Source organism: Diadema antillarum, unplaced genomic scaffold (assembly GCF_040938485.1).
Source record: "Diadema antillarum isolate AM-2024a unplaced genomic scaffold, OU_Dant_1.0 seq00001823_RagTag, whole genome shotgun sequence".
Lineage (NCBI taxonomy): Eukaryota > Metazoa > Echinodermata > Echinoidea > Diadematoida > Diadematidae > Diadema > Diadema antillarum.
The window spans coordinates 268,591-340,679 of record NW_027272497.1 but is presented as its reverse complement, the minus strand read 5'-3'; the positions used below and the strand labels follow the sequence as shown (position 1 = coordinate 340,679).

Below are 72,089 nucleotides of genomic sequence, written 5' to 3'. Positions count from 1 at the left end.
GAACTTCTGGGAGTTAGAAAAACATTAATTTTTTCTACGCGAATGGGCGAGACACAATTTGGCACTTGCCTTGTGGAATGTGATTACTCGATTGCCGGAGACCTGTAATTGAGTAGAAAAATGTATGAATGATGTCAGTGTTGGAGTGTTTCGAGGCACAGGGGAAAAGATCAAGTAAACAAGTCATAAGATTGACTGGATATTTGTCAAAAAATAAAGCATGCAATTTAGTACACTATATATGATGAAACATTTTAATATTTGAATTTTATTTCCTTAGGATTATTGCAAATGCTATCCAAGTGCATGTCACATGTGTTTCTGAAATGAATTCAACGTTAAATTGAATGAAACATGATGAACATGCACTGTTGGTACATTGTATGTGCCAATTTGTAGCATACAATTATTCATGATATGGAATTGAAAGATGGGAAATAAAACATTATGCCTCCTCTAAACCTGATGTTTCACCAGGTACCAGTTCTTGAAGGAGTTCCTGGAGATGAAGGGGCCAGCAAAACGTGCCACCGCCGACATCCGTCCCGGCATGCCATTCGAGCCGACCATCATCTATCAGATGCTGTCCGTAGCCCAAACCTCGCTTGCAGTCAAGGTCTGTTACTTTCTTACCTTTGCTTATTCTGCCTCCTTTCTGCTTGCAGATGGGAGTGAAAAATTGGCATTTACTCTGGAGTGGATGTCAAGACAGGAGTAAAGTTAGATGCCTTCATTTGTTACGCGACCCAAACTGTTGGTTGAAGGAACATCTTATTGAGTGATGTGTAATTGAGCCTGAAATGCCACAGTTTGCATGGGTCCACTGAAGCAACCACAATTATTTGTTAACTACTCTCTATTCATTATAGTCGATTTGGGGATGGTGAAGAATTGCACATTTATGAGCAGTTGTAGACAACGGACACACAATGGCACAGTGTTTCTATGTGTGTGATTTGTCAGTCAAGTAGCGGAAAGACATACTGCTAAGAAATGTTACACTGTCAACAACTGCAACAGATGAGCCAGAAAATAACAGCAGCCATATGCTGGCAACCAGCAAGATGTTTTGTTTAGATGAATGCTTTAAATCATGTATTTATATATATTCTTGTTCTGTTTCTGTGCCTTCCTGTGTGAGCAGCAAGGTAGACAGGAAGATGCAGAGGAGTTTCTCTCCTGTCTGCTGAACGGTCTCCATGACGAGATGACATCCCTCATTCAGCTGGCCAACGGAGAGGACCCACAGCAGCAGGAGGGTGAGTACTACCCTGATGATGACAGTTGTAGTTGTTGGTGGTAGTAGTAGTAGTAGTAGTAGTAGTAGAAGTAGTAGTAGTAGTGGTAGTACTTGTAGTAGTAGTAGTTGTAGTAGTAGTAGTAGTAGTAGTAGTAGTAGTAGTAGTAGTAGTAATAGTAGTAGTAGTAGTAGTAGTAGTAGTAGTAGTAGTAGTAATCATAGTAGTAGTAGTAGTAGTAGTAGTAGTAGTAGTAGTGTAGTAGTAGTAATAGTAGTAGTAGTAGTATTAGTAGTAGTAGTAGTAGTAGTAGTAATCATAGTAGTAGTAGTAGTAGTAGTAGTAGTAGTAATCATAGTAGTAGTAGTAGTAGTAGTGGTGGTGGTAGTAGTAGTAGTAGTAGTAATAGTAGTGGTGGTAGTGGTGTCAGTGTTTGTGGTTTTGGTGGTGGTGGTAATTGTAGTCATAGTAGTAGAAGTGTTAGTAATATTTTTTTTGGTTGTAATAGAAGTAGTAGTAGTGGTACATTGTAGCAGTAGTCATAGTAATATTGATAGTAGTGATACTAGTAGTAGTGGTAGTAGTACGTGTAGCTGCTGCAGTAATAGTAGTAGTAGTAGTAGTAGTAGTAGTATGGCAGTAGTAGAAGTATCAAAGCAATATGTGACTGCAGTATCAATCTTTTACTGTAGATGATATCTTTGCTGAGACATGGTGCGTTGAGTAATGGATTTGGTATAATTTGCATCCCCTTTTTCCCGACATCCAGAAAACCAGAATGGACCCACCGTTGCCATAGGTAACGGTGATGTTGGCAATGAGAACCCGGAGGATGGGAGTGATGACAATGATGAATGGGAGCAGGTTGGACCCCGCAACAAAACCAGCATCACAAGAAGGGTGAGACATTGCATTTTTTTGACCATGTTTGTTGCCTTGCATGTCTTGTGATTTTGTTTTATTTCTCTTTTTTAAATGTTTTTGTTTGTGAAAAGAGAATGGAGATATTTTTTCAAAGAACATTTAGGCAAATGTATTCAAATCGTTTCAACCAAAGATATTAAAACCATTCATCAATAAAAGACACTGTGGAGTTGACTTTCAGTTTATATGTAATGAGATCAGTGCGAACAGACCACCTATCTTAACAATTTGCCCTTTTTTGGGAATAGTCTCTATGAATGGAACTGATGACTGTCCTTTACAATGACACTGGACCATTTGCCTTTCCTCAGAAATGATTGCTATTTAATACTGTGCCATGTGCTGTCTTGGCTGGGACCATGCTCGTTATAAGATTTTAGGTGTCATATGAAATAGTTGTTAATGGTCTTCATTTGTGCAGTTGAGTAAGGTTTTGCATTTGATAAAAGATGAAAAGCCCTAGATTCGACTTGTATTGAACGGCTCATTTTTCACCTCATGTGAAATCTTGTACAACTCCACTTGTGACCATTCACTATTTGTACACGCACTCATCCTTGTCTACCCACCTCACTCTTGCTGCCCTCTGCCCAGGCCCAGTTTTCTCAGTCACCCCTCTCCCACATCTTTGGGGGCATCATGAGGTCGGCTCTACACCAGCACGGCTCCAAGGAGTCTGCCACCCTACAACCATTCTTCTCTCCTTTTTATCATTACATTACATAATGATGATTGTTAAAATATGTGACAATGTTATTGTCATATCGTGTTGTAAATAAAAGTATGTGTATTATATAATGTGTTATGGTTGTAATTAAATTACTGTAATTTATTAATCTTTCTTTTTGGACAGTTGATTGCAGTGTTTTTTTTGCTTTGTAGTGGTATTGTTATTAGTGCGTAGAGTCATTAATTTGAAAAGGTGTCAAATAACTAATTGGTCATTTTTGGTAGGTGTTATTAATTACAGTATATGCTGTATGCTTTGTGAGAATAATACTTCACGAATTGAAATTTGCAAGGTATTTTTTTTTGTGTGGCTTACTGTGCAGTTGAGAACCACATTGATAGAATAAGAAAGAAGTATTTTCCCTTTTCAACAGAAAAAAAGAGATTTCAAGCCATGGATATGATATGAATAAAAAATCTCGATAGGGGGAGGCAAGATTTTTGTGAAATAGAATTTGTGTATATATCAGTTGACTTACTAAATTTGTACAAATTAAACACAGCAAAATATGCCTTGTATGTGCAGTATTCTGTTGATCACTATTAAACTGATCTTAACCCTAATCAGGCTGAGCCTTTTATTGGGCATAGTAGTCTTTCTATTAATTGCATTGTAATCTACCTCATTGTGTCATAATTGTTTTGTTTTTTTCATATAATTAATAGATCTTATCTATTTCTCTCTCCTGTAGTCACAAGATATCTGGACAGTGCAACATGCTCTGGACATGCTGGGAAACAAGGAATCCGTCCATGGTTTCATGTCTAACAAAACAAAGAAAGAGGTAAGACTTGTCAGAGATAAAGAATGTCTCCCCTCCCCCACTAGAAATGTCTAGATGATGCCTTCTGTCATTAAAAGTGTCATAAAATTTTTCTCATACTATAAAGACTTGTGTGATCCTCCCCCTCCCTCTGCCAATATCATGACATTTTGTAGAGTATTGTAGTTTCCAAATCATCTTCTTTAAACATATTTTATGGTGAGGAAATAGCTGTTCTGTCCACAAAACTTCTGGATTTACTGCACAGCAAAATCAACTGGGAAGACACTGTGATCATACTCAATACCAACAGCGATGAAAAAGAAATAACACCTATGATAAGGGACATTTTTTAATACAGGTGGGTTACACCAATACAACGTTTGTTTACTTATTTTCTTTTTGCCTAAGCTAGTTCCTGCAAGCACTTACCAAGAAATGCAAGTGCTGGATGAAGCTGTAATTGATGTTTGGGTAATTGTCTCCATGGCAACCCCTCCTCTTTCTCCTGTACAGGTGGAGGCATTCCGTCGCATCACTCTGGAGGAGCTGCCACCGGTCCTCATTCTCCATCTCAAGAGGTTCCTGTACGACAAGTCTGGTGGCTGCCAGAAGCTCATGAAGAAGGTGGAATACGGCATGGAACTCGAAATCAGCAAAGGTGTGGACTTGCGTTCTCCAGTATTTGTCTTTGTCATGCTCTGTTCTTTGGTGTTTATGCACCAGTGGGGCTGTCTCGTATATTTCTTTCTCTTCCTCTCTCTATCTTTCTTCCTATCTGTCTTTCGTTCTGTCCTATTTTATTGAATGACTTTTTCCCTTTCCTTTATCCATTCATCTGTGTATTTTTGTGTCTATGTATCTATCTTCGATCATTTATCTGTCTATTATCTCCCTTTGTGTTTGAATATTTATCTCCATGCAATTTTAATGTATTAATCATTGTACTCATAGGGGTATGTGTATGTACCTGTATTTCATTGATCTTCAAATCTATTTATCAGTTTGTCAATATCTTTATCTCTCCCTTCTTTTTTGTCTTTTTTTCCCACTGTTTTACAAGTTTAACTTGTATATGAATTTCAGAGTTTATCAGGTACAATGCATTCACCGATTACAGCTATGTCACAGTGGTCACCAACTTGGCATGGAAACACTTCTGGCCAGAGAACATTTGTTATTTTATGCAGTTCAGTTTTTTTAGGGATGTTTAAAGTAACATATTCCATGTTCAATTCTAAGGTCCAAATACATATCTGTAAACTGCAATGGGAACATACTGTCAAGACCAGTGAAGCTCATATTTGGTTGGGGTTGTCATTTAATATTCCTGACAGGTTGATAAAAGATCAATTGCTGCTTGTGTCTTCAAGAACAATACAAAGTGCTAAGACAACAGATGAGTATATGATGCACTGTGGAGCTGTGTAGATTGAGATCAAGTTATAGTATTCAGAGTAGGGAGTTGGGTTATGAAAGAAAACAAAGAATAAACTTGAACCCATTGAAGACTAGACCTGAGTACTGTAAAACATGATATATTCGCGGCATGAATTTTTCGCGAATACGAGCCGACGGCCTTTTTTGCAGCACGAAATTTTCGCGAACAGCCACTGGCATTCAGTGCATATAGTTTAGACAAGAACTGTCGTGTGCATTTTGATTTCACGAATCTCGGCGCTCACGAAATTCGCGAAATTAAAATGCACGCGAAAATTCCTCATTTTACAGTATACTCGGGCAGCTGTCTATGGGAAATGCGTGTTATAGCAAAATCAGTACATCTGTCAACAGCTTAATGTAAATTATGGCATGAAGCATGCAATCATGTATACAGAGTGATATATTAACAGATGAGAAGGAAACTTAATTTCCGAGTTGAAGGAAAAGTTGTGTTATCAGTGTGTGTCCGTTCACAAGCGTGCTTATCCAAATTCTTTATTCCTATGTCTCCTTGACAGATTTGATATCACCGAATGCCAAGTCCCGCATCACCTTCAACCAGAGAGTCTACAAGCTGTTTGCAGGTCAGTAACTAGGGCCCGTTTTGCCGACCTATCAAATGCCCAACGGTCGGTAAGTGTGCAAAGTCTGTGCGAATGATGGCACTTTTTGACTTGAATGCATTTATGGAATGAATGGATCACTACAGAATAATGTTGGTTTCTATATAATGACCTATTTAAAAACAACTAAGAAGTATTTCAATCACAAAACTTACTGTAACAAACATTTGTTACATGCTTCTACAAACAAAATTATCTTGTTCTGATATTCATTTGTAGTAGGAGTTACTTGCAATGTTTGAAATGAATCTGTGCATTTTAAGTGGACATCTGCAGGAAAGAGGCTGTCTTCCGCAGTTGATTTAACATATACTTTTATATTTCAGGGAATAATTTTCCTGGTATCGCATCACAATTTGGTATGCATTTTTTGTGTGACTGCTATACAACATTTCTTGTGTGTAGCAGTTTGGGTTTTTTTTACATCGGACTGTACAGAACTTTATTAAAAGTGTTTTCCCATTGATCGAAACTGCTTATCAAATTTGAGAAGTAAAATTATTCCCCGTATTTACTTGTTTGTTTACCTGTTTTCTCCTCAGTTGTGTATCATACTGGAAAGGAAGCCTCTGGAGGTCACTACATTACTGACCTCTACCACGTGGGAACCAGCGGCTGGCTGCGATGCGATGACAGCATCATCAAATCCATCAAGCCTGTACAGGTCACCAAGCCACAGTCCACGTATATCCCCTACCTCCTCTTCTATCGCCGCCGAGACCTGCTGACGAAGCCCACAGCGGCGCGAGAGTGAGCCGTCCCTTGGCTGCGTAGAGAGCGATGCCATACAAATTTTTTTGAGCAAACTGCAGCTCCGCACATCTCTTTAGCCAGCCATATCAGTCTGGTTATGCAGATCATCGTTGACTGAACATAACATTTCAAATGTCGGACAAAAAGGTGATGCTGTGTTAAGTGGATTGGACACGACTTGTACTAGCATCTTCTTGGATTTTTTCCTGTGATTTTTCGAGACGGCGACTGCACCTTGACAGATTTGAAGACGTATTGAGCAAACCGTTCGTGAAGCATCAGGATTTATTGTGATATTGAGGTACGATGTATATCATATTGAAGACTTGCACACTGCTCTCTTCATCCAGTCTTTCTCTCACCGTTCGTACCCCCCTGCAGCGAGGAGTGGCGGAGGGGGATGTTTCAGAAGGCGATACATAGCTCTGTGGTGGTGGAAATCTTTCGCAATTTGATTGACAACTTTTGATGTGACAGTGGCTTTGTTTGCTTCTAGTGTTTGCTCCTTTACCTGCAATGCGGAGGCCACGTTGTGTGTGGACACCAGACATTGTTGCCAATTCAGGCAGAAAAACTGTGTTTCAAGCATCAGCAAAATACTGTCATTTCCAGATAAGTTTCCGTTCCTTTGTTAAATTGATCTGCATAGCAATAAAATTTTGTATGTAAATGAGTAAAAAAAGGAGAAAAAAAAAGGAGATAGAATACGCTTCAAGTGTTTGGCAGGTTCACTTCATTTTCTTGGGAACCTTTAACCCTTTTTTGATTAAGAGCCTTTTGTTTGTGGGATCACAGACTTACTGATGGACTGGTTTTTACCCTAGCTTGTCTACACTTGCAACTGCTACATGATTACCCAAATTGGAATATTCCTTGTGTGAGTGAGTGGCCGCGGTAGAATATCTGTACTGAAGCACAGCAAACTCTTGATTTATATGGAGCGTCGTTACCCTTTGAATGACAGATTGTAGTCCTTTTGCATCATTATTTCAAGTGCCGCATAATCATCCTTCCTGGACAACTAACACTTGTATGGGTGAGAAATGAAACCTTGTCAAGTGCATCTTGGAAGCGCACATTTTGCATGTTTGTATTGTATCTGGAGCTACATGTACACCAGAGGTGAAGCACCGTACCCATGGGACATTTTTGCGATTGGAAAGTAAGGAAACACATGGCAGCACAAAAATCTCAAGCTTTTACCTCATGTACCAAGAGTGCACAAAGGCTGATTGGGATTGTGTGCAGAGGAAGTAGCCAACTGAACGCTATCAAAGCTTTAACTCAACTCTGGGTAGCAGACTTATTTCATGCAGACTCTGTTAAATATCTGCCCATTCAGTCATATTTTCCTTCTGCTGTGCTAGCTTTCCCATAGATAACCCATTGGGAAGATGATCATTTAAGCTTACCAAAGCCAAAGGTTTGAGGTACATATAACTGTTGGGCTCACTCATTTTCTAGCATTTGTTAAGTGTGTCGTGCTGTATGCCGTTTGGTCTGTTTTGAAGCACAGAATTAGACTTCATTCAAACCTGGTGGCCCATTTCACAAAGAGGCTTGCAAAGTATTGTATTTGACATGATTACAGTTACCATGGCAACAGCTTCAGTACCCACAAGTCCAACTGATTGGTAGTTTTGCAAGATAGATTTTAATTACAAGTATTACAGGTATCTGCATGAAATAGGCTCCTAAGCCCTCTTTCGTAGAGACATTTGCAATTTAAATTGTATGTTGCTGTATTTGCAAGCACTACAGCACTAGGAAGAATTACCTACTGTATCAATCAGCCATATGCATTGATGTTGTCACCATGGCAACTGGAGTTATTGCCATTTACAATAATTCCTTTTGTCATCTTTACTACATATTCCCGGTCTCATGTTTGTTGTGTTTTATTTTTATTTTTATTTGAAAGTTCAGCTGTGGACGCTGGGATGTTTCATAAGATGCCTGCTTGTGAGTGGTTACTGGAATTCAACTCTACCAGTGTACCGCAAGTGATACATACTGTTTAGTGAAAAGATGCACATGATGGGATAGTCCTGAAATGTACTTAACGCAGTGAATACTGATGCATTATATTCTCCTGTTTTAGTTTCTATCGTCATTCGCGAGTAAAAGAAATGAGCAGCCTAAATACGTAGAAGTGAAAATGAAATGCTTGGAACGAGCTTTACTGCGTGGTCTCCAGGAATCTGTCCCATTAGGAACAACTCAATTGTGCCATTTGTATCATAATGTGTACAGTAAGTGATAAGTACAACTTTATTCAATTGATCAAGCTATTGAAAGCAGAAGCAGAAAATTGTACAGTAATTTTCCTTTCGCTGACAAAAAAAAAGTGTTACAAACTGCCTTTGTCCTGTGTTTGTTCTTGTTCATGTTTTGCTTTTTGTGTCAATCAAGCAGTTATATTGGCTTTGATTCTTTTGATTTGTAAGAACAAGGATATCTCGGGGCTTTTTTTATTACATTCTGTGATGCCAAAAATTGATACTTTTAGAAGTTTGTATCATGATTGTAGTAACTGTGGCATTGTAGTGTATGCATTCAAACTTAGCTATGATCAGCTGTAGATATGCTTCAAGTATTTAGCACCAGGCGACTGAATGTCATTGTACTGTAGGCTAATTCACCCTTCATGATGCCAAACATATAAGATTGCTCTTCATATTCGTTAATTACATCAAACATTTTCTCTTTTTTTTTTTTTTTTTCAAGTAACACTAGTTTTAAGTTTGGACTGTAACTTTCAGAGCATTTCTGCTCTGTTATACAAGGAGAGAGAAGTTATGTAATGAAGTGTTATAATCCTTGTCACACTGTCAAGACTGATTCAAACGAGATTAAAAGAAACAGGAATGCGGTATGTACAGATTAGTGAACTATCGTTGAAGGTATGTTCGATTGACCCATTTGTCGGCAACAGTAACTAGACATCTTTCCATTGCAATGCGATCTATACTAAAAGTATAATTGTAAGGAAGAATGAGAGGTATAGGATAGCTCCCTTGAAGGGTTAGATAGAAAATTGAATTGCAATTTGTATGATTATTGTAGTGTACATAGTGTAAAATTATATATACTAGATATTGGTTTTCTTTTCTCTCTCTCTCTCTACAAAAGCCATTTATTAGTACAAGAAAGGGCATGTGACTGAGGTACGTTGAAACTATTTGAGGTCACCATGCAAAAGCAATGAATAACTTGGTCTGATGGTAAAAGACAAGTAACATTGTGTGCTGATGTGCAAATTGTGCGGAGAACATCACTGTAGATAGCGTGACGAATAGTGTTGCTTTATTTTGTCGCTTCGTTTCTTTGCCCTGTGTGAAAATGGCTGGATTACGATTTGGATTAAGCCAAGTGTTGTTATTCATGCAGTGTTGATGTTTTATTTTATTTATCATTATCTTCTTCTTTTTTCTATTCAAAAGAGCATGTTCATGTGGATGCTGTTCTTGTGATACATTATGTAGGTGCAAATTGGTGCAATGCAGTGACTATAAGGTGTACAGTAACTGGCTAATGCTGTACAAAAGTGTGTGTGAACATCGCAGAGTTGGGATAATGGCGAAATCAGCAGATGCTTGAACAGAAAAAGAATCGATACGAGCTTCTATCATTGTAGTATAGAGATAGAATTATGTGATTCTTTGTGTTTTAGGCTATCCTGTCTAAAGTGAATAGTCGTTAAAACATGGTTCAGGTCACTATGGTGAAAAATAATTAGATTGTTTATCATAACAGTGCATTTTGAAATCAAATGAGGCATATCATTTGTATTTATCTAAAATATCCGATACGTGGTATACACTGTACCTATAAATGAAAATATAAATTTTATTTTGCATTTTTGCTTCTTTTTTTTTTTATTTGGGAGATAGGATACGTGAAAGTAATTGACACTTTGCTACGCATTTGTAAGACCACCTATCGTAACAGAGTACCAAAGTGATGATGTCACAGTCTTTTGTTATGGCTTGGTGCTGGTTCCACACTAAATGCCCTTACACATGGCTTTGGGCAGTGGGTTGGAATCAGGTATGAACATGGTTAGCAGCACTATTATTCACAGATATCCAGGCCAGATGAGGTTGTTTAGAACCGGTTTCCATGGCAGTGAATGGCTATGATGTCACACTTTGTTACTTAAGCTCACAGGCTTTGATCTGATATTAAACTCTAGGAGCAAAATGGTGTTTGGAATAGAGGGAAAATCCAAGGAAGGGCAAGACTAAATGCATCTCACGAGTATTTTAGAGCTCAGCTGTGCCTACACACGAATCCCACAGACTTGATTTTGTAAATAATTTGTTTCACAACAAAAAGTATCACGGAATGTATTTGTATGCACATTGACTGTAAAATTTGGTGCAGTGTGTAAAGATATATTTGTTTTCCTTGTCCTTTTTTTTTTCCTCTGCAGATTTCTTAAATTTTTACTCTTTACTCTATGTTCAGTTTATGGAAAGCAGGCAAGGGACGATGAATTATTTGTGCACATGTTGTACTAAGATTCCTCCATGCCCGATAACGCTAAGATTTCAGACATGAACTCTGTAAATGGTCTGCTCATCTTGGTATTATTCAAAATGTTGAGATCCAGAATGATTAATCGTGTGTGTATAGATCCTAAAAGAAGAATCATTATAGAACATTTATCATTCATATATATATTTTTCCCATTTTTTTTTTTCTGTAGCTAAGTAGATTATTGTGCATAACTTGAATAAAATGCAAAGGATGTGTGTAGTTGATGTCTTTTTCTTTGTTTTGATGTAGCATCTTTCACAACATCATAATGCTCAAAGCACTTTATTAAAGCGTATTACATGGAAGAATTGTAACTGGTCTGCCATGATTTGCAGGTGTTTCCAACAGGCCCCTGGGTAGTGGGCTTGTACTGAGGTGAATCCATGATGTTGAAATTTGCTCGCACAGTTAGTCATGTAGAAGAAATATGCTGTCCCTCTAACTGTCGCATGAGCAAGATGCGACAGATGATTATTTCAATTTATGATAGTATTCCTTCAGGAAGGAGAAACAAATTATGCTTTGAGCTCTTGATGAGGTTTGACAACATCTATGTCATTGAGATTGCTTTTGTTTTCTTTGTATGTTTGTTGTCTTTTTCATTATCGTAAAATCATTCTCCATGTTGAATTATACTAGGAAAGCATTAGATAACCGGCATCTTCTACATATTTGCTAAGACTTAATTTTAGAAAACCTATATTTAATGTAACCACTGTCTGTCAGATGAGTGCAGGCAAGTACAATGTAAGTGAAAGCTAAAATTGGGATTATTGCAATAGAATTTATTCAAAAGATTTATCCTGGGCAAGAGTAACTGTAGAAAACAGATGGTTAGTACTTGCTAATGGCTTATTCAATTGTACTTACAGAGTACTGCCTTTGATATTGCAACTTAATATTCACATGTTTTTGAAGATTTTGTAGGTTTCAAATAATTCATTGAATGCATGTGAATTGAAGCTAGTGTATTACACAGCTAGAGAAAGGCATTGTATGTTTAAGAAAACAGATATGTCACAGACATTTTCCTCACCTGTTCAGAGGTAAAAGCCAACTGACTTTACTTAGTAGCGTTTATTGTCCTGATAGTTAGTGGGGTGAACTGTAGGTAGACTGTGATCATTCCGTGTAGCTGCTTGAAGGTGAATGTTACCAGGGAAGAACAGCCATCGTAGAAATATATCCTCCCTCTTTTGTACGTACATGTGGGGTGCAGTGGTGCACTCTGGACTCTCCTGCAAGTGCCTTATGATAGAGCCATATCCGATTGGCTGTCTAAATCGTCGTTTGTCATTCGTAAGCACAGTGCTTGATGGCAGTTGTTATTTGCTAGGACATGATAGTAGGCAAAGTGTTTCAGGATAGTCTATCTTAATTTCTCATTAAGTAGTGTTGTATATTGTCATAGCGTAAAAAATGTACATGGGGTACTGTATAAGTCATATATTTAGCAACCACAATCATGTGGTAAAACTGGGACATGCAAGACGGCCTCGCTTGTGGTTTGATGCGTGATTGAGAATCACAGTGATGGAATTAGAAATAAGTGTTGTCCTCGTTTGAGAGCAAAATTAGCAATTTCCCGCTGTGCAGGTGAGAGACAATGTATTTGTGATCACAGGAGACAGTATTTTGCTGTCTTAATATTGCATGATATTGGTCAGCTCACAAAGTCTGCAAAAACCCAAAACCACTGCAAAATATGTGATGTATACAGTATGAACCATTTATTAGACATGTCCTGAAAGGGCACTCATAAGTTTACTCATGTGAGAAGTTGTATGTCTCTCTATTGCATATTCGTGATACTGCAGTCTCTGCTTTGATAAACTCTTTTCTCTATGTCACCTTTTTTTTTAGGAATTTTTTTTTTACAACAAAATCTAAGAAAAGGTTGTTTAAGCTGTACTGTTTGTGTGAGTTGGACATGCTGTCAGTACTCCAAGCTCTGTTCGTTCGCCCGTAGCTTTATTTTTGCTCTCTCTCTATCTGACTGCACATGATGAAGCACAAGAGTAGCTACTTGTCAGTATATTCAACGTGAAATAGTGGATTCCTTAGGAAACTGCTTCAAATAATTATTAACAAGTCTCACATCCCTGAGAGTCTTGTGTCCGATTATGTTTCCCCTAGTAATTTTCCATTTCTATGTTCTTCAGATTTGTACAACCGTTGATGTTATATTTGGCAGTTATATGAAACAAAACAACTATTTTTCCTAAATGTGTAGCATCTATGTTTAGTATTGCTTTATGTTTCTTTGGAAGCTTTCATTTCTCATTTGAATGGCTATTCATCTAATAATGCATCTTGCGTGAAGGATTCCAAAAGTTTATTTGTTACTTGCAAAAAAATGTGAATTTTGTATAAATTCATATGAATCCTGTTCAAATTTTTTTTGAGCAGTGTGCCATTCCATATGGAATGAATGAGCTTTTTTTTTTCTCTCACAGAAGTATAGTATCAATGGATTGTACTCCAAATGTTGACAAAAACTTTCTTACGAAGTGAATAAAGAGAGACTCATAAAAGCAGAGATGCTTGGAATGTGATGTCTCATTAAAGATAAAAATGTATTATTGGTGTTTCATTTTTGTTCCTAGTCATTGTGTGTGTGTGTGTGTGTGTGTGTGTGTGTGTGTGTGTGTGTGTGTGTGTGTGCATGTGTGTGTGTGTGGGTTTGTGTATGCAGTCTTCATGTCACAGGTAAAAAGATGAGAAATGGCCTGTACAAATGAGGCTGCCTTTTTGGTTCAAATTGTGTTCAATTGGGCTGAAAAAAAGGCAAAACAAAAAAGCACCAACCATTCACAGCTGAAGGAATAGAACTGCTGTGAATACAGTAGCTGACTGGAACACCTCTACCTTCTCATGCAGTCTGCATGTACAGTGTACCTCAAACATGGTTCCTCAATACCTTCAGACAAATTTAAAAATTTTAAATAAAAATAAATTTGATCACAACCTTTTGATTTTAAAGGGATGGTACAGTATTGATGGAGATGAGAATTAGGCTTTGAACTTTTTGCGAGATACCAAGAAAACACCTATGAAATAGTACAGAGCATACCATTTTGAGAGGAATTCAAAGTTTATTTGATGAAAATCGGGTTTGGAATGACTGAAACATCCAAAAACAAAGTAAAAAAAAGCGATCGTAATAAAAGGTGGGTCCCACACTTTATTAAAATCGCTCTGTTTTGGATATCTCGGCTATTTCAAAACCAATTTTCATCAAATAAACATTGGATTCCTCATGGAATTACATGCTCTGTCATATTTCATAAGAGGTTTCTCATTTTCTCACCAAAATATGTTAGAAACCTGAAATTAGGTCTCAACCAAAACTATACGATCCCTTTAAGCTTGAATTCAATTACCATTTCTGCCATTCCAATGTACTTTCAGAAGCCAACTGTGGTATCCCACAATTTAATTCATATTTTTAGTGCATTGTATTTTCATATTTTTGGTTCATGCATACCATGATCTCTCAAGAAAAAAAAAAAGGAAAACATCCCACACACACAACAAACCACAAATAATCAAATCCAAGAATTAGTTAACAAGAGCATAGGAAAGTAAAATACACAAAAAAAAAACCACAAATAAACATGAAAATCATCAAAATACACAAAATTTACATATTGATTTCTTTATTATGAGCATCTTGATAACATACTAATATTGCACATGATGATATTTTGTAAGTTGTAAGCAACAGTCATTGTGAATACAGAACTCTTAAAAAATAATTATCTGAGCTAAGCTGGTATTCACCATCTTGTTAGTGAGGCAAAATCATTTTACAGCCATTAATTCTTAATTTTTACCTGCTGTGGCCAATCAGCATTACAAGCAGGTTTAATGAAAAAGAAAGTATCAAAGAGGAAAAATCTGCATTTCTGGCACATTTTTTCAATAAAGTTGTGATACCTCACACAGTCAGGAAAAGAACATGCCAACACACACACACACACACACACACACACACACACACACACACATACATAAAGCCTATATACTCGTGTCGTACAGATAGTAAACAAGTATTCAGCATTTGCAAAGTTCCATGCCTTTGAGGGCTCAGTGGACCACGTACATTTACTTCCAAATGAAAATACAAGGACTGCTTGTTGCCTGTGAAAGCATATGTTTGAATGCAAATGCATTATTTCTTCTTCTTTCTTTTTTTCTACCTGGATTAGTAGTGAAAGCACAAGACAAGATACAGTACCAAAGTGTGACATCATAGCCATTCATTGCCTGGAAGCTGGTTCTAAACAACCTCACATAGCAGGGGCGTCACCAGCTTTTTTTCAAGGGGGGTGCGTTTTGACCCAAATGTAACGAGATTTTTTTTTTTTTTTTTTTTTTTTTGGACAGACATTTGGAATATAGGAAGTTCTCAATCCTAGACTTTTACTGTTGTTGAGGGAAGCCAAGCGGGGAAAGGGCACCGGCGTAGCTAGATTTCATCTCTTACAGTAAAAAACTACCATTTGGAGCTATATTTTTTTCGCTTTGGAAATAAAGGGGGGAGGGCGCACCGGGCGCAGCTGCCGGCAATTACTGGCAGCAACATCAGGAGAAAGGCATAACAATTAAATGCGAGCGAGCGGAGCGAGCGAGCTTGAATATTTTGACATTTTACAGTATAAAAAAACCCTGCCATTTGTTGTTATATTTTTTCGCTTTGGAAATAAAGGGAGGGGGCGCACCGGGCGGAACTGCTGGCAATTACTGGCAGCAACATCAAGTGAATTGCATAACGATTAAATGCGAGCGAGCTTGAAAATTTTACATCTTACAGTCCAAAAGTTGCCGTTCTTAGCCATATTTTTTTGCTTTGGAAATCAAGGGAGGGGGGCGCACCGGGCGGAACTGCTGGCAATTACTGGCAGCAACATCAGGTGAATTGCATAACGATTAAATGCGAGCGAGCGAAGAGAGCGAGCTTGAAAATTTTACATTTTACAGTCCAGAAACTGCCGTTCTTCGCCATATTTTTACGCTTTGGAAATTAAGGGAGGGGGGCGCACCGGGCGGAACTACTGGCAATTACTGGCAACAACATCAGGTAAATTGCATAACAATTAAATGCGATCGAGCTTGAAAATTTTACATTTTACAGTCCAAAAACTGCCGTTCTTAGCCATATTTTTTCGCTTTGGAAATTAAGGGGGAGCGCATGCCACCGGGTGCAACTGGTGGCAATGACCGGCAGCAACATCAGGTGAATTGCATGACGATTCAATGCGAGCGAGCGAAGAGAGCGAGCTTGAAAATTTTGACATTTTACAGTAGAAAAACTGCCAGTTGTAGCTATATTTTTTCGATTTGGAAATTAAGGGGGGGGGGGGGAGCACCGGGCGCAACTGCAGACAATTACTGGCAGTAACATCAGGGGAATTGCATAAAGATTAAATGCGAGCGAGGGGTAAGAGCGAGCTTGAAAATTTTTCATTTTGCAGTCCAAAAACTGCCGTTCTTAGCCATATTTTTTCGCTTTGGAAATTAAGAGAGGGGGCGCACCGGGCGGAACTGCTGGCAATTACTGGCAGCAACATCGGGTGAATTGCATAACGATTAAATGCAAGCGAGCTTGAAAATTTTACGTTTTACATTCCAAAAACTGCCGTTCTTAGCCATATTTTTTTCGCTTTCGAAATCAAGGGGGGGGGGGGGGGGTGGAGCGCATGCCACCGGGCGCAACTGCTGGCAATTACTGGCAGCAACATCAGGTGAATTGCATAACGATTCAATGCGAGCGAGCGAAGAGAGCGAGCTTGAAAATTTTGACATTTTACAGTAGAAAAACTGCCGTTTGTAGCTATATTTTTTTCGCTTTGGAAATTAAGGGGGCGGGGGTGCGCCGGGCGCAACTGCAGACAATTACTGGCAGTACCATCAGGGGAATTGCATAAAGATTAAATGCGAGCGAGGGAAGAGAGCGAGCTTGAAAATTTTGACATTTTACAGTATATAGAAAAACTGCCGTTTGTAGCTATATTTTTTCGCTTTGGAAATTAAGGGGGGGGGGGGCGCACCGGGCGCAACTGCAGACAATTACTGGCAGTAACATCAAGGGAATTGCATAAAGATTAAATGTGAGCGAGAGAAGAGAGAGAGCTTGAAAATTTTGCATTTTACAGTCCAAAAACTGCCGTTCTTAGCCATATTTTTTTCGCTTTGGAAATTAAGGGAGGGGGCGCACCGGGCGGAACTGCTGGCAATTACTGTCAGCAACATCAGGTGAATTGCATAACGATTAAAATAATGCGAGCGAGCTTGAAAATTTTACATTTTACACTCCAAAAACTGCCGTTCTTAGCCATATTTTTTCGCTTTGGAAATTAAGGGGGGAGCGCATGCCACCGGGCGCAACTGCTGGCAATGACTGGCAGCAACATCTGGTGAATTGCATAACGATTCAATGCGAGCGAACGAAGAGAGCGAGCTTGAAAATTTTGACATCTTACAGTCCAAAAAGTGCCGTTCTTAGCCATAATTTTTCGCTTTGGAAATAAAGGGAGGGGGCGCACCGGGCGGAACCGCTGGCAATTACTGGCAGCAACATCAGGTGAATTGCATAACGATTAAGATAATGCGAGCGAGCTTGAAAACTTTACATTTTACAGTCCAAAAACTGCCGTTCTTAGCCATATTTTTTCGCTTTGGAAATTGAGGGGGGAGCGCATGCCACCGGGTGCAACTGCTGGCAATGACTGGCAGCAACATCTGGTGAATTGCATAACGATTCAATGCGAGCGAGCGAAGAGAGCGAGCTTGAAAATTTTGACATCGTACAGTTCAAAAAGTGTCGTTCTTAGCCATAATTTTTCGCTTTGGAAATTAAGGGAGGGGGCGCACCGGGCGGAACTGCTGGCAATTACTGGCAGCAACATGAGGTGAATTGCATAACGATTAAATGCGAGCGAGCTTGAAAATTTTACATTTTACAGTCCAAAAACTGCCGTTCTTAGCCACATTTTTTCGCATTGGAAATTAAGGGGGGGGGGGGGGGAGCGCATGCCACCGGGCGCAACTGCTGGCAATTACTGGCACTGGCAGCAACATCAGGTGAATTGCACAACGATTCCATGCGAGCGAGCGAAGAGAGCGAGCTTGAAAATTTTGACATTTTACAGTAGAAAAACTGCCGTGTGTAGCTATATTTTTTCGCTTTGGAAATTAAGGGGGGAGCGCACCGGGCGGAACTGGACGATTACTGGCAGTAACATCAGGGGAATTGCATAAAGATTAAATGCGAGCGAGCTTGAAAATTTTGACATTTTACAGTCCCAAAACTGCCGTTTGATGCTATATCTGTTTTTGCTTTCGAAATTGAGGGGGCGCACCGGGCGCAACTGCTGGCAATTACTGGCAGCAATATTGGGAGAATTTAAATGCGAGATAGCGGAGCGAGCGAGCTTGAAAATTGTGACATTTTACAGTCCCAAAACCGCCGTTCAGTTGTAGCTATATTTTTTGCAGTAAGGGGGGGGGGGCGCACCGGGTGGAACTGTCGGCAATTACTGGCAGCAACTTCAGGAGAATGGCATTACGACTAAATGCCAGCGAGCGAGCTTGAAAATTTTGACATTTTACAGTCAAAAAACTGCTGTTTGTAGCTATACTTTTTCGCTTTGGAAATTAAGAGGGGGCCGGGGGGGGGGGGGGGGGGGGGACGCCCGGTGCGCCCCTCCCCCTGGATCCGCCACTGGTAGTCAAGGGTGTCGGTTTATGTTCATGACTGGGGGAGGTGTGACCAGCGAGGTGGCGTCGAAGTGACCAAGTATGGGAAGGATGTCCAAAATCTATGTATATAGTCAACACTGTATAGAATACACTTGCACTAGTAGATAATTATGTATAAAATCAGTGCTGCCAGAACCAGGGGTGCGAATTGCTTTTGCCCACGATTTTTTCTTTTTCTTTGTTTTTGTCCTCGATGCAAAATTTCAAAAAAATAAATAAATAAATAAAAAAATAATAATCATTTAGTGTCCGGCGTTGAGGTCGCTCGCAGACTGAATGTTTTTTTTTTTTTTTTTTTTTTTAGGGTCTGAAGGGGGGTGCGTTCGCACCCAACGCACCCCCCCTGGTGACGCCCATGCATAGCCTGAATATCAGTAAAACATAGTTTCAAAATAAAACCAAGCTCGAACAAACAGTGACATCATCACTTCATTCCCCTACAGACCTGTTCAGTTTGGGCACTGTTTTTAATGTTAAGGTCTTTTTTAGCCGTAACTGGGGGCTTCAGTACATATCTAACAATAGCTGATTTATGCACCGACATAGCAATGCACCTGATTCATTGCATAACCCATTGAATCACTTTTATTTTTCTAATTTTGGGAGTCCCCTAGTTATGGCTGACATTGATTACAGTGTTTTAAACTGATTGGCCCGAATTCACGTAGGTAGTACAATCTTTGTCCATGGTTTAAACCATGGACAAAGACCGTAGTTTTGTGTGGGGCGCCACGTGTCGCATGGCCTATTTCGTTACGAAATCAGTCATTTTGTCAACGAAATGTTAACATTTTGTAACAAAATGAACATTTTGTCACGAAATGACTGATTTCATAATGAAATAGGCCTTGCGAAAATTGGCGCCCCATTAATATTTGTTGCTGTATATGTAATACAAATATTAGGCATGCAAAGAAGCCTCCTATATTCTAAATTTAAAAAAATGATGAACAAAACTATATGGCATAAAGGCAAGAATATCATGATAACTACATTTACTGTTGCAGGGAAAATATGAGTTTTTTTTTAAATGCTATACCATGTATGGGATGCTATTTAGAGCTCAAATTGTGAATGTTCCCAAGACTTATGCAGAAACTCTTGTAGAAGCCTGACACTGCCTCAGGAATTAATATTTTGTCTACTACTTGCTGCAGGTAATGACAGACTGGATAGATCAATGTTGGTCTCTCCTGGGGACGTTGCAAAGATGAAGATTTGTCCATTTTACTGGTCTGTTGTAAAGCAGGTGAGAAGGAAGTGGAGGTCTCGCCGGAAGTTAACCTGGAGCTCCTCAAGGAGTCTGGGTAACCATGGAAACAGGAGGGGAAGGGGGAGGGGAGTGAGATGAGGCATTACTTCACCAAAACAACAGCAACAACTAGACAACAAAAGATCTTGAGAACGAGAGTCGAGTCAAGCAGATGTTGTCATTGTCAACACAATGTGTGGAAATATGGTCAATTCCAGCGTAACGGACATGACATTCAGACCACTTTTTTGGGATTCAAACCATCACACAGTGAAATTGGGAGTCTCCAAAAGATTCTAATTGAGTTTATCAGACACATTTAAGTATATGTAACATACACAGAAAATTTCATGGAAATTTATTAGGTGGTTGTTGAGAAATTGCATTTTTAGCGAGCGTAACGGACATGACACAAAATGGACAAGGTATTTTGATCTACTTACCATTATGAAAATTCCTGTGAATTTTTGGATAAGATGCAGCTGGTTTTGGTCTTGATTAAACCTTTAGGTCATGCTTTACTCATTAAGTCCTAATTTAGAGTAGTTTTACTGTTCATTCTTTTGTAATAGTTTAAAATATCGCGTAACGGACATGACACTTCGAGTGTAACGGACATGACAGTTTTGTCCACTTTTTGTAAGCTAAGAGAATTTGTTTATTACGAGGTATAGCAGATATTCAATTGTTGGCATAGTAAGGTTAGAACATAGGGACACACATCATAACTGCAATCATGTAGTATTTGTTATATTTATATCATTTTAGGGGGGTTAGTCTTTTTATATTTAAAAAAACAAACAAATATAAAACAAATTCGCTCCTGCACCAGCTAGCTACACTTAGTGAGTAATTTCCAGTTACTACCACCCACCATAGCAAAACAGGACATATTACTATCTTATACTATGGTTATTTTTTTCTTAGTGGCCTAATATTTTATACTTAATATTATACACTAGCGTAACGGACATGACACCCTTGTAAAGTGAACCATATTTTCACTTCTTTGTTTAAATATAAAAAGATTAAAATAACTGCACTCTGCTAAATACATTATGTTCTTGAACAAAACATCAAAAACTCCTTTCATTGCAGGTTTCAGTGATCTAACAGCTACTCTAAAGCACATGGAGTACAATGCCCAGAGTACCACAATGGCATACACTGTTGTACATGTACAACACAGAAGACCATGTCTCCATGTCTGCAGATAGGCAAAGAAAACAAAATGAACCAGATCTGTATGAAATAAAAAGTTTGAATACAACATCATTAAAATGCACTCAGGATTGCATCAACTTTTATGCAATGAAAGAGGACCACAAAACTGTTTGGTACGATTATCAAATTAGTGTTATCATCTGAAAGAAATAAGGTATATTTCATTTCTGCAAAATTCTTTCATTTGGCATTAATGTCATCCTTGGAATAGAATTATCCTCTGTTATCCAATCTTGGATAGAATATTGTAAAAACTTCCACTGCTAGTACCAGTTCTTTATCATTGTCAACAAATGCTTTCTTTTCTTGGCTAGATGTGAATGATCAAGCCCCCTTTTTTTTCTGAGAATTTTCACAACATATTATTATCCATTTCCATGTAGAGTGGTCACCTGGGCAACAAAAGTATTTCTTGTTTTCTTTACGGCAAATTCAACTCATACAAATTGTATAATCAACTTTTTGCTTGCTTAGGCACTTCTTGAGGCTTGCCAGAGTGGTGTACTGGTTACATTATTCTCACCAGCTTGTGAGAAGGACTTGTTAAAATACTGGATGCTTTCCCTACCAACTGGTTGTAAATGATTATACAGTGTACCTTTCAGTGGAGAAACATCTTCTCATAGCATCTCAAAATTGTGCTTTTTGTACGATGCTGAGTGCTGTCCTTATGGTCAGTATATCCCTTGGGCATAGAGGTTGTACATCTAGTTTAGTTGTATTGATGAAATGGATAGGCAGCATTCAGACCGACTTTCTCTGACGACAGAGCTTCATGACTTTCAACATGCTTCATAAAGCAAACAATTCCATTCTCAGCCCTCTTGGCAAGTGATATCTCATTAACGTGCCGCTGAAGGTGTGGATTTATAGAGTCATAGAGATGAGAGAGGTGCATTGATTGTATGGATGCAGGACAAACTTTTTTTTTTTAATCATGAGGCAACACCATCATAGAAGACATTGATGCTGGTGATATTTGAATACTTTGTTGCTGTATCATCAGTGATCATGCTCATTGGATGCACAAGGATCCATTTGTGCAGGAGTTCCTGGCTGTTGTGTTGACTCCATGGTGGATACGTGTTAAATGCGGTCTACAATGTTCTTATATGTAGAAAGTGCTCATTTTAAGTATTAAGGGGAAGGCCAACAGTGAAAACTCCATTGTCTAAATACTCCTTGGAATGACAGCTGCTGTTTATCAGTCAGGATTACAAGAGGTGGGAATGGATCAAACCGGTGTAACAGGGTACCAAGATCATCTGAAATCAACAGTCTTCCTGTGGCAGAAAGCAAAGTCTGCTTGTTTTTGTTTTATTGAGTGATGTGGAGACTTTAATTATTTACTGAAGTATAGAAATGTCCTGCTATCCTCAAGCAATTGAAACTAATCACCACCCTGTTTCACTGGGCCACAGTGTTATTTCTGCCACTTGTCTTATATGAGGTGTCATGTCCGTTACGCAAAGTGTCATGTCCGTTACGCCATTTACAGGAAAACCAGCAGTGGTATAGAAAAATGGTTTCTACACATGCAAGGGGATTCAATCCTAACATAGAAAATGAATTTCCAGCAACTTCACACTAATTTCCTCTTGGCTATGAAAACTTATACTAAAAAACGTAATGGACATGACACTTGAAATGTTATAGAAATCACACAACTTTGAGGATCAATGGGTCAAAAACTGATGAATGCTAAGGAAGTTGGTTGTGATTTTCCATTGATATATACACTGGACTATAATTTAAAAGCTGATCAAGGCCTCTAGGACATATCTGGCCTTCTTTAGAGACTGGAACACTGAACTCTTTAAAAATAGCCAAATTTTTGTGTCATTGCAACATATCATACAGTATTTTCATTGACTGAGAAAAATACCAAATTTTGTAATAACAAAGGTGCGACTAGTGAAAAATGAAAATATATATGTTACTTTTTTAGAATATTTGAGAACTTAAGTGAAACTCAAAACTTCATTTTTTCACTAAAGTGAACATTTCTCATGGAATTGCCCAATATGAAGAGTTTTATTGCAAAACGAGCTATATCCATTCTTGTTATGTTGAGGTATTTGCAATTATCAAAAGTTCCAAAAAGAAACAAAATAAGAAAATATAGGACATTTTGTATCATATACAGGGGAAACTCGGTATAACGAACACTGCTATAACGAGATATCGGTTACAACGAGGAAATTTTCTCGGTCCCAAATTTCCTTCCACACAAGTCTATGTAAAATGCTACTCTTATAGCGAGATCGGCTATAACGAAATAACTGCTATAACGAGATAAATTTTGTGACTTCCAAACAAAGAAAAACATAGTAAATCAAACCTGCTATAGCGAGGTAAAGCAAAATGCCTTCGGTAAAGCTTCACTTCGCCTGTGCTATCATCTTCCGAGATTGTAAAGCTTGATGCGCCAAAAACTGTCTTGTACACACATAATCATTTTCTTCAGTGCACTCCAGCTAGCACTGCATGTTGAACGTGTGAAGTGTGTGTGTGCACGCACACTGATACATGCAGAAAATGTGGTGGGACGGCCATATGTATACATGACATCACCATGACGTTTAGCAGGTGTGAGGCAATCTGATGCTGTGATTGGCCTTCTACTTAGGGAATTCCCCGTCTTCACACACACGCAGTCATAATGTACATAACACACACAGCATTGTGCAGACCATATTCAAGCTTTCCACACAACACACACCCATACGATAACCACATACCAATCCACTGACGATCTTGATACAATCGCAAGCTATATAAATTTACAAATTCAAACATCTACAATTAATAAGAAACACATTCTTGATATTGGATTTCCTTGGCGAAAAACATCTTCTTAGCCATAAAGGTGAGTAATTCCCTCACCCACAATATCAAGTTATCAGTATTGATTGAAATATGATGGGTAGTCCCACATGTGCAAATTAATGTCTTTACTTTATGCCTTCTTTTATGCCTACTGATATAACGAGATATCGGCTATAACGAGGAAAATTACTCGGTCCCGACCATCTCGTTATATCGAGTTTCCACTGTATATAAGAATATTCCTTGTTATATTACAAGTGAGGTATCACTGGAAAGGTTTTATTGCACTCTACCTAATGATGGACTTACTTTAAAAAGTCTGAAAATGGCACCTAGCTCATTTTGTGATGAAACTCTTCATATCTGAAGAGCATCTGCCACAGACATGAACAATTTGATTGGTTTCTTGCTGCTGCAGACAAGCAAAGTCTTGGTGAAACCCCAAGGGACCAACTGCAAGTATTTGTATGATGTAGAACCCTATTATTATGCTATAGTCATTGACTGGCACATTTGCTTTTAAGCTGACTCTAAATAACAGGTATTATATAATTTCACCAACTACCATAATATCATACTGTCCTTCATGATGGACCACAGCATTGCTTCAAGTATTTAATAGGTTGTTAATCACATGGTGGGCAGGGGGTAACCAAATGCTAATAAAGTTAACTGAATGGGAATGCAAAAGATAAACAAATTAACAACTTGCAAGCACAAGGTTGGGAACCTGATGAATGGTGGCATAAACACATAGAAAATCTTTGCGTGATATGTATAGCATTGAATCTTCTCGATTTGCCTGAGGAAATCATCAATGATCTGGAAACGAAAATATACTGTATACGCCATATAATTTTCACGCATTGGGACTTTCCAAAGATTTCGCGAGTGGTCAAATTCACAATTGTGGAGTTTAGTACTGAATGGAGAAATGTATACATGCATGTCACATTCATATCAGTATCAGAGTCAATATTTGTGTGAGTCTTTATATTTGCAAATAGCACCTGACTCACGAAATTCGTGAAAATAAAGACGTCACAAAATATACTGTATACGCCATATAATTTTCGCGCATTGGGACTTCCCAAAGATTTCGCGAGTGGTCAAATTCACAATTGTGGAGTTTAGTACTGAACGGAGAAATGTATACATGCACGTCACATTCATATCAGTATCAGAGTCAATATTTGTGTGAGTCTTTATATTCACAAATAGCACATGACTCGCGAAATTCGTGAAAATAAAGATGTCGCAAAATATTTGGTGTATACAGTACTGTAACAGCACACCAATTACAACAGAACACCAATCACAAAGGGCAGGAGGTACCATCATAACAAGACCTTGGAGACATGCTACTGTAGAAAAAGTGCTGACGAGCAGTGATATAAATTGCTGGATATTTTGCTGGCTTACTGTGATCGTTATACAGCATTGGCATATTATTGCCTGTTATCTAGTTTGAGTGTGCTTCCAAGATATAACTTCTATACATGCAGATTTGAAAAAAAAAAAAATGAAGGATTTCTAGAGACTCACTTTTTGTCTGCCTCTGTTCGCAGCTGTGGTACAGTCGACAATGCCTCCATGAAAGATGCACTGCAGAGAGTAAACATTCGAACCATATCATGATATAGGGCAGAAATCCTACCTTGAGCGAAATGTTGCTTTACATTAATAACACACAGTAGATACATATATTCCTTTGCCATATTTCATATTCGCATTTTTAGAGGCTCCAAATTAATCATATAAAGAAAACAAACACACATTCACATACGTACACACACACAACAAAAAACCACAAACACAAATGATTAAATATTGACAAGGCAAATGCTAAATACGTGCAACAATCGATAAATTCATTTCAAACTAAGCGCTAAGCTGCATGAATTCGAGCATTCATACACATTTTTTTCTCAATGTTTCTGATGACTCTAGGTGCATTAGCATAATCAAAAATCCTCACCAAGAGTACATCTGTTATCAATTTACACAAATCTTTTACAAAATTCTGACAAAGAATCCATTCCTTCCAAAGTCACCATCCCCATGACACTCAAGTTTAGCTTTGACTGGTGACTTCCTGTCCACCATTATAAACTCAAGTTTACGATTGTCCTCACCTGGTTCCCGCATTCCTGTATGGAGACATTGCCTCCTCCAACATGCCAATATCCAGTCTTGCCTGGACCGCCCCATTGCTGCTGAATGAACCCATCACGCAGCTCATGATGCGTGACATCTCATCCGCTACCGCCTCCAACACTCTTCCCATGACGCGCAGCATGAACGCTGGCGCAATGGCGTTGATCTCAGCGTGGATGGCCACTGCATTCATGAGGGCGTCTTTCACAAAGGCCCGTACACCTTGAGGAAGGGGGAAAAGAGTGTCATGTGTGATAGTATGTAACTCTACAACCAGAAATATTTGCGGCATGAAACTTCCGTGAATCGGAGCCAGCAGCCTTTTTCGTGGCACGAGACTTTCGCAAATTGGCTTTCAATGCATTGTGTATGGACAAAAACTTTCATGTGAACTTTATCTTCCCGAATCTTGACTCCTCACAAAATTTGCAAAAGCTTCATGCATGCAAAAATTTATTGTTTTACAGTATATAAATGTGAGATATTGTGACAGATGTGATGATTTGTTAACAGGAAGGCTGAAAACATATCAACACAGATATACCTGTCTCAAAAGAAAGGCATCCCTCATAAGTGTTTTGATATGAAACGGTTATAAAACGTTTTGGTTCCATCTAGAAAAAGAAAAAGGGAGGCATGGGATCTTTCATTAAAGTCAATAGTAGGCCTTATTATTACACAAGCAAGCCATTTTAAAAACTAAACAGTAAAAAAGACAACATGCTTTCAATTCATCCTCAATAACTCAACATCACTGTCACACTGTTCACTGCAGAACAGCTTGAAAGACATCAGTTGAAACATAAAGCCAAGCAAATTGGTTGATTGTGGCAGAATCTTACAAATTCACAGATAACTCCACGTCCGACATCTAATCTTGCATAATAAAAGTAGAAAATGTCTGCAAGTGTCACAAGGCAACACTCACCTACAGGCTGTGGACAGTTAGCCCAGTCATAGTTTCTTGCATAATAAAAGTAGAAAATGTCTGCAAGTGTCACAAGGCAACACTCACCTACAGGCTGTGGACAGTTAGCCCAGTCATAGTTGCCTGCATACACCCCTACTTCCAGCGCTCCCACTAAAGGGTCAATTTTCTGCTCACAGTACGCCTCAAAGATCTTCTCATCCAACTCGGCATATGCCTCTTGAGACTGCTGCACTCAGACAGAGAGAAAAACAGACAAGTTAGAAATTCTATCTCACTTGACAATATGATCAAAGCCTTTTTTAAACTGAGGATCTATCATTTCCATTGCATAAAAACTGCATGGATACATTACAACTATTAAATGATGGGCTCACATCAGGCAAATACATGCAGCAGTAGATTAGATGAACAACATTTTTTTAAAGACTTCAGCCAGACACTTTTCACAGAAACCAAAATTAGATTCACCAGCTCTGTTCCGCAACAAGGCAAGGGAAAAAATAAACTCACTGAAATTATCAAAGTCCCCACAACCAAAATTAAATGGCATACAAATCAATGTAAATTTGACAAATGGGAGTCACAAATGCATACTGCATCTTGAGCCCTACTTTTGATAGTGAGTTTATTCCACAAAATGACACCTGTCACCACTTGGCTTGAAAAAAAAATCCACAGGGGTGGACAACAGCTTGCCCACAAATTGCTAAAGGCTGGTAGAAGCCTGACTTCTGTCGTAAGATGACACTTGAGCTTGCAGAGACAGACTTACGTTATCGATCTCGTGGGTGCTGGGATAGCCAAGCCTCTTGAATTGCTCCATCAAATTTGGGATGACATGTTGTGAGACATGGCTACAGTTGCTCAACACTATCACGAGACACTGCTCCTGTAGATGACAAACAAAGGCGCAACATTGCCACTTGAGAATCAAGAGCATGTTTAGTTCCATCAATCAATTAAGTGTTTTAGCCCTTTCGATTCTAAACTTGGGAAAGCAAGATGGTAGCTTGTGTACAGAATGATACATAGCTCATGAATTTGTAGGGCTACTTGCAAACAAACAAACAAACAACCAACAACCACAACAACAACAAACAAACAAGCAAGAAAAGAAAAAAAGAGATCGGCTAAGTTCCTGTGAATTATCATAAACACTTGTCCCCCAGTTATGAAGAACGATCATACCATTGTCTTTTGTAAGCATATTGATGTAGTTGAACTATGTATAGTTTATCTAAATGCCTAGTAATAATAAATATAACAATCATACCATAGAAGGAATGCTGTCTTCAGGAGACTGGAACAGAGATTCAGGTGTTCTTATGGCTGCCTCTGATAACCTGGGGGGACAAACACATAATACATATATGGATACATCGTCATCTTCTGTGATTTATGCACACTTTGAATCCATCTTACATGGGGTACAGACCAGTGTGTACATTGTAAATCGACTTGCATTATTTTTCTTCCATCCATATATTCATGCATAAATACAAATCGATTGATGAATAGAAAGATAGACAGACAGAGAGAGAGAGGGATACTGATGAAAAAAAAGATACGAACATAGCACACTAATCATGGTAAGGCTATATACATCACAGAGCAAAGAGTAAACAAACTTATGATAACCAAAATTTATTGTACCTGATGATCTTTACCACATTGCAAGTCCGTTAACAGCTTTATGATTATAAATGTAAATGCCATGCTATCAGAATAATGGATGTGAATAATATTACACTATGACTGAAATATTATCATTTGGTGATGTTGCAAATGCCTGAAAGCCGCTATACTCAGAATTTGGTATATTTGGGCTTATTCATCTAACATTCACTTTTTTAATTACCATGCATACATTTTTGTGCAATAAATTAAAAGTTGATTGCCATACTTGATTTCTCAGGAAAATGTCTTATTCATTTTCATTTTTACTGAAGTTTAGATGATATACATCTTCAAAAACTATTGTATTGGCACAGAATACACACCTTAATAGCTTTTGTGTGTCCATATGATCATCATCAAGGTATGCCAGCTGCTCTAAGCATGAAGCAAATCCCTGCAGAATGAATACAATGTGATGCAGCCAAGAGTAATAGTGTTTCTAGTAAGGTCTCCAAGCAAAATCAGAGGACAGAACACTGGAACAGAGACACGTTTCCTGATTTCCTGCAGAAGAGTATCCAAATATTTCTTTGTTTGCTTCTACTTAAATGAAATCAAAGTCCAACTATTATGTTTTGGTTGAAGTAAGGCAAAATCAGTTGCATATCTAGTGTGAACTGATACATGCAAGCCTTAAAAATATCAAATATGTGACTAGTTATAACTCATATCTGATATGTCTTAACATGACTTGAACTGATTCAAAGTCTGTGTTAGATTTAGTAATTCAGTGTATCAATTCAGTAAATCATGTATCTTGCATAAGTATATTACATGAATATATCATCACAGGTTCTTGTTGTGACTACGGGCAATCGCATTCTCATGGAAGATCGAATTAAAACTGAGTGGACTTGAACACAAAAATTATATAAAAGAATATCAACCGGGTATATCGTTGCCATCTTACCATCAACATCTCTGAAGCAAGATCCACTGTCTGTCTCTCTACATGCCTGTTGTCAAATATCTAAACACACCAAAAAAAGGACAACCAAAAATGGTGACCAATGTTTTCATATTTCTTAATTACATTGTGAAAGGAAGAAGTAAAGTGAAAACATGTCAGAACAGGAAACAGTCAGCTATTTGCTTACATGGGTCATGTTCTCTGATACGATAATAGATAATGCCAAAAGGCAGCATTTCCAGAAAGACATATTTTCTTTCCACAGACTATGGCTGTTTTCCTTTCCAAATGCCAAATATAGATTATTAATGTAAAATACTCACAGGAAATTGTTTTGCCTTTACGAGATCAAACTGCTGGTATTTCAGCAAAGAATTTCACACATGACAGAAATAACCAGACTATCTAGTTGACAACGAAAGAGAATCCAGTAACATTGTATACATCTGCATGCATGCAAAAATGCAGACTTCACTCAAACTGTAGAATATCATGACTGTGTAATATGTACTTGCCTTAGAGTCACCCAATAATTGCTACACTGTCTGACTCTCCATACTTCATACTTCATTTTCTTCATGTGCTACTCTTTTGATTCCATTGATTATTTGCTGTTCGAACAGTCACTTTGTTTTAAAAAGAATGCATTTTTGAAAATGTTTCTTCAGGGTAACTTGACTCTGTATCAAAATATTCCACAAACGAGGCACATGACTACAGCATTTGTTTACTTTTAACATTTCGCAGACATTATCATAAGAAGCTCACCTTTTTCTCACCCTGACTGTTGCAGCTTATCACCTCTTTGAGATGCTGTAGAGTGTCTATGACGAGGCTTTCAAACAGAGTTGGCTAAAAATAGAGAAGGAAGACAAACACACTGCATTCATTATGATATCAACAATAGCACTTTTGTGCAACCACTTTTCTTCCTAATTGCATCAGGTATACATTGTCACACATCTTCACAGCTCCTCTCAGATTTATGCTCATCAGACATCTTAAGCACTGTGACATCATTCACCAATGTAGGTTACAAACCAACACAGAGATGGTATGATTATTGATTCACAAGTCCATCAAGAATAAATGATGGAATGTCAAGTTTTTAAAGTCAATCCAACTATAACTTTAACTGCAAAATCCTTAGTGTAGAGCCTAATCTCTCTTCAAAAATGTTCTTGTGTCTTGTCTTTGTGTGTGTTACTTGTATGTGCTGTGGGTTTTATTTCATTGCAAAAGAAAAAGTTGCCTTCCCAAGAAGTATTATTATGAAGGAAGAAAGACTTTCACTTACAGAATGCATGCTGGCAGCAGAATGGACGCGATACTCAATTTGCGTACATCACCAATTGGCAAACGATAATGCCGGTGACAAAAGAACTCTGAAAATACAAAACCACCTATCTCCAGTGGACTCGTGATAACCACTCTTATTCCAAGGTTTGGAGGCATTAACTGGACTTACTAGTGTTGTGATTCCACCATGCTCGTCCATTTGTAGAACCCATGTCTCACGCCCATGGAGCGCCTTGATGTCTGAGAAAGGGAGAGAGCACACACAATAATGCCTAATTCACAAATGCCTCAACGTTGTGTGATAAATTTGACTAGAGTACCACGGTAATCATCCCTGTTTGCGGCAGGGGCTGTTTCAATCATTGATCAAGAGGCCCAATCAGGTGCAAAGTACCCACAGTTCCCATAAAACTTGCAAATAACTCCGGACCTGCTTCTGTTCTAAAGTGGGACTAAGCACACTAAACCTCTTTAGCTGTTTCAATGATGCATGGAACTCTCCCTGCCGCAAAGAGGTACCCTGTCGCAAACAGGAATAATTACTCTATAGTATTCTGTGTGGTTCTAGGAGCATCTCAGGTAACTTACGGCTATAATTCATGGGGGTAAGATTGTCTACAAGCATCTTGCAAAGTTGTGGCAATCTTCACTAAACAGCTCCAGTTTCTTTTACGATGAAGGGGAAGTCATACTAGGAATGCCTTTTTTTTTGGGGGGGGGGGGTGTTTTTCCATGAGACCCTCTTTCTCACAGCTGGTGTAATTATTCACAGCAAAGACTGTGAGGAAAATGTTATGACCATTTTCTGATATGAAAACATCTGACCCGAGAACAAAATGACAGTCCTCACAGTCTCCAAACTACATTTTTTTTTCTTACCATTCACATTTCTTTAAAGACCGCATGCAATATATTTTGCTCGACAGGCTGGTCTTTCTCCGCTATTATTTTTTTCCCCAGCAGATACCAAGACTGTGTAGGGATCTCACACAAAAAAAGTAATTTCATTTCAGGAGAATTTGCATGAGATACTGTATATATAGCTGCTTCATTTTTCACCTTCAGTGGCTTCCTTGAAGAGGGTGATCATGCAGTGGACACGGAGGTCTGCTAGGAGAGACTGGAGAACTTCAAGGGAGGATGATGGTACTTCTAGATTCATCAGAGAGCTCAGTACAGACCTGGAACACACAAACAGATAAACAGACAGCAACTGAGATAGATAAATGAATAATTCTGTAACATGGTAAACTGCAAGAATTAGATCAGGCTGTATAGAGTACTGAGGTGATGATGTCACAGTCTTTTGTTAGGTAGTTTGGGTTGGAGCCACATGTTAGCATGGTTAGCAACAATAGTGTTCACAGATATTGATATGCTGAATATTTCTTTATGTTTATATTTTCGCAAATTTCGCAAATCGGTTGCTCTTCACGAATTTAAAAATATGCGAAGATATGATCCTGACTTGAATGTGACATGCACACATACATTTCTCTGTTCAGAGAGTATTGTACTCCACAATTGCAAATTTAACCTCTCGCAAAATTGTCTGGAAGTCCCGATTTGCGACAATTTAGACTCGCTAAATATATGGTGTATTAAGTATCTGGACTAGGTGAGGTTGTTTAGAACCAGTTTCCATGGCAATGACTGGCTATGACATCATATTTTGGTACTCCATAGCAATAGGTAAATCACAACTAAAGCCATTTGTCACAACCACCAGACACTTTCATTTGAAATAAGAGTCAAAAGGCTGGCTTCAGCAACTACATTCTTGCATCAATGACTTGTAGCTGAGTTTCATTTTTAATTAAAAGGATTTGGGGCATGTAATACATCAATCACAAATACTGTCAAACAAAAGCACTACCTTTACAGTAATATATCAGCCACATCTATACACTACGAAAAAAATATTGGCCTTCTACCTACACCTTGGATCTAATAATAGTGCTAAACTTGAAGAAACTGGGTTACATATCCATGGGTCATATCACACTTGTAAATCCAGTTATGCTGTCAATACATAAATGAAGTCAATCAACCTCTCTGTGACAAGCTACTACAAAATCTAACAGTGATTAGACTTTAAACTCTGTAGCTTTTCACATGGTTGGCACATACTCGCATATTCTTCAGTAGCTTTGAACAGCAAAACACCACTAGCATTTTAACAACAGGTGCATGAGAATAAATTCATACTTTAACACAGCTGCCAATCAACAAACAGGCCAGTGGAATGCCAAACAAACAAAATACTGATTGTAAATTACACACTACCTATTGTCAATTGATACAATACTATTTTTTTTTCCATCCTGGTCAACTGCTAGTCTTGATAGTTTATAAGAAAATTTACTGATTCCACACTTGTAAAGGTCATGCAACTTTTCTGAATCTAAGGGGTCCACAATAGGTGTCATCAAGTTTGGTGCTGGTGCTAGTGCTAGTGCTATCACTACCAAACAACTGCTTTTTTTAATCGAGCTCCAACACTGACATTCAGATTAATGCAACGATACCGATCAGAATTATCGATCCCCAACACTACGTGTTGGCACCAAACCACCATGAAGTTCGCGAGCATCGCGGAGATGAAAAAAGTGATGGCACTTGGTTTGAGTCAGACACCTCTATACTATAAAATATAGTCATGACTGCTTAGCTTTAGACACATAATGAGAAAAAATGATCAAAATGCCACATATTTCATCCCTTCTCCAAAATACAATGATCATAATTTTGCTCCCAGGCTAAGATTTATGTCGCCATGTCTAGAGTGTTCATGAACATTACCTGGGCGACCACTGCATTAACAGACTTTGCACCAACAACGTCATGGACATGAATGTGGGTCTCGCACAGCAATACTAACACCAGCACTGAACTTGAAATGACAAAGATGATAATCTCTAGGGGTTGTGTCGGCCAATGGGGAAAAGGCACATAAATCGCCAACACAAACGGCTGAGCTCGGTTCAGCAGATGACATTCAACACCAGGCCCGACACCAGCAACCGGAAATACGTCATAATTCTGAGGTCAACCTCCCAACACCGACTGAGTTTATGTTCGGTCTTATTACCAGTGCTATTGCTGAGATAGCACTAGCACTAGCAACTTGAAATTACCCAATCAAACATTTGAAGTCTGATGACCTTCTAGTGAAATGCCACTGGATTTTATGTCACATGACATGTTTCTATAGTTTTTAACATTTTCTGCACATACCCTTCTTTTCAACAACTAAATTCAACAACACCTGTCAATCAAAACAAAAGCCAACAGAATGCCAAACAAACAAGATGTGAATGTCAGATTTCATCTTGCCTTTTGTCAAGTACAGCTGTAGCAGTATTGATTTTTTTTTAAAATTCACAATGCAACTGCCATGAAAAGAAATGTAATACCTCTTTCACTGGTGATCTTGAGAGTTTGCAAGAGAATTGCCTGATTCTATATTTGCAAAGGTCATGAAACTTTTCTGAATCTACAGAGTTCACTGAAGTTTCTGTTATAGGATAAGTTACTTTTTCTCTATAGCATTTAACATGGTCCATACACACTTCTGCAGCTTTTAACAATACCAGTGTAACTAGACTTTCAAAAACAACAGGTGCAGTAGATTATTTTGATGCTAGCACCTGCCCATCAACAAAGCAATCAGGTGAATGTCAAACAAATAAGAAATCAATACCACTCTGCTTATTATCAAGCTACAAGATATATTTTTAGCTTCTTTTGTTTATCATTTGCCAGGCAACAACATAATAAAATGCCAGTTTTGAGTGTTCATCATTGATTCTTAACTTGGAAAGGTCAAGCAACTTTCAGAATCAAGACCGACCACACTCTGATATTTTGAAGATGAAGTTCTAAAGCTACTCTGAAAAGCTACTGTACAATAAAACATGGGAAATCATAGGATGTTCCTTAATGAATTATAGCATGGTCCTTACATACTCTTCAGCAGCCTCTACCAGCATAATTATGAAACATACAATATATGTAATTAGCATGCAAAAAAGAGGGGCATCAGAGTATATTCACACTATGAAAACAGGGGCTGCAGGATGGTGGGGGGGGGGGGGGGGGGAGTTAGGGTCAGAAATCAGTAAAGAGATGAGAGAAAAAATCCCAACGCCCATATTTTCTTGAGATTCTGTCTGTAAAGTTATCTGTACCAAAAAAGAAACGGGTCTGTCGAAAAAAAATGGGAAAAATTAAAACAACAAATCAGAAAAAAAAAAAATCACAACACTCGTATCTTCCAAAGGTTCTGTCCTTTGATTCTTCCTGTCTATCAAAGTGCGTAGTAAAACTTACCAATGAAGTTTATAGATATATTACACAAACATTTGAAATAGTCTACTGAGGCTGTGAAGTCGTTGCGCAGGTGCACTCCATTTAAGATGTGTGCATTGCCTTCACATACCAAGCTTTCCTGTTTATGTTCCTTAGAAGAATGGTGTCAAAAAGTCTGATAGCATGTATTAATCCAAAGGGGCCAGTTTAACGAAAGTTTGTTACGTCAGTGTGCAGTCTGCACAGAGTTCACACATGCCTTTAAACAACGCTTGATGTACAATGATGACTAATTAATAGATATGAACAAGAATAGACCATCACCGAGAAAAAAAAATGAGATTGTCACCTGATATTGCGGACACACTGTGGCAGCCACGCCCCTGCCCCCATGTCGTGCTTGCTGTCTATCCAAACTCCCAGACTGGCTCTCTCTTTCTCATCCTTCTTCTCCAGAGAATCGGGCAGGAATGCTGCCCTCACCAGGTCTGCAAAGTAGCTGGTGATCTTTGTCATCATAGTCTAGAGAAACAAACAAATACATGAATAAACAAAAAATCACACTAAACAACAACAAAATAAACACAATTAAATAGAAGCACTGAATAATGCTAAAAAACAGGCAGAAAAAGAATACCAGAATGATCTGTGCTATCATATTCATACATGTAAACACTTCACAAATTCATGAGATAGGGGGTTGAATATTTCAGAATTGAAAAATTCTATGTAAAATTTATTCACAATTTTGTATGGTATATAAAACAGATACTGATTGCTTTTATTCAAGACACTTGATATTATTGTCCCTCAGGATCCCAACTCCATGCCATGACCCTGAGGCCAATAAAATCAACAGGAGCCCTGAAAGCAGTCCAATCTTTGTAATACACATTCCAATAGTTTCCAAACTGACGCAGATTATTTCATGATTACTTTCCAAGCACGGCAAAGTGCGAAAAAACTTAACCTACCTTAAAGATAGTTTCTTTGGATGTATCCACAGTCATGCCCTTTCCGCCAGCCTGTTGAATGAATAATAAAGAAACAAAGGAAAATCATGTATCAATTACAAATCATCGCTTCACAGACTGTAAAGTTTCATCAAACTAGCTCTCACTAAATATATATATTTTAGGGCAATGACTTGCAACAAAGAGAAAATATACTTTAATTTCTTTGTGCCTCATACTAGTCCCTTCTCGAATATCATGTGAAGATATGATGGAAATGCTGACAAATTCAAGCTAACTTGGTGTATAACATCAAATCTGGTTTTATGAAAGTCTTAACAAATAATTATAGAACTACAACATGCTAAAACTATGCATAGCCATACTAACATTTTATTTGTTGTGTTATGCTGTACAAAAGAATGATAAGATCTGTACTATAAATGCTAAAACAACACTTTCAAGCTCAAGGAATCATAATGCTTCTACTGCATCGCAACTGAAACTTTTGCATTCACTAAATTTTAACCTGTAAATGAAAAAAAAAGAAGAAGACAGAAATAAACTTCTATTTCTTGGCAAAAATAAATTCCTGCAATAATCAAAGATAAGGATGATCACCTCAGACACCACTGATGCATTGAAGTAGGACTGCCCAAGTCGCCAGAGTTCGGGGAATGTCATGAGAAGGTTGTCAGCCAGCTCTTCCAGGAACATGACCTGCTGAGGGGCGGAGAATCTAGCCTCCACTGTTACCAGAGGATAGAGACACGGACAGAGAGATAGAGAAAAAAAAAAAGGGGGGGGGGGGTCAATGAACTATTTACAATACAGTTTATTCAAGTTACATCACATAAACATATACAGAAACACTGATCAAGATGGAGAATGAAGTTGAATGAACTATCTGAATCCCTGTTTACCCAGAGAGGTGTTTCAGAAAGAATTTACGTCAGTCTTAAAAGTTAGGGTCAACTTCAAATTATGGTATGCTGTTTGTGCATTCGATGATATTCTAACTTTCTCATGAAAATTAAAGTTGTGGAAACTTTTTCATGCAGTCACAAATATACAAAATAAAATAAACTTTTACAGCTGCATATTACTACATAACAACAATAGCCCTGATGCACCAATGGCTCAATACTTGAATAATGCAAGGCTAATACTACTTCAATTATGAATTTTACGATAAACTCACTTGTGGAATCAGGTGCTGTGAATTTGATCTGGATACCTGAGCCTGTGAATGGTAATAATATCGAGAAAAGAATATCAAAACCTTTAGATTAATACTGACAGGATACATAGGAATTCTCTTCCTGCAAAAGAAGAAAAAGAGAGCAATAATAAAAATTATGCAAAACTGGACATTAGCGGTGGCCCAGGGCCACTTAAAACTGATGTTGAGCCACCAAATTTTGAAAATGATGGCTCAATCGGCAACTAAAATTCAAAATGGATTGTTATGTTTGCCCTCATTTAAAGCCACTACATTCCTTTTTCTAGCCACCAAAATGTCAGACTTAAAGATTTCAGTGACGCAAGCAGGCCACCAGAGGAAAAAGTCAGTGTTAAGCCCTGAATTTTGGCACAGATAGCATGGTGATATGTAAAAGACACATAATATGATGCACCCAATACTGTCTCAAGTTCTGATATGTTGCACTGCTTAGATTTTTTTAAAATTTATTTATCTAATTTTTTTTTTTTTTTTTTTTTTTTTTTTTGGGGGGGGGGGAGGGATATTACAATCATTATAATGAAAAGTCAATGTCAGGAATATAGATGAGCTTATAACAGTACCTGAGAAGTTCCGACGATGACCTCTGACCTTTGCAGCATGGGATGGGGGCTCTAGAGTTTCACCTCCTTTTTGGTCTACAGACAGACAGTAAAGACAAAACAACAAACAAACAAACAAAATTAACATCATCTCAAAAAAAGGTCTCCTTGGCTATACATACGTCTCCTTGGTAATATTGACCTCATTTGCAACAAAATAGCCCAAAGAAATCATATCCATTGCAGTCAAAATATCACAATCATTGATACAGCTTTCAATTAGAAAGTCGAAGTGACATAAAAAGAAAAGTTCTTGTTGTACGGCCAGATAGGGACTGGAAGCCTGCAACAAAGACTGCATCACCACTTAAAAGATTAGGTATAGCAATTGTGGAAGACTTTCAAAGTGAGAATGGATCACTTTTACTCTGTTGTGCATGCAAAAATAACCCATATATGAAAAGTACTTGAAACAGAGCAATTTAAAGACATGTGTGTATAGAGGCTAAACAGTCCTCAACATGCAGAACAAGAAATTCATAGGCACTGGGAAAGTTTTATAAAGTTTGCTTTAAAAAAAAAAAGCTTGTTAAAAGTACCACAACACATCCAATTGTACGAAACACCAGCTCATATTGTAGCCTTTCAAAGTCATAGTGAAATGAAAAGAAGGGAAATGACATGTGATCGTATAGAAAGAATGGAATGAAACAAAACGAAACAGATGAAACTGCATGGATTCGAATGAAATGGTACAGAATTGAAAGAAATGAAATAGAATGATATGAACATAAAATAAAATGCTATGAAATGAAATAAAATCAAATGGAATAGTATGGAATGGACTGACACAAAATGAAATTATTGTAGTGAAATGAAATATATGAATAAAATGACATGAAATAAAATAAAATGAAAATGGTATACCTATGAGAATGTGCTCATCCTTGCAGTCACTCAGCAGCTTGAGAATCCACTTCTGCTCATTGACGATGCATTCCCAGGCTGGGTCCCCAGGAGCACCCAGCTCCACAAGGTATCTGGAAGAAACACCATGCAATGATGCGATCAATTTCAAGTTTTAATTTCAAAGTTTCTAACATTTAATTCAAATTGTTTCTAACGTATGCACAAAAATTGGAAAAGGTGATTATGTCACCACTACACAAGTTTTCCACTGGTTTGTACACTACAATTGTACTAAAATATATATATATATATATATATATATATTTTTTTTTTTGCTTTAAGGGTCATCATTAGCGAGCTTGAGATCTGCGATGCGAATGCTTTGATGAGACAGCTTCCCGGTTTGGACAATGGAAACCACTGTCTCCACATGTGCAGAACACCCATTTTTGCCTAATCAATTTCGTCCTAGTGTTTGCATCATAGATCTAAAGCTTGCTATTGCTAGTGATTGTGAAGCTACTAGAACTTGATGCAAGTGATAGATATTCTTATTGATTTCATGTCAACGACCAGAATTTAGTATTTATTTGAGGACAGTCCAACAGGAGACTTGTATGCTGATGACATTATCACCTCCGCTAATGTGAATATGTGGTTAGGACTAAAAATTGCTGATTCTTGAAAACATGGAAATGCACTCTGTCAAACACACCTTGACCCTAATCAGATACAGAAGGCTAGAGGAAGGGGACGTACCTGATGTATCTCTTTTGGTCCTCCAGGGGTGTAGGGAGTTCCATCAGTTTCTCATGCAACTGCACTTGCAAGTCTCTTATCCTGTTCTCAACCTCATCATAAACTGTTGACATGAATAGCAAATAATATCTTAATAAATCAAACTGTTGTGCTATATAAAAATAGTCCAATTTTATGAAGCAGGATTTTGCAGGTCCTGCTGACAAAATTTTGTCACTTGGCCAGTCATCTTCCCATATCAACTTTTGCTATCACAGCATTAAATTCTCCTTGAATTGTCAGGACCACTTTGGTCAAGGAGGAATATGATTACAACATTAACCTTTGACATTAAAATGTTACAATTCCACTATGTTATTAACAGGCACAACCAGTTTCTGAAGGCAATGTGTTCCTTGAATTTTAGGAACTGCACATTAACCCATTGAGGATGAGTCCTAAGTATACTCATACAAGTGTCTGTGGGAAAATGCGTTCTCTACAGCACAATCAGCCTGTCCTCAACAGGTTAAATTCCACATACAAATTATCTAGAGGCTGAGAACCAACTATTGGCTATTGAAAAGCGTAATACCATCTCATATGGGTGAAAGAAAAATAGACATCTTGCTCTTTGAAATTTTCAGTACATAGCATATAGCAGTGTACAGACCAACCTTTCTTGAAAGCTGTCACCTCTGTGCTTGAGAACAGTTGACGAGCTCTCTCGTAGTCATTGATCACCACTTCATAGTCACCCTGCATGAAAGGAAGCCACACATGACAGTGTGATAGTCAATGCTGACTCTGATCAGGTGCTTACGAGAAAGGGCATGCTGTTCGTCACTTCCTCAAGACTCCACTGGCATGTTATAAAGCAACATTTCATCCGATATTAATTTGCTTCACTTAGTGACCTTCCAGTCGCTCTTTCACGTCTGTTGTTGCACAAATGCGTGTACCCTTGTTCCATAGTTGCGATTTCATGTAATGGTATAATGGCTTGGAATCTAACAATATTATGAGTGTTTAAGATCACATCTTGTGAGATTTATGAATCTACAACAGACAGAATGACTTGCAAAGTGAAATGTTGTGGACAGACTATTTACCAATGAAAATTAAATGTCAAAAACTGCTTTTAAACATACCAAAGAGAAAGACAGAGGGATAAAAAGAGATTATTTTATTGGAGAAAGATAAAGAGTGAATAACTGAGAACAAGAAATAGACTGAGAATAATACTGGCATTGACTGATCTGAACATTGTGCAAAAAAAAAAAAATTATAAGAACCTACATAACAATATGCTTTCATAGTGGAGATCATTTCATGTGCAAAAATGATAGAATACACATGGATGTATTTCATATTCAAAGTGAGAAATACATGTACACCATAAGTCTGTATGTATGCAACTCACAACCCAGTATAACCATCAATACAAACACTTTTTCTAGAAAAACAGGTACAGACAGACAGATGGACAGACCAACAGACAGACGTACCTTCTTGATATTCCTCTCAATGGTGATGGGGAGATGGAAGAGGAACTTGAAGCGGTTCAGGACATTGAGGGCGTTCCTTGTCGAGTCTGCTCGATCCTTGCGGTGAAGCACACTCTGGAAAATCTTTTTGGCATTCTCATTGCCCTCTGTTGTTGAGTGGGTGAGAGAAAGAGGAAAAAAGAAGAGAGAAATGGATGAAGAGACAGGCAAGAAAACAGAACCAATGATTTACCCGAAAAGTTGACTATGACTATGACTATTTCTCTGTAACATACCATTTCTATACATGTTAACGAAGAATGAAGAAATATGTGTGTGCACAGTTGTATGTTACATTTAAAATGTTGTATGTTGGCATCAGAGTTTACACTTTCATGTGCTGTTCAATTCCTGGATGGCACCCGACTCACAAAATTTTGCGAAAATAAAAACCCAGCGAAATATAAGCCATATACAGTACATGTATACATTAATGACACCTGTCCAACAAGCCTGCACTGACCATTGAACTTGATAATACTGTATACGCCGAATAGTTCGCGAGGTTTTCATTTTCGCGAATTTCGCGAGTTGGGCGCTATTCGCGAAATTAAAAACACGCGAAAATATTGACTGATCCCGATGTGGATGTGACATACGCGTGTACATTTCTCCGTTCAGTGCAGGACTCCACGATCGCGAATTTTAATAACCACTCGCGAAATTGTCTGGAATTCCCGATTCGCGAAAATTTAGACTTGCGAAATATATGGCGTATGCAGTATACCGATGTTTACTTACTGACGAGAAAGTCCTCGATCTTTTGAAGGGTGGCGATGGGTTCTTCCGGCTTGTCCCCTTCCCCGTTCACCCCTGTCTCTTCATCATCGTTCTCCTTGTCGTCGACCTCCGTCACTTCTTCTCCTGCAGACAGGGGCATCCTCTCGCCTATATTCTCATGCCTGCACAAGTCTCCGTGGATAGCTGTGGGTAACATGAGACAAATATTCTTGTATTTACAAGACTATAAACATTCTTGTATGTACTAAACAGTAAGGGAACAAATGTCACTAACTTATTTTGCTTTAAATTGTATGATGTTGCACTGTAGTACTGAAGATCTAGTGTGTCCTGTAGGTACTCAATGTCTGTTGAATAGAATCGACAAGCCACAAGAAAATAGCCTTTCTCTTTGTATAACGTTTTCAATGTTGCTGCCAAATTGATACTGATTTTGCATTTCTCCCCAAGAAAACAGTTTCAGAAATTATTCCTAATATGTGACATACATACACATTTGTGACCAAAGAAGATTTATACTCCACTTCATTTAGGGAAGGTGCATGAGGAATACAAATTACAATGTGTCTCTTCCTATGTCTACTGCCATTTGAAGAAAACTAACTATTACATACAAACATTTATCATAATTTTCCATGCAGACTAATTGAAACAGGTTGTGACATGCAAGGCGCAAGAAGCAACTACTTTTTATGGTCTTTTTCTTTTACTTTATATGTGTCCCTTTGAAATTAAGTCTCTGTAACTACTTTATTTCAACTAACTTGACAAATAAAAAGTACAACAAAGAACTTACTGGCAAGAATATCCTGACAGTTCATGAAGGTACCAAGGTTGGATTTGATGAATGTCTGAGGTCCTTCAGTTTTCAGACCGGATGACTGTCTCTTTAAATGTTCCAGGCCCTTCTTTAGGTCCGAAAAACTGTAGAAGGAGAACATGGTTAACATACTGTATGAATGCAGACATAAGCTCCTACATACACATACAATAAATACATACACAAACGAACATATGATATGCTTGTACACCTAGTAAACAACCTACTTGTAAATACTATATGCCTGAATAAAAACAAACCTACATTATGTGGCTGTATAAAACCAAACCTACCTACTTATTATTATTCCTTCCTAGTAAAAATGCACAGTGAAATCCTACACATCATCTCCTTCCTACATTACAGAACTTATTTACCATCACATTCCAGCACAAACTCTTCGATCATCATCTCAACATTTTATCAGTCTATCCTGTAAACACACAAACATATGATAACCTATCCTTCACATCATCAGCTCCTACTCTTTGGAGTTCATTACCCCTTTCAATTAGAAGCATATCATCCTTTGATTTTTTTTTTCAAGAAGGCACTGATAAGTTACCTGTTCAAGTATTGATGATTGTATATGCTGTGTCATGTACATAGAGGATTTATGACAATTAGTATGCACCCTATAAATGTGAATTACTATTACCTTGTGCTACTGTGACTCTCAATCAGGAATAAGGCTGGCTCAAAGTTCCTGTGAGCTAAGTTGCTGCTTCCTGGTTGACAGAATGAGAAAAGGAACTGAGAATCATCATAAGGAGCACTCATTATCAGAGCTTTAACTCAATCTGTCCTTATGGAAATGACCCTCTTCAACTAGTATGGTAAAAAAAAAAATAAATAAAAATTACTGTATGAAAATTTTTGTCACACAACTACATGTTGTATCTGACAGGTTGTGGTCTCTCTTTGAAGACAAACTACACCTAATAAAGACATTGACAATTATTTGGCACTTAATCACACAGACAAACCTTGACAGATGAAACCAATAAATGATGCAAATGAGACATGGAATTACATCAAGCTTGAATTCATTGGTAAAGGTTCTAAACAGCGAAAAGGTAGAATCAAACTTAGAGCTATGTTCTGAAGTAATATGTCTGCTCACAAAAAGCTTCTATATTTCACTTGTAAAATAGATGTCTACATAAATAAACATACCTTGGGGAAACATCTGATGAACTTCGTCATCTGACATTTGCCTGAAGACAAAATGACATTTAAATTGATTGGTGAATGCTACGTCATCTTTTCAAATTTGGTTGTTGTATTCATGGGGCACAGAAATGACTAGCCTCTTGTCAAGGCCCTCTCGCTGTATGGTGAAGAGAGCCCAGCTGAGTGGGGTTGCACGAGGGCCTTTTGAGATCTGCTTCGCATCCTTGTTAGCCCTTTGAATTACCGACTTTTGCTCCCCAATTTCGGGAGCATATGTCGACCAATAAGCGTGTCTGTCTGCTCGAAACTGATTTGAATACAGCGAATGCAGGCCACAGACCTCCACGGGTGGTCAGTGATGCATGCGAACAGGCATGACAACACCAAGGCTGAGGATGTGGGGAGCGCGCCATTCCATCGGTCGAACCTGTTAATATGAATTTTCAGTAGGGTTCACGTGTCATGAATAATAATGTGTGAAGCAGATCTCAAAACGCCCTCGCACTGTTGCGCTCTTCTGGGCTCGCTTCGCTCGCCCATTACAGCAAGAGGGCCTTGACAAAAGGCTAAGAAATGACAGGAGATTCAATGTCAGAAATTAACGTGACCGAAATCATATAAAATCATGTGCGACTCTTGCAAATCTATTATAATGTGTTTAGAAGGTGTATTGTTGAATACAAATTGCTTCAATTCATAGCAGAAGACAGAATGCTTTCTCATTGCATGAAAGAGTACATACATAAGATGGTAAACTGATTGCATTTGAACACATTCAAAAGTGCAGTTTTGTGAAAGAGGTAAGAATCATGTGTCAGTTTGGAATGTCAGCAATGTATGACAGAAAGTTAATTTAATGAACTATTCACTGAAAATAGAATGCTTCATCTCTCAAAGATTCCCATACAAGGCTCTCAATATTTATGACAGACTCTTCCTTTGCTGGACCCTGAAAAAAACCCAGCATTGTCAGTGAAACAATGAGCTGCTACGACAGTATGATGCTTACGGGGTGTGTTCCATTGGTAGGCCCAGGGGGTCCTCTCGGCCGACCTGAAGTGGGGAAGAGGGCCGACTGATGCTATTCAGTCTCCTTTCAAATAGCGAGGACTCATCTACCCAGATGGCAGATTCCTGGAGGGCATCTATGGGAGATAAACCAGCCAGAGAAGAATCCATCTAGTGTTCTGCTTCTTTTCCATAGCCAAATGCAAACTTTGGTGAAATAAATCATATGTTTTGTGTTCTTCTTTAAAATCATTAATAAAATCTCAAGTTATAAAGCACATCAGATTTGAGTTTAATGTAGCCATTTTATGACACCCTTTATGACAATATTTGCTCTCCATCACTGCATTTTCTGGCGAGGATAAAAAGAAGAAATTATGACATGGTAGCTAATATTCAGGTGATCTGACAAAGATGACATGTACCTGGCATAACAATGTAACCGAGGGACAAAAAAAAAAAATAATCACATGGACTAATTTTTAATTCTGCCACTACATTCACTTGTTTACACTGAATTCATATTTCTTTCCAGATATGACAACTCTTGAAACAAAGAGAAATGTTTCATTAATTTTTAAATGCATCACAGTCAACTCCAAAACAAAACAAAACAAAACAAAACAGTGTCTAATAGAGCTGAATATTCTGCCTCAGCATAAATTCTCACACTAAATTATGAAAAGTCTGAGTCAATGTAACTTGGATACTGCCTAAATCAGAGCTTACTATAGTCCAAATAGATTAGGTTGTTGCAGAGTTGACTGCACAAAGTTTTGAAAACTTACTTGGCAAAAATTGTAGCCCTCTGAACTTAATGGTCGACGTGCCCACTCCGGCCGATTTGGTTGTCACGACGACATCGCCAGGACCCTTGCAGTTGGTCGTCCTACAGATGATCTTGCTGGGAGATATCCACTCAGCGAGAAGAGTGACATTCACACCACACACCGTCACATCTTATTAGGAGATACAATTTAGAATGTGCATAATGTATACTATTCTGTCCCAAGTATTATAAGTTTCCATTCTTTCTAGCATTTTATCTGCTTCTCCTTTCTTAATGGCTATCATACAAATGTTATTCAAGTCAGATATTTGCTTTGATTTTCACGGCATGATAAATAATTTATATACAGCTGTATTTAAACACACACAAATAAATGTCAGTTGCACATTTGATGGCAGTTTATTCCTAATAATGGGAGAAACATGGATGGAGAATGATTTAAATATTTCTTTCAGGATTGGAGATGGCTATCACAAAAGCCAATGCACATGGAACAGATCTTCATACTGATACCTTGGACACAGGAAGCCCTATGGAGGTCAAATGGGGATGTGGTGCTTGCTTGCATTTCTGTCACTCAAAATAAAATTGCAATGAATGATATCATATGATGCTCATCATCATGATCATCAATTTTAAGTCAAACTGGGTTTCCACTGCTCGGGATGAACAGCATCACAGGATCACATAAAAACTTCCTTAAATTGATATTACGTAAGATCTATGTATACTCACTAAAGAGATCCTTTGCATTCAGGCCAAGGTTTTCTCCCCTGATGGTCAGCTTGGTGCCAGGAGGACCCTCCTTGGGAGAGAGGCCAGTCACCTTGGGTGGCTCCCGGGCTGACCTCCTGATACTGATCGATTGCATCCTGTTGATCTGCGATCACACGGTGGGCTGTGTGACTGATTGATCTCGACTCCAGAGTAGACCTAGAAACCTAGACGACACACCACTGACCCTATGTATGTATGAATCAAGCAGGTGGGAAAAGGTGATGTGCGTATGAGCAAGGCATAGATAACAATTAACATGTTAATTACAGTATTAAATGACATCTGAGCGAGGAAGTTTTGAATTTGATTACAACCACTGACTCTTACTTACCTGAATTACCTGAATTACCTACGATGACGCCCAGTATGCAGTAAGTTGAAAACTTGTAACAGGTTAACTGTTAGAGGGCCATTCAAAGGATTCAATCCTGAGCCCGAGATCCATGTGATGAATCCACATGGTATCAGTTTGGGGATATGCAATCTGGACAAAATTTGTTTGTTAATGTTTCTGCTTCCAGTGATCATTGAGCTTGGACTCGAAGCTATTCACTGATATTACCTCGACAGCAACATCACTCATCTTCTCGGTATTGTCCCAACACTAAAGTTCATTGACTAGCAGTCTTTGCACAGACATACCAGCCTGCAAGCCGGGCACAACCCATTGGAAAGGTGCACTCACTCACCCATTCAAATCCTCTGCTCCATGCATGCACGATTGCATGTAACAAAAGTGCACGATTGCATGTAACAAAAGTTACAGCTACAGTGTACGCTACGCGAACGAGTTGGCCAGGCCAGTCACACATACCGTATGCAAGGCAAGCAAGTGAAGGGAGGGAGCGGGAGGAAGTGCACTGTGTGGTACATGACTTGATTTCGTCGCACAACGCCCAATAAAATGCGAGAAAATCATTCTAGACTACAAAAACTGCTCTTGGTAAAGAGAAGGGAAATTGCACTGCCATGCCGTCTATTCTTACAAATTACACTCGTTAAACTTAATATTACCTGATTTACATCAGTGGGAGGGCTCATTCAGTGGCTCAGTACAGTCAGTACAGTGTTGACATCTTAAAACGGGGTGCAGATTTGTGTGTACTAACGTGTGTAGCTTGCATGCTAAATCGTGTGTGTGTGTTAATGCATGTAGCGGTTCCAGACAAGTCGACATAAAGACAAAACAGCACTGAAACATCGGCACCTATGTGAGTGAGTAATCTCGGTTTACTCAATGAATAGAATGTCTCTGATTGAATGGATTTATAAAACGCACAGAGTTTGTATTGAATGCAATTGATTAACAGTACTTCCACGGCATTTGTGCAGTATGATTCCTATGATATTGGTATTGTTCTGTTTTGTTTAGTTTGTTTTGTTTTTCGTTTAATATCTCCAAATTTAATAGTGGTAGTGGTGGAAAAATTCGAATAATCAGTTTCGGGAAGTCGCATATATTTTTTTATGCGTACTTTTGTGATCCGCATCTTTTTTTTTTTTAATGTTATAGGGCCTGTTCATGAATTCTGGTTTTTGTCGCTTTTGAATCAAGAAATGGAGATTAACCATTAAAATTAAAGTCCTTGTAAATGTCTCTTGAAATCAGTTGGAATAAATTAACAGTCCAAGAAACACTCGCTCTTGCGTCACTTATTTAATTTTCTTCCTTTCTTCTTTTAATAGTCTTTATTTAAAATTCTCTCCTCCCTAGTCCCTATATAGCCTATTCATAAACTCTATTCAGTTTTCCTTCAATAATGTCGGCACTGATTTATGCAAATTTGTATTTAGAGACCATTTTATTAGTAACATTACGAACACGATGCAAACGCGTTATACAACAACACTAAACTGTTACCCGACTGTTGATTGAACAAAGCACGTACATGACTAATTTTGAAATTGCATGAAATTGTAAATGCTTTAATAAAGACAGTCATCGCATCAGTCGCACTCATACGAAACAGATGCATTATGTTAGTTCCATCTATCCGGCTGCATCAAATTACAAAAATCTCCTCTTCCTCTATCCTATTTTATTGTTATGCTGTAATGCTATTATGTTCTTGTTCTTGTTGGAATATTGCGTCTTTTGATCATGTGCGTATAAGGATCAGTCTTTTCTTTTCTTTTTAGTCAGTGTTTTACGGAACAACCTCAGTGTACCCTTGTACTATATGGTTGTTCTGTCACCATATTTTCTTGCTACATAAACCTGGAAACTGAACAGGGTTCCGTGGCATTATTAGTATTATTAAAAGTTTTTTTTTTCCCTTGTAAAACAATTTATACTGTCTACAATATGCCTTAATTATTGTCATCCATTGCAGATGTTTTAACGGCATATTCAGATTAATTTGGATATGTTACTGGTTTATTATTACTTTTTTTTAAATGATCAACATTTACAAAAAAAACTTCCATCGCCTATTAATTATTTTGTTATGCTATATGTCCTTACTGCAAAGTATGCATTGCTTATACCCGTTATATATCCTTACATTCATTGTGCGTCATGACTTGTTATGTAAGGAACTTTATTTATATTTTTTTTTGCTAAACAAATGAGTTGACAAATGTATACTTTTGTATTATGTATTAGGCCTTCTTTTTTGTTTGATGGAAATATTAAAGGGATCGTATAGTTTTGGTTGGTCGGACCCGAACTCCAGTTTTCTATCTTTTTTTTGTCGTGGTGGAAAAATTGAGAAACCTCTCATGAAATATGAAAAAGCATGTGATTCAAAGAATCCAACATTAATTTGATGAAAATTGGTTTGAAATGACTGAAATATAAAAAAGAAGGATCCAAGGTGGGTCCCACCTTTTATTAGGATCCTTCTTTTTATGTAAGTGTGGTAAATGGAAATATGCGGTCTGTTATTGTTGCGTCAATGCGTTGAGGCGCGTTGTGTCCATGCCAATGGCGCAGTGTGCGTGTGGTTGGCATGGGCACAACGCAACTTTTATTTTTCATGTGAATATAATGACGCAGATTTGATTGATTCTGAATTCTTCACTTTCACTTGAGAGAGAATGGACATACAAATAAATTCTCTACGAGCTCTGCTATGTTGAATAGTTAATAGGCCTGTATCTGTTATTCACTCTGTATTCGACATGTAGCTGAGGATAATGCGGAGTTTATACATGTATCGGCAGACTGAGACTGTTCGATTTGTTCAAATAAATCTATGCAACGTCAAATGGAGACTGTCAGCGTCATCATTAACCCGGCTTACAACAAATGGTGTCAGGAGTGGGATGATGACAGCCTGACGGAGTGATCCACTTCATCCAGTTGAAGAACCCTGATCGACGAATAACAGCCTCGAGTATGACGGAATAATGGTCCACGTTTCGCTCCGAGGAGACCTGCTGTTTTGACGACACTTTGGTAGCGGACAGGAGTATGCAGGAGTGATCTTGATGGTGTACGTTGATCAGCCCTAGCTGGTAGAGCAACGCTACTCTGTGAGGCAACTTCAAGATGATCAGGCTCGTCGGTAGCAGATTGAAGACTGGAGCAAATGGTGCATCGAGAGTTTGCCGTAGATCGATGTCTATCAGCGCGAGTGTACCACAGGAGCACCAGGACATCGATCAGGATGTGACAGTTGGAGCTGATGGCATCTCACGCACTGAACAAGACGGTATTTGATAACTTTCGTTTAAACCGAATGGACTTCAGGCAGATTTTGACCTATATGATGCCATTTGGGCATTACGTGTCATGTTTGAAAATGGCGTGTCGTAATTGGTCAGTTTAACTGCGTAATTAGTCATGTGTGAACAGTTTGTTTATAAGGATGTGCAAGGTGATAATTGCTCTTCGTCATCATATCGACAGGCAATAGGGTTGTGTGTAAATCTCGCTCTAGGCCATGCTCAGATTGAAAAGTTTAGTGGGTACTGTGAAGATGGCACTGAAACACCTTTTTCTAACTGGATGGAAGGATTCAATTTTGTTATTGAACCTTTCCATTTCAATGATGAGGAGAGGGCTTGGGTTTTGGTGAGCAACCTCACGGGGCCAGCAAGAGAGGAGATTCTTTATTGTCTGTCTGACGAGAAGCGGAGGAGTTTCACAGAGATTGTGAGATTGTGATTGTGATTGTGATTATCGTCTGTGTTTTAGTCGAGAGAATTCTCACTATTTACGATGTTTGCTCTATAATCGTGTTCAACATGATAATGAAGATTTGGCAGACTTCAGTAGGGATCTCATTCGTCTTTATGCCAAATTGGTAGATGCTGCAGACGATGAGAAGGAAGCTGCGGCTTTGAGGCAGCTTAGGGATGAAGCTCTGTCAAATCAGTTTGTCAGTGGAACACGGGATGAGAGAGAACGAATTTTGCTAAGGCGTTTGCACATGAGAAATAGGGGAGGCCGATTTGAAGTGCTTAGGAGAGAAGCACTGTTAGTTCTCCGTGAAGATTGTATGCTAGAGGGAGATGGGCTGAAAATTGGGAGTGCTGATGCTGGAACACAAGGAGTGTTCACTGACCCGGTTGCTCAGCAGCTAGATCTCTCCTCAGATACAGCTGGACAGGAGAAGGAGGATGCCGTATCTACTCTTCTGAATGGGGGATCGCAGATTCTGGGTTGCGTTGATGTAGATGAGGGTGGTGCAGAAATTGATGCTGAGGGACATGGACATGAGTCATGTGATGAACAGGTTGATGCAAAGGATTTAGATGCTGGGGTGCTTCTAATAGCAAAACCTGTGGGAGAGGGTACCGAGAGGGGTCCCGAATTATCACTTGAAGGTCAGGATGTCCAAAAGCATGCAAACGTGCAGCCACAAAGAACTAACGTAGCGCCAAAGGAGCGGTCAATTCCAAAAGGGGAGAATATTTCTCATGGTGACATTGTTGTCAATAATGTAACAACAAGGGAGGCATGCATACCCAACTGTAACATGTGGAAGCATGGATGTCATGTTCAGGGAACGGTATGGGGGCCCTGGGAGTCAAATTGGAGACCGGATTTAGGGTTAGTCGCTGCAGGTTAGAAATCCGCTGTCCGTTCATGGAATTTGTTGTGAGTTGATTCGCTTACAGTGTATGATACGTTCATGACTGCAGCTGAAACTTGTGTACCATCTCAAGTAGCAATGGAATTAGGAACTATGCGCATTAAGAGATGCAATATCAATGCGAGAAATGATTATCAATATAATATGGTTGTTTTAATTGATATGTGATTGATAAGAAGTTTTTGATGAGATATTGGAATAGTGATACGAAAGTATTTGAAATCACTACTACGTGGAAAAATGAAGGAACTAAACTATTGTTTTCATTGTTTTGTTGGAAGCTGAACAACATGGCATTCTGACAATATTTAGTGGTTGTTCAGTGATTCAGGAACGTTTGATAATGAGATATAGTTGGTCGAGAATTCATGCTTTGAATGATCCCTTAATTTGTGTGAAGTTTTGTAAATGAGCAAATCGCTGACTGTGACGAAGATGACACATAAAGCGGGGAAGTTACCGTATGTCAAAGCGGAGAAGCTTTATTTTTGTTAGTAGTGAATTAACATTCTGTGACTTCTCTTTGTTTCAACTGTGAATTTCGTGATATGTGTTATATTGATTCATTGAGAAATGCATTACTTTTAGAAAATCGATTATTATCATACGGGTCGTATGATATAATCGCGGGGAAGTTGTTGTGTTGTTGTACGTACTTACTACAGGCATTAATGTATGGTCGTATGCGACGCAGTAAATGTTGTGTTACGGCACGGTTGACATGATTTTTCTGTTCTTTTATGCATCGTTGTCTCGAAGAATCTGTACATAACTGACAATGTGGGACGACTGTGCTTTACATCGAAACGGAACTGAAGAAAATTGTAACATATTGATGTGTTATTCTCTTGGCGCGGAACATTCATGCCATGTATCAAATATGAGTTTGTATGATTTACTGTAAATTTGGAAGATTCAAGAGTTTCGGCTCTTGGCAGATTTCATGTATAAAGTTCAATCTTTTAGTATTTCGACGTTTGTATATTTGACCGGAAAAGCGGGGAACACGCTTTCCTGAAGTATATTTTTGTATATGTGCTGTTAATCCGCTCTTATATGGAATTGCTGTAAAGTGTAATGATTTGACATGAAGAGCGGGGAATTTTTTGTTATGTACTATTATGTATAATGTTATGAAAATGATATGATGTAATTGGGATTATATAACCCATGGTTGTGTTATATAATCGCGGGGAAGTTTGTGGTAAATGGAAATATGCGGTCTGTTATTGTTGCGTCAATGCGTTGAGGCGCGTTGTGTCCATGCCAATGGCGCAGTGTGCGTGTGGTTGGCATGGGCACAACGCAACTTTTATTTTTCATGTGAATATAATGACGCAGATTTGATTGATTCTGAATTCTTCACTTTCACTTGAGAGAGAATGGACATACAAATAAATTCTCTACGAGCTCTGCTATGTTGAATAGTTAATAGGCCTGTATCTGTTATTCACTCTGTATTCGACATGTAGCTGAGGATAATGCGGAGTTTATACATGTATCGGCAGACTGAGACTGTTCGATTTGTTCAAATAAATCTATGCAACGTCAAATGGAGACTGTCAGCGTCATCATTAACCCGGCTTACAACATAAGGAACTTTATTGTGTGTTTTTTTTTTACTTTGTTTTTGGATGTCCTAGCCATTCCCAAACCGATTTTCATCAAATAAACTTTGAATTCCTCTTAGAGTGGTATCGTCTACTCTGTAGTATTTCATAAGTGGTTTCTGGTATCTCGCAAAAAGTTAAAATCTTGATCCTCATCCCAATTCAATTCAATTCAATTCAATTCAATTCAATTTATTTGTTCAATTCCATGTAGTACAGAAATTGTAATACCTCAGTATTGGGTGAAGACAAGAAATCAATGATTACACAAACATGACAGATAGCTAAAAAGAGTTAACATATACTAGTACATGAGGTGGAAAAGATAGGAGTCCTGCTGAGAAGCAAAGCTTGTAAATTGCAGAAACTCCTATTTACAAATACAAAAAAAAAAAAAAAAAAAAAAAAACACACCAGATACACAAGACTGGAAAATTCAGCCTGAAAACTATGTACAATATATACATACAATATGCGAAAATGAAATGATAATTGTGGGGGGGGGGGGGGAGAGAAAGCACACTAACGGATGTTAAAAGAAAAAAAAAATGTATTTAGAACAGAATACGGGATTGAATAATGGGAAGAAAAAAAAATAACTTGGACTTGAACACACAGTTACAGGGACAAGAGTAAAGAGGGTGAAATAAAGGCAATGACCCACCAATACTATACCATCCGTAGGCCTAATTGAATTGATCAGATTTCGCTTCTTAGATTGATGTTTTCTCTCTTTATCACTTTGATATAGAGCTAATTATTCAGGGCTCGACACTAACTTTTTGTCTGGTGGGATCCTTTTGGGTCATGTAAGTAATTCTTAGTACTTTATCGACCATTTCACGCACACCCGTACTTCCGATTGTCGTGTAAACTCTCACACACCTGTCAATGCCACTCCTCATCGCTGTTTTGGCCGTGCTTGTGTGTGTGGTGTACTATTATCTGTACCAGGGAGGTGTCACCTCCCTGGCTGTACATAACATACAAACGACTCGTGCAATGCAATCAATCAACAAACATGAGTTGGTCGAGCTTCCACGAGACCACACAGTCATGGAAATGGTAAGTGAAATTATCATATTCGTTGTCTTGTACTATCACTGTATTAAAACTCTTTTGTGGTTTCGTTCTTTACCACATTCTCCTGGCAGTGTCAAACGATTTTACGAAAGAATTATGGATGAGTAAAGTGCGGAAACCACGTTCGTCTATCGGCGAAATTGCTAGTCGCAGCGGTTGCTGTGGTGTGCACAGGCCGGTTCGGGCAGGCAGCAGGTACATGTATATAGGGGGTTGCAGCATAAAACAGTGCAGCAGTGCAGTGGGGATGCAGCTGTCTGTGCGACTGGACACTCGCACGGTTATCGTTTCTCCACGAGCAGCTCTCTGGTTCCTCCAATTGGGCTGCTGTGTACACTAGCATGTGCAAAAGTAGGTAAAGCAAATGTAAGATGTAGGTCTTGAACCTTGAACCCTGAACCTTGAAGTAGTAATCCCTTTCAGCAGTTTCTTGAAACTATCCCGGGATGGTAGAAGTGTGGTGCGTCAATGAGAGGTGACATGGTGAACAGGATGATTTTAAATGTCACTTGACAGTAGTGTATCTTATTCTTATGAAAGAGGGTGCACGACTGTGCAAGGAGGCGTCATGTGTGGAGACTATCCCAACCAAGAGCCGAGACCAGCCTTGAGGAAGATGTTGAAAACCTGTAGTCTCCATGTACAGACCGAGCAGCAGTTTTCTGCTCCTGCTCAAGAGAGTTTACCATTGTAGCTGTGTGTGGGTCCCAGGCCGGACAAGTGCGGTATAGGCTCTGGCCTTTACTTCTTGGTGCATGGTGATAATGTTCCGCGGAGAAGCCCTAATGTCTTGCTTGCTCTGTGTCTGATGTTCTGGCAATGTTTGTTCCAGCTCAAGTCATGAGTGATTGTCACTCCCAGGTACTTGTATTCCTGTGCCTTAGGTATAGGGTCACTGTGGAGATGATACTGGAAAACGGAGGGATTACGTTTCCGGGTGATAGACAGGACGGCACATTTCTTCACATTGAAGCTCATAAGCCAAGTGGAAGACCAGGTGGATAATTGCTGGAGGTCTTGTTGTAGTATGTGATGGTCTGAGATTGCATTTATTTCTCTGTAAATGACACAGTCATCAGCAAAGAGGCGGATATTTGACTGGATATTATCTTGTATGTCATTTATGAAGAGGAGAAAAAGGTCTAGAACGAATGTGAATTTTTTAAAGAAAAATATGGCATAGCCATAAAACTTTGTGACTGAACTTATGAAGTCAGAAAATTCACTTTTTCTGTGTACGCGCGAACACGTGGTCATGCTATTTTTTTTAATGATTCCAAGGAACAAGGTCATAAGGTTAATTAGGTGTTGACACTATTTTTTTCATAGTTAGAGTCTACTTGTTTTCTACTAAACATTTGTCATATCATGGCCAGATAAACGTTTCATACAATCTTTGTGAGTGTCTGTGGCATCTTATTAATGTGTCCAAAATGTACCGTGCATTCGAATTTATGGAATTGCTCATTAGATATTGATGAGAAATGGGAAGAGGTTGTAAATTTAATACCCTAGAATATGCAGTACACATCTGCAGGCCTATACCCACTTTTTAAGAAATATATTATGTCAGGGTAATCATAACAATCATCAAAGATAATGTACAATGATGTATCTAAATCAATGGCATCTCTTTACCCTCTCACCACCTGCATTTCTACAAATTTTCTTTCAGAGTATCTTCTCAGCTGCGCAGCAATTTCACGATGACTGTGTCATCAATGCATCGTAAGGGAGGTTTGAAAAGAGCCGAGAGAGAAGAATGACTCATCATGGTGGATGGGGACTTCCACGATCTCCCTCGCCAGCTTCTAGTGGCCTGCGAGTGTGGCGACCTCGAGTCTGTTCAGCAGTTTTTGGATAGCGAGGACTCGGCCATCGAAGTGGACTGCGATGGAGGAGAGGGCTTCACCCCGTTGCAGGTTGCCTCAGCCAGCGGTCATGAGGGCATCGTTCGGCTGCTGCTCATGCGGGGGGCCGGGTTGGACACCCAGAACAGCTACGGCTGGACGGCCCTGATGCAGGCCACTTACAATGGACACCTGAGCATCACTGTACTGCTCCTGCAGAACAAAGCCAACCCCGCCATCAGGAACAAAATGGGTGCAACAGCGCTGACTCTGGCTGCTTATCGGGGACATACAGACATTGTCAACATATTCCTAGATCTCCAAGGTCTAGACCTCAATGACCACAAAATGGACATATCTGGACAGAACTTGACATCCACCATTGCAGCCATTATGAGTGGCCGCCACACGATTTTGAGACAACTCCTGGATCGTGGGAGTGACCAGTTTTACCAAGATGCAGGAACAGGATGGACGTTGCTCATGGTGGCTGCACTGAGTGGTCATGTTGAAGCGGTCAAGTACTTGGTCGATAGCGGTTGCAATCCTGATTCCCTAAATCTCAACAACTGTACTGCACTAGATATTGCTGTGGTGTCGCGGAATAAGAAAGTGAAGGAATATCTTCAACGAAAGACCACTAACCGACCAAAAACAAGTGGGTATTATGCTATTATGTTTGGAATGTGCTATGTAAAGGAAAGCGTGTATGTTCCTGAAATTATGCTAGGTAGGCTTCTTTGTTATCACTTGTAGCTGGCAGAAAGTAACAACAAAAGATGGATATTTATTTGTTCTTATGGATTACGGACAGGTTTATGTGCCTCCAGAAGACAAGGTATAGTCCAGGCTTTGCATTGAAACTGAAAGAATGTCACAACTATCAAAGTAACCTTGATTATAATCTATATTTGATTTTATGAAGTCATCAATTTGATAGATCTATTAAACGCAATTCTGTTCATCATTACATATTCTGTGACAGAAACTTCATTGTCTCTTAATTGAATTCTGAAGAGTCCAAGTCAAAATGAATGATTACAGGGACATGAATTTGTATGTCACATGTGTTGAAGTGAAAAGAGAAACTTGGAATTTTACTATATATACTGTCATGAAAGCAATGTGAAACAGACTGAAAGATGTATGTTTTAATTTGAGAAGTAATCACCTGTCACTGAGTGTGTGTTTTTTCAACAGGTGATGACAATAGTGAACTGAGGATAATAGAGGCTACAGAACAAGGTAATGGTGTCATCTAGTGATCACTTACAGTACACCCAAACATGCCCCGTTCACGCCAAAATACATTGTAGATACATTGTATGTGAAAAATATACAAGCATATCACACAACTAGATGTTAATTCTTGTTGATAATCTAGTGACTATAGCTGCCCCAATTATGTTGTCATTATTCCTTTTAAAATCAGTATCACTCTGAGCATAACTTAATGTAAAGGATGTATAATTTTCCTCTGTTTGAATTCATATTTTAAAGGGAAATATAGTTTAGAAGTGTGTGCAAACTTCTTAAACATTTGTGTAGTAATGAAAATCACCTTGTACACATGGATGTGATAGTGACTGCAAGCACAATTACATGAAAACACATTGAACTTCAGATACCATAATGTTATCAGTTTTGTCTTGTGGTAATAAAACTATAATTGTAGTGTTTTTGTGATACTCTTTCTATCAAATCTTGCACTTGAGAACCAGGGAAGTTGTATGGAAAGACTGGGGGAATGTCAGAGTCTTTTAAGAGCAGAGTTTCACTGATTTGTTCTGATTTTGATGTGTACTGTGTTCAGGGGACATCAAGCTGGTACAGCGCATTCTAGATGAGGACCCAATGCAGAGCAACTGCACCTCTGTGGATGGGGCCACACCCCTGATGATCTCTGCCATGCTCGGGAGGAGGGATATCGCTGAGATGCTGGTCCAGCGAGGGGCAGACGTCAATCGTCAGGACGTGAAGAGCGGCTGGACTGCTCTTATGCAAGCCACTTTCCATAGGTATGGGGGATTCTCCTAACTAACATTATCTTTTCAGAGTAAGATGCTTTACAAAACGAGAATAAAAAGAAAATAGGAGCCACATCAGCTCTTGTCCTTCCCAGTATGACATTTATTGTGCATTTCTTAGCAACCAATTTGAGGAAATTTGATTTTGACCAGTGTGTCAGAACGATTTATATTTTTGTCATTATCTTTGCTGATTTGGCAGGCTGTTTTTGATGCTGAGAATGGTCATGCCACTGCAGGGTAATAATCTAACCTTCAGCTGTACAAATTTTGTTTATGTGACTGGAAGCATTTACAACACTTTCTTGCCTGAAAGAAATCAATTTTTATCATACCCTTTTGTGTAATGCAACTTGGTGTAATGATAGTGTCCAGCATGAGTTTGATGGGGGACAAATTTTAATTCACATGTTCATGGTATATCATTATTGTTCATTCATATGAGGTTTAACATGCTCGAAAGGAGCATATTAAAAGAGAATAGATACCTAGATGAAATCAATTAAATGAAACAGTGAAAAATATCTGCTCCTTTGATGTGCCAGTTTTTGTATAAAACATTTTTTCTCTCTCTCCCTTCAGAAACTTTTCCTGTGTGTGTGTGTGTTTTTAAAGATTTATGAAAGGAAATTAAAAAACTATCATGATTGCTTTCTCTCTGTTGTCTGTGTGTGTGTGTGTGTGTGTGTGTGTGTCTGTATGTCTGTTTTTCTCACTCTCTGTCACTTTCACTCTGCTCTGACAGACGAAAAGATGTTGTCAAGTATTTGATCCAGGCAGGAGCAGAACTCAATGTCCAGGCAAAGGATGGATGTAAGGCCCTGGACTTGGCTCTGGTCATCGTTTCGGGTGAGTGGAGACATTTCACCCCCCATGATGCAATCATGAGTGCATAGTACCCAATGGGCATTTTTATGCTTTACAGTTAATTTCTATTATAGACTTGATATTACAAAAAAATTTATTTTATCTTTCCACACATTTCTTTCGAAATGTATCATTGTAAGACTATGGGTAGCACTACAAAAGAAAAAAAGTACCTGGTAGTTGCATTCTTCACCATTCTTTAATAGCGGTTTGGATGCAGGCATTAACTTGTATGAATTACATGGTATGCTGTATGCAGTGAACTTTGCTTTTTTTATGGGTAGCTCAAACTTCCAAGCCACTGACTACTTGGCAGCCTAAAATTCAGAAGACACCATTAGTGCACTCCATCTACAGATTACTGACAGACATCACGAAGAACAACAGTAATCTATAAAAAAAACTACAGACATAGGCAATCGAGTGTTCCACCATCCATCCACCATCCATTCGTTAAAATTCTTCACAGATGAAACTGACAAAGTGGGGAATGAGCTGATTCGCCTCCTTGCCCCCGTCACCATGCCAACCACCAATGGACATCCAGGAGGACACACCAAGGACCCAACAAGTACACAGATGTGGTCAACCAGAACAGGGAGTGTTTCTCAAATGGAGGAACAGGATGCTGAAAAGAGGACAGGTCTGAAAGTAAGTAGAAAGACATTGTTCTTGAAACATTTTATTTACAAATTGAGATAACAGAAATATTAACCAAGTGGGAGGATCTTGCAACAAATCTGTATGATTTCAGTATTCTGGGTGTAAGCTAGCATTGCTTTGGAAAATCTTCTTGATAAAATCCTGGCATCTTTAGGAAGGGCATTTTGGCTCTGGCTACATTTATCTGCTAGGTTTTGAAGTATTGACTTGATAACAAATCATTGACATTTTGGCATGTGTGGACCTCTATCTAACAAGGATCTAATTTTGCATATTTATGCATCTTTTGACACTAGACTTCCTTCACATGGCAATTAACATTTTGGACCAAACATTTTGCATAAACCAGACTAGGAACTTGCTATGCCAGGAATATCATAGAAATCGCTGAAAACCTTTCAACTTAATTGCAGATGTCTTCTGTAAAGTAAATGACAAGTATAATAGCTTGTCCATGACTAGGTGAACTGTCCATGTACAAATTTTGTATGTATGTTTGTGCAGGCTTGGTGGTCCCGTATGTCGAATCGATTCCGAAACCTCAAGTTGACCCGTACCCTTCGAGGGGGGTTCTCTACCACAAAGCTCACCCCCTTTGAGGATGAGAATGCCCGCCCGGATGAGACACTGAAGAGTATGGGGAGTAGCCCCCATATCAATGGGGAGGGGCTGCACCAGACACCCAGTCAGGAGGGTGTGGCCAAACCCCAGAGGAGAAAGTCCAAGGAAAGTTCAAGGGTCTCCTTCAGCAAGTCCAGCATTAGTAAGCTCTGGGATTTTTTGTTTTTGTTTTGTTACTTGAACGTATATGGACAGACCTTCCATTAATGAGTAGCAGTATTGACCCTCACTGATAATAGGAGATATAATACTCTATTTGAGATGGATTGATTTTATTTCATTACCATTCTTATAACCGTGATAGTCAAATTTCAACCATCTCAGACATGGGGTAAAATTATCCCATCATTAAGGACAAATCGTTAATTGTTTACATCGAGATTTTTTAACAGTTGTATAATCAGTATGATTAGATCGTCCTTTGCATTAATTGATGTCTTATTTGATACCACTGTTCCTGTAGTAGTTGCTGTTTTTGCACTTTGTACTTTGCATCTCTTACAGTTAAAAAGAAAGTGATCACTGATTCTTGAGTAGAATTACAGTTGTAGGGCAGTTTATGAAAGCTGCAATGGTGGATTTCATATAAAATGATTTTTGCATGTATACAATGTACATAGCAGTCAAAGCTTTCTGAAAACTACTGTATGTCTTCATGATTTGTTAAGTGAATATGAAATCCTCCTTCATTTGGAAATTGATTTTTGCTCATCGATATGCATGTAATACATGATATCTCTGCAATTGATATTTGGAATCTCCTGGATTTTGATGAATGAATATTGGCATTCATGTTAATATGTTAAAATGTCATTGTTTTCCATTCAGATAAAGATGTGCTAGTGGAAGCAGTGCAAACACTTGTAAGTACAAAGGCAATCATGTCTTTGAACAACAAGGTCAATTCTTGAATATCCAGTGTGTTTTTCGCTTGGAATTTGCATGCAATCATCATGCCCACTTTATGATGCATCTCTGCAATACATCTCATGGCATTACACCAAATTTTAAGAAGGGGTGAACCCATTTTTTTTTTTAGCTTGTGTATATTTGTGCATATTCTTTGTTAACAAATGTCTTTGCCATTTATATTGTATTTTTGCTCACTGAAATCACGATTATGTTTGATGTATTTGTGGTGAATTTCCCTTCTGTGATTATATTTGTACAGTAATCTCTAGTAGACAATAATTTATATGTCAGTCGCTTCTTTTCAAATCATACTTCCTGTACTGCATGTTGCAAGGCATGTAATGGTAGAGTATGGCTTATTGCCTCTTCAATTCAAAGTTTATTCAACCAACTGAATGCAATTCATTTTTAATGGGATGGTATGGTATTGGCACAGATTATTTAGCTTTTAACTCTTTGCCAGATACTTAAAAACTACTTTATGAAATGTCAAAGAGCATACAATTCTAAGAGCAATTCCAAGGTTATTTGATGAAAATCGGTTTTGAAATGGCTGTGATATCCAGAAACGAAGTTAATAAAGTGATCCTATTAAAAGGTGGGTCCCATGTTTATTAGGATTGCTTTGTTTTGGAAATCTCAGCCATTTCAAAACCAATTTTCATCAAATTAACTTTGAATTCTTTGTAGAATTGTATGTGCTTTCATATTTCGTAAGAGGTTTCTCATTTTCTCAAAAATCCTCATCAAAAATGTTGGAAACCTGAAACTCCATCTCAACTGAAATTATATTCCACATACTAAGAATCTTGCTATAGGATTGGTCAAGAGCTGATCACGTGATAAAGCGTAGTTTTGCCCATCACATCACCTGAGAAGAACTAGGTCACTTGATAGTACACAGTGCAACGCACTTTTCCTTCAGTGTCGCGCGGTGCGCGCAGCAAATTCATTGTTTTGTCATCTGTAAAGACAGCTGTTTGTTTTGCTGATCTCTGGCAGTCCATACAGTCTTAACGCGAGATGAGTACGCGTGAAATAAAAGTGCATTGCACTGTGGACTATCATTTAACTAGGTCACTTGATAGTACACAGTGCAACGCACTTTCACTTCAGTGCCTCGCGGTGCGCGCAGCAAATTCATTGTTTTGTCATCTACGCGCACACGTAGCCTAAGCCCTAAGAATACCTAAAGACAGCTAAAACGGTTTCAGATGTGGAATAAAATGGGAATTTCTAGGACCCTAGATGTGGAATATAAAGCAAATAATCAACTTTTAGTTTCAGGCAATGAGACAAACTATCACTTCCTCGGCGATCTGAATGTGTACACTATCTTTCCTCAGCTGCGCTTCGGAAAGATAGCTACATCCAGATCGCCTCGGAAGTGATAGTTTGTCCCATCACCTTCACCAACGTTGATTATTTGCTTACTATACCATTCCTTTAATCTGTGTCTCTAAATCTCCAGGATGTACAATCTCCCCACTCGAAAGCCAGTGACAAATTACTGCCCGTGATACCACCATTTCTGCCACCACCCAGCTTCGACCTTCACAACGCTGATAAGTCGAGGAAGTCACATTCTAAGGGGAAGGTAAGGAAGTGACATTTTTTCGTAATTTATCAGATACCCGTATTTATGATCATGTCTATCTGTGATTATGTGTGTCTATTAACTTGCATATTTAAAGTTAGGTTTTTGATTGTTTGTTTTTTACTGTGCTTTTAGTCCATTTACCCTGTCAAGAGGAAGTGAAGATAATGGTAAGTCGTATCATTACATTTGTCATTGGGTAGTCATGCTCAGTCATGTTTTGACACAGTATCTTTAATTTTCAAGTGTGATTTAGATATTGTAGGAATTTAACAAAGATGAATCAGGATAGATCTTGAGACCTCAGGAATGCTGAAATGATACTAATATATGCTCTTTTCCTGCTAAGAAAAGAAAGATGATGGACTATCAGGGAAATCATTATGTGAAAAAAGTGTGTTATTGGACTCAGTAATAATGTTACACCACCGTATATTGCAGCACTCATGAAGAATCTTTGCATGTGTCACCCACAAATACAGGGTATGGGACCAGGTCGAACTCACAACTCTGTCACCAGCACCATGTCAAATAGCAATGCGCCACAGACACCAGGCACTCCCGGTACCACTGGCGCAAACCGCTTGCACCGCCCCATGTTCACCCGTCGCCCCGGCAGCACTGGTATCAGCCCCTCTAATTCGGCCCACTTTAGCACCACCATCAGCCCCAGCTCCTCTGGGGAGGCTTCGGCCCTCAGCAGGGGCCTGCTGTCTGCACGTAGACACCCCCACTCTTCCACCTCATCACTGGTTGGCAGACTTCATGGCCATAGTGGTGGTAGTGGGGGTGGGTACAGATCTGGTAAGTGGGAGACATGGTTCTGAATTTGAAGTTAAAGGCTGTGAATTTTAGCTCGCTGCCCAGGCGATATCAACTGTTGGAAGAAATGCAATATGAATCTTATGACAACTCTTTAGTGTAACAATATTTGAACAATGGCAGTAGTAGAATGCTTGTGGTAAAAATACTTCTGCAAGTGAAAGGAGGGGAATGTAAAGGTTCAGTACGTTTGATTGTTATCTCTTCACTCTGAATAACAGTGTCTCCCTGTATCATCAGCTGAACCAGAAGGGCGCTATGATGGTCTGAAATTTTAGAGTAGATAAAAATGAAACAATAAATTTTCATGAAATGAAAATTTTAATTAATCAAAAGTGGGTAGATTGATAAGCATTGTTCCAAATGCCAATTTGGTGAAGTAGCGCCCTTGTGGTTGTAGTTTTTGAACATTTTATGGAAAATGAAAATGATTTGAAATTGACACCATAATGTAGAGGAGATGGAGCTCTACAACATGATACCAATAGCTCAATACCCCCCCCCCCCCCCCCCCCCATTGCGATAAAGCCCTTCTGGTTCTCAGCCAACGATAATGATGTAGTTAGTATATTCAAAACATGTCCATCATATGTCCATCATTCATTCAGAAGTGCTTCTTCTTCTTCATGTGGAAGCCACATGAAAAACCCAACATGCCCTTGATGCTATTAACCCGTTGAGGATGGACTGATTTTGCTACAACACACATTTCCCATAGACACCTGCCCGAGTTTACTCGGGACTCGTCCTCAGTGGGTTAAGAGATGATACTATTGTACTCTACCACTGTTGTGTATCATTCCAGGGGAAGGTTATGGGATAGGAGGACACCTTGATGATCAGAATGGATTGGGAATGATGCGGAAACGGCATCCATCTGCATCATCTGTACCATCACTTGCACAGTAAGTGAAGTTTGTGAAATAGCATGAGAGTTGCTACTTGTCACTGTGTATCCCTGCCATGAGAACTGATTTAGATAATTGTGAAAAAAAAGTTGAGATCAAACATGAGTCAGAAAATCAAACATAAGTCTTTGAATTCTAGGTAGTGACTGGTTGATAAATGACTTGTGTTTGGTTTTCTGACTTATGCATCTTTTTATGCAAAGTGCCGAAGATACAAATTATTCAAATGAAACAATATATTCCAATTGTTAGTGTAAAGCTGGTAACTCTCTGTGCTCTCATATTTCATGGAGACATATATTTAAATGAAAAGAAGTAATATTGTTGTGAAAGATTTCTCATATGTAAACTTGATTTACCAGATAAATGGTAAAGGTATTCCTTGAGCTGCAGTTGCTTTATATTCATGGAGATTCCTTTGTTATCTTTTTTTTCCACCCCCAAGGATACCATCCTCACCGGTCTTGAGACAGGGGAGTAGGGCTGACTCCAGCGAAACCGTCCCAGAAAGGCGACACTCGGCAAACCTTAGCACCGTTAACTCTTCGACCCTCACCCGCCCCAAGATGCGCTCCCACAGTGGTGGCACGTCGAAGGGGAGCACCACCTCTAAGGGCAGCACCTCCTCCACACTCACCCCATCCCCGTCTCCCACCCCAATGGCCATGGGTAAGATGCGGGTGGGAGGGGGAGGCTCAAGCCATAGTAACCATAGCGATGGAGGAGGAGGAGGAGGAAGAGGAATGGGGATGCAGAGGGATGGTTTGGTCTCTGGGAGTGGGAAGATGAGTGCTGGTAGCAGCAGCATCAGTGAAGAAGGTGAGTAATACTGTAAAACAAGGAATATTTATAGTACACATGTAAATTTTGTGAATTTCGTGAGAGCCAAGATTCATGAAATTAAAATGCATGTGAAAGTTCTTGTCTACACTTTATGCATTGAATGCCAGTGGCAATTTTTGAAAAGGCCATTAGCTCCAATTCTCGAAAATTGTATGCAGCCAATATATCTTGCATTACAGTACTCATACAAATACTGTCATTATGGCCTCCCCCCCCCCCCTTTGCTATGGGGGGGGGGGTGGGGGGAAGTGGTGAATAATGATCGTCTTGCTTGTGCATTGAAATACTTAGACTGAAATTGTGTACTTCAAACAAGGACAGCTAGTATGATTATACTGTTCATGTAATGGCTTTTGTTGTGGCATATGATAGTGGCATCTGTAAAAGTGTCAGTCTTAATGTATTCTGTTGATAATTATCTTCTTTATGCAAATTTAAATTGAACACCCATTTATATGTTTGTTTGGTGTGTTTATTTTTTTTTCCAGATGAGCTATCAAGTCTTTTGAAGAAACTCTCACTGGAGAAATATGCACCAATCTTTGAAGAACAAGAGGTAAGTGAAATAGATTCTCTTGTGTATACCTGTCAGTGTAATGGACATTTTTGCCAATGCTTCTCTCTTGACATTTAACTAAAAGTATGTAAATACATTGTATTACTTCAAGTAAATGAGTTCTTGTTAGGAACTAACAAATTAAACTGGTGCTGTCATTGTTTGTCTTTTACTACATATTCTTTATTTTTTGTGTGTGTGCATCAGTTCTGTTTGGGATATTCATGTTACAACACAGCTGATATTTCAAACTAAATTTGGTTGCCTCATAGTATTGACCATAGTTTACAATATGCTGTGTATGGGGTATATTTTGAAATGTTTTTATTTTTGGTGAATTTCACTGGTGAACTGATGTGTACAAATTTAACAATTTTGCAACAATATTGCCAGCCTCAACATAAATGCCGTGTATCATCTCCATTGTGGGAAAATTGGGACATTTTGTCCTGAAAAGGAATAATTATTCATTTCTCAATTTGTCACTGATTTGTGACTGAATTTAGTCACTTGCAAAATTATCTTACAAGTTTGCAGAAAATATCTGGCATATACAGTGCTAATTTAACAGATATGACAAACATGCAATAACGGACATTAACACAGACTGGAAATTTCATGTTGCATTCATTCCTTGTGGGCATTCATACAATATTACTGTATTTGTACATGTTCATGTGATTCAGTTAGTTACATCAAGTCAATTACTGTAAAAGAGGAAATTTTCAAGCACAATATGAAACTAGCATGAAATGAAAACACCAAATTTTTTGCTTTGCTGTATGAATTGCTTTTTATGTTTTGATTCTGCAGAATTAAAGACATGCAAATTTCCTCGTACTCGACAGATCATGACAAATTATAGCACAAAAATTTCTACTTTTGCAGCATGACTAGATGCAATTAAGCATAAGTAAGGTATCAGTCAATTAAAATTGACTCTTCAAAGACTTGATTGCATCTTTTTTTTTATGCAACAGGGTGCTGGTAGTGAATAAGGGATAAAATGTTGCTGTTGTTGACTTGAGAAGTGGTATCATCATGTTATATCTCATCACTATCAGTGATATGCTATCCTTTGTTACCTGACCTGATTACAGGTTGACATGGAAGCCTTCTTGGCCCTGAATGACTCGGACCTCAAGGAGATGGGAATTCGTCACAAGGAGCCCAGGAGCCAGATCCTAACAGCCATCACCCAAATTAACAGCGGCCGGACCAGTCAGGAGGGTCAGTACCAAAACTACTCCCCGTCCATGGCCAGGTTTGCCTTCCAGAGGTGACCAGTGTTTAGTCCAAGGTGCCTCCAAATCAACGGGTGTGTTATATGTAAAGCACACTAATGGTGTGGTACTCCCACCTTGCTGCCCTGTATCTTTGATAGTAAGGGGCCTCTACCAAAACTGATCCCAGTCTGCGGCCAGGTTCTCCTTCCAGAGGTGACCCGTATGCAGTCCAAGGTGCCTCCAAAGTAATGGCTCTGTGAGATGTGAAATGTAACCAATGGTATGGTACTTCCTCCTTACATGCCCTTTTTCTCAGTAGGGGGCCTTTACCAGAACTACTCCCCTTCCATACCCAGGTTTGCCCCCCAGTGGTGATCAGTCCAGTGTGCCTCCAAATCAACGACTGTGATAGACGTGAAGTGCACCAATGATATGGTACTTTCACCTTAGGTTCACCGTATCTTAGTTTGGGGCCTTTACCAGAACCACTCCCTGTTCCGTGACTGTGTTTGTCTTCCAGAGGTGACCAGTACCAGTACATGTATGTAGTCCAAGGTACCTCCAAATTAATGGCTGTGTTAGGTGTGAAGAGCAGCACCCACCATATGGGTGCCCTGTATCCTCGTAGGTGGCCTTTACCAGAATTATTCCCTGTCAGTGTCCAGTTTTGTCTTCCAGAAGTGACCAGTATGTAGTCCAAGGTTCCTCTATAAAATCAAAACCTATACTAGGTGTGTTCTGTGACCATTGACTGTAAGGATCCCTTTCAAAAGATGAATGCATGTATATCAAAATGCCTGAAAGTGATGGCCAGGTTTGCCAGTTAGACGTGACTTGTGTATCACCTGAAGTGCCTCTGCAAACCTAAACCTGTTTCAGATGTGATTTGCCTCCAATGTCATGTTACGCTATCATAAAAGCCCTCTTCACATCAACATACTGTAAAACACAATAGGTTCGCAGCATTATTATTTTTTTTTTTCAAAATTCGAGCCAACAACATTTTTCAAGGCATTTGAAATTTTTGCAAATTGCCACTAGCAAGAACTTTTGAGTGCATTTCAATTTCCCGAATCTTGGCTCTTGCAAATTCACGAAATTAAAATGCATGTGAACATTTCTTGTTTTACAGTACCTCACTATCATGGCCAGGTTTGGGTTGTAACATGCAATTCTATTTGGCGTTAACTTTGACTTGCATAAATAGAGTAGGAGTTGTAGTGTTAAAAGACAGTGGACCAAAATGAGGAATTTCTTATTGTTGTGCACAAACCAGTGTTACATATGTGGCTGTGACCATTATCGCTCTTAATGTTAGCTATTTTGGTGGGAAAAACTTAGAAAAGAGCTCAACTACATGTACATTTTGAATGCCAATGGAGAGGTTTGTTGAATTTGACTGATACTTTGATAGTTTATGGCAAAGAACAATGCCTTTACAGGAAACCAGGAAATTCAAAACATGTTTACATTGGATGATAATCCGTACTCCAAGCGATTGGGAGAGAAGACTTTAATAACAGTCTTCCCTTTTCCATAAGGTAAGCTTTACCTTTCAGGTTATTTCATTGTTGGGTAAAAGATTCTTATTACACAGTGTAATGACAACTCATTCCTGTATATGCATATATGAAACTTAATACATTACACCTTGATGGAATGGACTTTATTTGAAAAACCTTGATATTACTTTCAGTATTATGCAAGATATTTTAACTTTGATACATTGTAAGATTACTTTTGTTCAGTAGAATGGCTGATGTAAGAAGGTGCTCTTAAGATTAATGCAAGTATGATGATATATTTCAGTTGATAACTACCAGGAATGCTTTCTCTCTTTGTGCCTTTGATTGGGTTTGTGAGAATAGAATGTGTAAAGGGTCATTTTGACGTCTTCCAACAGGACAATCACATGCTTTGATATTGTACAGTATTGTAGGTAGCTTTTATACTATTTATTTATACAATATTTACTTGTCTTTAAGAATGATTCGCATGTATGACACATCATGTGATGTGAAAGGATTATTTTTACAGATGTGGTAAGCTGTGCCAACTAATACACTGAAAATGTATTTTTTTAACATAGTCAAACTGTTATCACTATTAAATAGGACAGTTATCTGGAATTCATTGCTTTTTCATTCAATTGTATGTATCTGACTGATAAAGTTGGTTAGATATGAAATCTGATTGTACTCTAGTTGCCCTTTAACCCTAAAAAGACTGGGCTATTTTGGTAGCTCGAAAGACCGGGGGGGGGGGGGGGGGGGGGGGGGGGGGGGGGGGGCTAAAGGGCCCCCCCTTAAGATATCGGCCGTGGATCGCGCGATCGCCGCGGAAATTTGCACAATGGTAGTGTGCGATGTAATCTACAAGATGGTATATTCAAATTTTCCAAAATAGCCTTTTTTTATTTCATTTTGATTAATTATGCTAATTTATGCGAGAAATCAGACTCTTTGATCTAAATCAGTAAATAAAGCTCCAAAAGTGCTCATTTGTGGTGTAATTATTCTTTGTGGCATTCTTAGCAAATGTACTTGAAAAAAAAATTGGTATCAAAATTAATTTCTTATTTATTTTATTGTTTCATGAATTTCTTATGTATTTCTTTGTTTTTTCGACCTTTTGTTTTTGCAGGGTTTTTTTACAAAATTTGTGGCAGACACTTTTTGAAGCATGATACTCCTAAAACAAATTAATTTTAGCCATTGAGAGTAAAAATAAGCGTATTTATATAAACCATGTGAAAAAACTCAATTTGCATTGACTTTGTACACAAAATCACATTTTTGAGCCATTTTCGGCCTCACGTGCATGTACAAAAAGTTATGTAACTTCAGAACCATACCCCCGGGCGTCACAAATTTGGTGTCAAAATGTGCGGGAAACTCGAAAGAAAAAAGCCATAGAGCATCGCGGCAAGAGCATTGCGTGTTGCAGAGTAATCACGCGAAATGTCGAGGGGGGGCCTTTTATTCCCCCCCCCCAGTCTTTTTAGGGTTAAGGGGTACAGGGACAAGAGCTCTGTTAAGTCCAATAAATTCAACTTACTTCAACTTTACAACCTGTCTGTTATATTGTACCATAGAGCCACACTAGCTCCACGATCGTACCATTGCATATGACATTCCAATGTGAAACAAAAATAGGTGGAGTGTCTTTGATTTAATCTGTCATGTTTTTGGAAAATTTTGCTGCAGAAATTTTCATCTTGTCATTATTTAGATTGACAACTCTGAATTTTACAGCATATCTTATACAGGTGACTCCCATTATAATGACTCCCATTATAACAAAGTTTTAGGGACTTTTGTTTTGTTATAATGTCAAAATTTCATTATAACTGAACAATAAAGTATAATATTATATTGAAGATGTATAGAAAACAATTTTTGGACCTGAATTTTCACTTTGTCGTAACAAGAATTTTGTTATAGACATGTTCATTGTAATGGGAGTGCACTGTAAAGAGAAGGATTACAGTAACCAGATACATTCATTGAATCTGCATGAAAACCAGACCGAACTTAATTTAAGAATCATGTATAAAGTATGAAGTAAGTAATCTTGAGGTTTTTTAAATTATGAGATGGAAAATAAGTAATTACCCAAGTGAACAACATAGGCTCAACTGAAAGATATGGTACTCACATTATCAGAATAGTAAAAAATGTCTCAAAAAGATTCAGCACTAAACAGCAGAATGTGGTTTCTAGAACTTCATGGGTTGATAGGAAATTCAATGTTCATAAATTAAACGTTCATTGAACTAATGTATTTGTAATGTTGTTGCCCATGTTGGAGTGTGATAATCGGATCACTTTATAATTCATCACTTTCAGATAATGTTGAAAAGATTGGACAAAGTTGAAACTGATAGCATGTTTGGTGACAGTATTGTTGACATTGTTGGTCGAAAGCTGTAATGATGGATCCAAAGATAGTTTTCTTTTCTTTTTTTGTGATGATGTTTCCAAATATAGCCCCTTGGAATTATCTGCATCAGACACAGACAAAGCTATGAAAAAATGTTTTACAAGCCCTCTAAACGATGTCATATAAAGTTTTGCTTGTAAAACCTGTAATCACTGACATATTTGTGTGTGTTATCATTGCATTAGACATCAGTACTGCTAAAGTTGTATTGTATTCTTACCTTTCTTTCACATTTGGTACAAAAGAGAAGTCTGGCTGAAGAAAATAAAGTACATGCTAAACTGTACCGAGCGACAATGCTTCAAGTTATGGAAATGTGTCTTATTTAATGTGTGCTTGTTCCAATAGTTTGTCACTGTGTTAACTACACTGTAGCATGCTATAGTGCTATTGCTTAATGTTATATTGATGCTCTCAGATAAGCATTGTGAGTTCTTTAGTAATCATCATTGTAGATCAGACATGGTATCTGCAAATGCATGTAGATCATTTTTCAGTACGGGGTAAGCATGAAAAAAAAATGATATACAGGTGAGCCCCTTCTTCCCTTAAGATAGAAGAAGAGGAAAAGAAAAACACATATACAACGAAGGGTTAGATTTCTCTCGTCTATTTATTATTCATATCTTTATTTGTTTCACTCAATATAAAATACTTCAATTTACATGTCAATAAAGAAAATAAACTGTCAGGAACACATTTACCAAGCGTCAATGCTACTGAACCAAATCTCATTTCTATTGGCACTTTATCTGTATGACATATACATGTAATACTATCGGAAGAAGACGTCCTTCAGTTCAATCACGAACAAAGCTCAAGAACTATCTTATATTCTCTCGAGCTTCAACAGATTACTAACTCCCATCCCCTTTTTTTACTCAACAGCACAGCTATATCATCTCTAGA

At 38.5% G+C, this 72,089-nt stretch overlaps 3 protein-coding genes across 3 annotated transcripts in view; 2 read left to right on the top strand and 1 right to left on the bottom strand.

The window, feature by feature from the left end:
* LOC139712572 (ubiquitin carboxyl-terminal hydrolase 10-A-like) overlaps positions 1 to 9,583 on the top strand; it is a 21,124-nt gene extending 11,541 nt beyond the window's left edge. Inside the window, exons 7-14 of the mRNA XM_071624380.1 lie at positions 478 to 616; positions 1,145 to 1,259; positions 2,008 to 2,138; positions 2,757 to 2,864; positions 3,584 to 3,676; positions 4,172 to 4,316; positions 5,617 to 5,682; positions 6,264 to 9,583. Coding sequence (XP_071480481.1) covers positions 478 to 616; positions 1,145 to 1,259; positions 2,008 to 2,138; positions 2,757 to 2,864; positions 3,584 to 3,676; positions 4,172 to 4,316; positions 5,617 to 5,682; positions 6,264 to 6,475 — 1,009 coding nt within the window. The 3' untranslated portion in view covers positions 6,476 to 9,583. The remainder of the gene's footprint in view (positions 1 to 477; positions 617 to 1,144; positions 1,260 to 2,007; positions 2,139 to 2,756; positions 2,865 to 3,583; positions 3,677 to 4,171; positions 4,317 to 5,616; positions 5,683 to 6,263) is intronic.
* A 10,424-nt stretch (positions 9,584 to 20,007) lies between these two features.
* On the bottom strand, positions 20,008 to 47,699 carry LOC139712570 (exocyst complex component 2-like). The gene is made up of 28 exons (XM_071624379.1): positions 47,626 to 47,699; positions 46,570 to 46,796; positions 45,833 to 46,003; positions 45,046 to 45,181; positions 44,040 to 44,080; positions 43,522 to 43,591; positions 42,840 to 42,967; positions 42,044 to 42,226; positions 41,264 to 41,409; positions 40,433 to 40,514; positions 39,777 to 39,879; positions 39,036 to 39,148; positions 38,130 to 38,204; positions 37,525 to 37,566; positions 36,945 to 37,072; positions 36,345 to 36,395; positions 35,720 to 35,892; positions 32,119 to 32,240; positions 31,229 to 31,299; positions 30,529 to 30,612; positions 29,761 to 29,820; positions 29,174 to 29,244; positions 28,447 to 28,516; positions 27,946 to 28,062; positions 27,258 to 27,399; positions 26,221 to 26,464; positions 25,631 to 25,690; positions 20,008 to 20,083 (listed from the first exon to the last, which is right to left on the bottom strand). The coding sequence occupies exons 2-28, from the start codon at positions 46,703 to 46,705 to the stop codon at positions 20,008 to 20,010; spliced, it is 2,895 nt and encodes a 964-aa protein (XP_071480480.1). The 5' UTR covers positions 46,706 to 46,796; positions 47,626 to 47,699.
* An 8,374-nt stretch (positions 47,700 to 56,073) lies between these two features.
* On the top strand, positions 56,074 to 67,295 carry LOC139712569 (ankyrin repeat and SAM domain-containing protein 6-like). Its single transcript, XM_071624378.1, has 13 exons — positions 56,074 to 56,854; positions 57,397 to 57,441; positions 58,010 to 58,214; positions 58,969 to 59,072; positions 59,560 to 59,741; positions 60,258 to 60,516; positions 61,203 to 61,237; positions 62,758 to 62,883; positions 63,366 to 63,672; positions 64,511 to 64,610; positions 65,059 to 65,432; positions 65,945 to 66,012; positions 67,113 to 67,295. The coding sequence occupies exons 1-13, from the start codon at positions 56,119 to 56,121 to the stop codon at positions 67,293 to 67,295; spliced, it is 2,724 nt and encodes a 907-aa protein (XP_071480479.1). The 5' UTR covers positions 56,074 to 56,118.
* Positions 67,296 to 72,089: the final 4,794 nt, after the last annotated feature.

Bases quoted from the DNA above. Each gene is read 5' to 3' on its own strand.
- LOC139712570 (XM_071624379.1), bottom strand. From the start codon at position 46,705: ATGCAATCGATCAGTATCAGGAGGTCAGCCCGGGAGCCACCCAAGGTG. The intron at 29,821-30,528 runs GTGAGCTTCTTA...TGGTGTGTTTAG, and splicing joins ACAGTCAGGGTGAGAAAAAG to ATATTTGACAACAGGCATGT. The intron at 26,465-27,257 runs GTGAGTGTTGCC...CCCTTCCTCAAG, and splicing joins TAACTGTCCACAGCCTGTAG to GTGTACGGGCCTTTGTGAAA.
- LOC139712569 (XM_071624378.1), top strand. From the start codon at position 56,119: ATGGTGGATGGGGACTTCCACGATCTCCCTCGCCAGCTTCTAGTGGCC. The intron at 58,215-58,968 runs GTATGGGGGATT...CTGCTCTGACAG, and splicing joins ATGCAAGCCACTTTCCATAG to ACGAAAAGATGTTGTCAAGT. The intron at 65,433-65,944 runs GTGAGTAATACT...TTTTTTTTCCAG, and splicing joins CAGCAGCATCAGTGAAGAAG to ATGAGCTATCAAGTCTTTTG.